This window comes from Ruditapes philippinarum, unplaced genomic scaffold, assembly GCF_026571515.1.
Source record: "Ruditapes philippinarum isolate M1 unplaced genomic scaffold, ASM2657151v2 ctg1619_1_1_1_1, whole genome shotgun sequence".
Classification (NCBI taxonomy): Eukaryota; Metazoa; Mollusca; class Bivalvia; order Venerida; family Veneridae; genus Ruditapes; species Ruditapes philippinarum.
The window spans coordinates 256,573-326,239 of NW_026858824.1; the positions used below are offsets into that span (position 1 = coordinate 256,573).

At 32.6% G+C, this 69,667-nt stretch overlaps 5 protein-coding genes and 1 long non-coding RNA gene across 7 annotated transcripts; 3 read left to right on the top strand and 3 right to left on the bottom strand.

Annotated features, from left to right (window-relative positions):
- Positions 1–2,339: 2,339 nt before the first annotated feature.
- LOC132754407 (uncharacterized) lies at positions 2,340–5,984 on the bottom strand. Its single transcript, XM_060745034.1, has 6 exons — positions 5,605–5,984; positions 5,182–5,255; positions 4,619–4,759; positions 4,237–4,351; positions 3,658–3,730; positions 2,340–3,096 (listed from the first exon to the last, which is right to left on the bottom strand). The coding sequence occupies exons 1-6, from the start codon at positions 5,839–5,841 to the stop codon at positions 2,984–2,986; spliced, it is 753 nt and encodes a 250-aa protein (XP_060601017.1). The 5' UTR covers positions 5,842–5,984; the 3' UTR covers positions 2,340–2,983.
- Positions 5,985–6,158: 174 nt separating this feature from the next.
- LOC132754408 (uncharacterized) lies at positions 6,159–8,949 on the top strand. Its single transcript, XM_060745035.1, has 3 exons — positions 6,159–6,374; positions 8,139–8,282; positions 8,665–8,949. The coding sequence occupies exons 1-3, from the start codon at positions 6,296–6,298 to the stop codon at positions 8,877–8,879; spliced, it is 438 nt and encodes a 145-aa protein (XP_060601018.1). The 5' UTR covers positions 6,159–6,295; the 3' UTR covers positions 8,880–8,949.
- A 1,792-nt stretch (positions 8,950–10,741) lies between these two features.
- LOC132754409 (dolichyl-phosphate beta-glucosyltransferase-like) lies at positions 10,742–21,323 on the bottom strand. The gene is made up of 9 exons (XM_060745036.1): positions 21,184–21,323; positions 18,301–18,475; positions 17,872–17,918; positions 17,423–17,491; positions 16,941–17,033; positions 16,377–16,547; positions 15,650–15,801; positions 15,165–15,250; positions 10,742–13,733 (listed from the first exon to the last, which is right to left on the bottom strand). The coding sequence occupies exons 1-9, from the start codon at positions 21,247–21,249 to the stop codon at positions 13,618–13,620; spliced, it is 975 nt and encodes a 324-aa protein (XP_060601019.1). The 5' UTR covers positions 21,250–21,323; the 3' UTR covers positions 10,742–13,617.
- A 12,776-nt stretch (positions 21,324–34,099) lies between these two features.
- LOC132754410 (post-GPI attachment to proteins factor 2-like) lies at positions 34,100–47,056 on the bottom strand. The gene is made up of 5 exons (XM_060745037.1): positions 46,771–47,056; positions 37,008–37,272; positions 35,981–36,087; positions 35,444–35,552; positions 34,100–34,300 (listed from the first exon to the last, which is right to left on the bottom strand). Exons 1-5 carry the CDS (start codon positions 46,930–46,932, stop codon positions 34,125–34,127), a joined length of 819 nt encoding a protein of 272 aa, XP_060601020.1. The 5' UTR covers positions 46,933–47,056; the 3' UTR covers positions 34,100–34,124.
- Positions 47,057–50,865: 3,809 nt separating this feature from the next.
- LOC132754411 (Bardet-Biedl syndrome 7 protein homolog) lies at positions 50,866–66,177 on the top strand (the record flags this gene model as incomplete). Of its 2 annotated transcripts, XM_060745038.1 has the most annotated exon segments (11): positions 50,866–51,022; positions 56,460–56,519; positions 56,751–56,813; positions 57,474–57,649; positions 58,000–58,186; positions 58,851–58,923; positions 59,909–59,975; positions 63,604–63,651; positions 64,135–64,315; positions 64,889–64,973; positions 66,078–66,177. In XM_060745038.1, coding segments are annotated over 11 exon segments (1,079 nt in total), but the record flags the coding sequence as incomplete, so codon positions are not given.
- On the top strand, positions 53,196–53,953 carry LOC132754415 (uncharacterized). The gene is made up of 3 exons (XR_009629080.1): positions 53,196–53,274; positions 53,449–53,548; positions 53,777–53,953. It is a non-coding gene; the product is annotated as an uncharacterized LOC132754415 (long non-coding RNA).
- Positions 66,178–69,667: the final 3,490 nt, after the last annotated feature.

The window sequence follows — 69,667 nt, forward strand, 5'->3', positions numbered from 1 at the left end:
GTTTTCACTTAACCACATTTTGCTAAACGGGTTCAAACAAAACACAGAATTAAATAAATAAATGAATACATAAATAAAAATACATTTGTACAATTTCTCTCAGGCATCTAGGGTAAATAAAGCTGAGGCTTTTTCAACCAGCAGAAGTTAGCAAATGCGGGATCCAACGGGCGCACACTTTCTTTAACTTCAACTTTTCTTTCAAGATGGAAAACATACATGTATAAGATGAAAGGCCCGATAAGTCACCTAGCTCCTGTGCGGTTTATCTTGCATCTTCAACAACTATGGCTTTGACAGTGATATTGCATTTTCAGAGGTAGCGGAAATTAGCTGTCCAGGACGGGGATCATCCTTTACATTAGTTCCACCTTCCTAAAACATTGACGCTCACATGGATATTGTACGATATGGAGGGCATTTTCTCCATAATCTAAATCTAGATTCACTTTTATTTTTGACGCGCATTTACCCAATGTTCCACGAATTTTGCAATAAGCTTTTTGCTCCTCTCTCAAATCACAATGCAACTCAGCCATGTTTACAACCAGTATACAAAACACATGCATTTAAATGGCCTACTAAAATCTTATTGCACGTACAAATCGTGTGAAAATAGACTATTGGTGAGAAAAAACAATAATCTTTCTGACGGTACATTTCATGTTCAAATATTGGTTAAATTGGGTTGTTATGTCTCTCGTATTAGAAATCTTTAGTTTACGTTACTTTTGTCCAATACTTCTGGGACCCTAGGTGTTGCCTGTGACCCATTGTGTGATTTGCTCTCACCAGAATAAACCCTTTTCCTTGGAATTAAACTCCATACTATGATAAAACTTTTTATAAATCAAGTTTCTACTGAGCAGGTCACTTGTATTAGGTTAAGGTTAACTGATTTTTAGCTCAACCTTTTCGCACTATTGTCGGCGTCCTGTAGTTAAGTTTTTGAGTATAAGCTGGTATATCCATAACTACTGAAGGGAATAGATTGAACACACTTATTCTCTGTGATTATCTAACATGATTAGCACAAGTCACATAACTCTAATTTGCTTTTGTGCATAATTATGCCCCTTTTTCGACTTAGAAATTCTTGGTTAATTCTTTGCATGTAAGCTTGTATGTCAATAAATACTAAAGGGAATGGATTGAAATTTCAAATATTTGTTTTCTGTGATAACCTAACATGATTGGCACAAGTCCCATAACTCTGATTTGTTTTTTTCATATTCATGCCCCTTTTTCGAAGTTCTTGGTCAAGTTTTTGCGTGCCATAACTACTGAAGGGTTTGTGCCTTTTTGTGACAATTTTATGAATTCATATATAGTAATAAAGCAGTGATTTACTCGATAAAACATCTTAATAACAAGCTAGCTAAAGAGGCTTCAGCGAACAGGTTTTATCGCAACGTCAAAATAAAAGCCACATATAAAGTTATGGAAGCCAGAACTAATAACAAGCCTTTGTACCTTTTGAACATTTTTGTTGTATTCATATAGTTAAGCATTATTATACTCTATAAAATACCCTAGTGACAACTTTTTCTAATAGTCGAGCGTCGCTGTCCTCCGACAGCTCTTAATTTTGTTTATAAACTGAAGGATTGATATTGTTGTCTACTTTATAGCAACTTCAATGACATCTCTTGTACTTAATTCCTAAGCAGGTGAAGCTTGCAACAGATAGGAAACCTGTTCCCAGTAGAATTCAAATGACTTCTGCTCATGAGGGCATCAAAAAGGGGTGTTTTTCAAACTGATTTCAGAAAAGGATACCTAAAGCGTTACCTGTGTCTCATTTCAGTAAATTATTTAATATTTGATGCCGTGGTTGGCCATGACTTGCAGGTGACACCGGTTAACTGCGGCTTATCAAAATAGAAGTGTGCTACAGACTATGAGTGTGTGTGTGTGATTCAGTGAACTTTTTAACAGGTGATGTGAATGTTTTAACAGGTGAAGCTCAAAAGACATTTTATTTCAAATAAGCATCATAAATTTCTGTTAAAGAATAAACATCATTTACATTGTAAGAGCAATACTCAGGACAAGTTGTCAAGTTTTGTTACTATATTCAAGTATAGGTAAGGTTAGTGCGGCTTAATTGTGCGTAGTCTGTCCTTTTTGTATTTTAGTTACAGCTATGAATTACGGACCATATGCGAAGTTTCAGACGCGGAAATGGAATTTGATATCAGTTGACCAAGATTCTAACCTCCTGCCTGTTTTGTCTATAATCATCAATATAATTGTATGATATCCTTGCCATTTAGTCTTTATCAATAGGTGAGCGATCAAGGGCCATCCCGGCCCCTTTTGCACAATAATAAGTAAACTTATATGTTAATATACATTTTACTATAAGCAACGGCAATAATTAACAAAAGAAATATATACAAATGTATGTTCCTATTGTAATCAAGAACTAACAGTTGCTGTATTGCACAGTATAAATCACAACAGTAACAAATAACATAATGAAATTCATCAGTATTGGCATAAAAATTGATATACATATATATACATATATTAATAATACTTAAAATTATCAACACAGGAGCACTGCTCGAGATATCTTGTAAAAATATTGTTTATTTGAATTACAATAAAATTACGTTCTTGTTGTTTGTTTGCAGAAACTTGTTTGTCTGATGAATTTTCTTATTGGTGTATACATTAACTGACCAGCAGTATTTTAACAAATATCTTCACAGCATGCAACTGTCCTTTTCAGTGTAACTCGGGTTATATTTTTCAGATATACTCAAATCAACCCAGTCTTTTCTAACTACTGTTCAGTCAGTTCTTAAAGTGAAAAACTTAAGATAACACTTAGAAAGATCTGGCAAATAGTGATCTACAGAAGAATTCGATCATGAATATCTGCAGACCCTAACTAAGAATGCCGTTTTTTTCTAATTTGTTCTTGTAGATATTTGTACAATGAAGTCTAGAATTTACACAGCTCTTAACCCATCACTCATTTGCTAATGTTCGCACTATACATGACGTCAGTGCGCATGCTATATTTCCTGCCTTCTAGAAGGGCAGAACCCTCGTGCATTATATCGTGCTGAAAGACCAACACCATACCTGTAAGGGAAAAATCGAATTATTATTATCAAAATAGAACTACAAATTATTTACCAAACATTGATTATAAAATCCAACAAGAAGCAGGAAAATGATTGTGATATTTTATATCCTCTGACAGTATATTGAATAATTGTTACTTGATAAACTCCCAACCTGGATTTGTTGAGTTTCTATTTTAGGAAATGTCAATTATCAATTTTAGGGACATTTGGGATGCGGAGGCTGGCCTAGCTCTAGACTGGTGATAAGGACTACATGGAAGCGCAGACTGATATAATTCGATCTATACTGGTGGCAAAGGCTTATCACCAGGCCCCGGTAAAGGTAACAATACCTTCCAATCATTGGTGTAAATTAGATATAATTAAAGAACATTGTTAAAATGTGTTAATATTTCCTTTTTTCAATCTCAATGTATTACATGTATGCAGCAAATCATCCAAATATGTCTCTGTGTCTCACTCAAAGTTTAAATCTCGTGTAACTTTATGTTTGACTCAATGGATGAAACTATGATAATTTACATACAATGTACTATGTATAAATATAAAGTAATACCAGTTTCCGGTACAACTTCCATTCTCTCCGTTTCCGCGAAACTCATGAATGTTGTGCTTCCACCTTTAAACCCCTATCAAAAGAAAACAGAGAACACTATATCAGCGGCAATTTCTTTTAAAGAATATAAGGGCAGGGTAACATATTCATAATTTCACATTTAATAAAACAGTGTGCTGAAAGGAAGTAGAAAATCTTTCCAATAAGTGTAAAAATTATCATTTAACTGATACATGTATTACTACAGAAAGGTTTTCGTGCAATTGGTAAAAAAAGCATCAAATCAGGGCAAATTACGCCTGTCACCTTTCTGACGTTACATTAGTGTGACATTAATATAGTGACCTGAAGGAAAGTTGGTTCTTCTACTCATGCAGGTGCCCTTTCTTGTCGGAAGTAATGCCCTTCACAACTTTGCCATATTACAATAAACAAAAACAAAACAAAAATACGGTGTCTATTTTGACCAAAAAAAAAAGTTGTAAATCACTGTATTTCAGTCATCAAGTGACTGGCCGTTTTGTTTTGTTGTTTAGCACCAAATATGGGATTAAAGTCTACACAGGTTAAGATAATTACCTGGTTAAGATATAATTGTATGGTGACAAAGCTTCTCTCTCCGTTTTCCCTCATGTACATACCATCCATATGTGGAGCAAAATATTCACCAGGATTGTACTTCAAAAATCTTAACCTTAAAATAAACATTACAAAATTATCAAACTTGTTCTTGTTGAATTGTTTATGTAATTATTGTACTTTAAGAACATTCGTTGAATTGGACGTAGCTAATTAAAGCTACTAATTAAAATATGTGGACACAAACACATTTTAAGAGACAACTTTTCTCATAAAATCCGTTAAGTAAATAATAAGTTAATAAACTAGTCTGTCTTCACTGTTATTTTACATGTAGTTCACTAATTGAAAACTTTTCAAAAACTAAGTACATGAACTGTACCTTTCGTTTAATCCCATTACTTCTCTGTTTCGCCACTTGTCAGGTATAAATTGTTTAATCCTTTGCCAGATTTTGTCTGCTTCTTCGAATGAATCCCAAATACATCTCGTGTTGTTTCTTACATCTTTCATCATCTGTTGCCTGGTGTAGTGAACAAACGTTAGAAAGTTTTTACAGCAACCATGTTTTATAATTTACTGTAATGTTTATTTACAATAGAAGTGGTCACCTTACAGATTTCCGGTGACTCGCGCCTAAACGACAGAGCGTGACTGGTAAACAGTACAGCGCATGAAGTAAACCGCACGGCTTTACACGTGCATTTATAACAAGTAAGCGAATGTCCAGGATTAAAATTCTCCCCAATATAACATAGCAAGCGGTAGAATTAAAGAGTGACTTTGCAACAAACAATGAATTAATGCCTTGGTATTATATAGATATAAAATAACAAGTTTTTTGTGTTCTATTTTCATGTCGCCTACGTGTTATTGTACATTGTATACAATGGTTATTGTATAATGTAAATTGAAATGATTTTGTATAAATAGATAAGTAATTACCTTCCTCCCCCGATATTTACAAGCGCATCTGTATATCCCATCTTCTCAGTCTTCTTTATGTAATCTTTACATTCCTAAAATCGAGTTTTGAATTATAAGAATACATGTATCTATCTCTCCATGGATACTGCCAACCCCTCTTACGAGTGTTAATGTAAAGGCAGGAATTAAGTGCACGTCGGATTGTTAACTCATGTATAACTTATATACTATATGGCATAATGTCCATTGCAAAAAGTACCTCTTATATGGTTCAATGACCAGGACTTACGGAATGAATCATGTCTTTAAATAGGAAATTCTGAGTTGATGACAATTAAGGCCTGTCTCTAAGGAGGGTCTTCCTAAAGTGACAAGTTATATTATTATGATCTTATTGAAGAATATGCGTCTTAAGCTAAAATATGAACCAACATAGCCTACCTTTTCTGTGAGAACGTTCCGTAAAACAAAAGCTAGTTTCCCTTTAAAACAATCTGGTAATGTAACATCCTCCCGAGTAATACGATTGTCATGTTCTTGATAACCTTCATCACCGTGGACTTTAGAGTCTACATTCCCGTTAGTTTTAGCTTTTTCTTTTACGTCACTTTTTCCCTCTGAATTAATGTTTATTTCTCCAACACCACGACATAATGTTTCACTGGTTTCGGTTTCCATTTTATATGTAATGACCAGAATTATATCACAGATATCTTGACAGGCACTAAATAAACGGTTTAAAAAAATGTACCTATTCCTCACAAAACTAAATTGGTTAGTATAATGTCAGAATAGCATATTTATATATTAACCACTACAATGTTTAAAAATAGAGAGGATTATCATAAATTATGACTCATATTGGATCTATATTTGGCGATTATTATCGATCGGGTTTTTGGAAATAGGTGTAATTAAAATTATGTTTACTAAAGTAATGAGTCATTAAGAATACTGCATTGGTAAAAATAATCCATTTCAGACATTTGATTAGATCTATTAGAACCTATTCAATATTAAAATAATTTGGAATTTCTTGTCAACACCCATCTTAAGTGAACTGCACGAAATAAAAATATAATGCAGTCACCGTAAAGATGCGGAAGTAAACAAAAAACATTGTTTATTTATAATGTTAAATTCAGTAAATATAAAAATGTGTCATCAGAAGTTTGTTTACGCACTCGCCTTATTAATATCATACTTATCAAGTAAGTATAGTAAACCAAAAAGTTAAATTATAAGTGTTTACTATGGAGTATGGAGTGTCCTTATCTCCGGATACGTACAATTGGGATAAAACTTAACAGCCTAAACAGGCATTGTCTATTCTAGGAGGAGGATGGGGGGATTCACTCCCTTTTTTTAGAATTCCCCCCTATTTTTTCAGAGACAGGGGAAAAATTTTACATAAAAAACGAAGGAAAAAATTCAACAAATGTAATAAATTCTCATTTTTTGATAAAAGTATCTCTGTTTTTCAAATCCTAGCATTTTTTGATAAAAATATCTCTGTTTTTCAAATCCTAGAGTAAACACTGAACAGGCGTTTTCGAATATTTGAATAATTGCCTATAATTACTTGTCTGTCAATCACTAATACGTGATTAAATAATTTCATTTATATTATTAACATGTTCTGTTCAGTGTCTTGCATGACTTTTTTCCAGACCATTCTTTTTCGTCATGATTGTTGTGAAATATTTCTACTATATTACAACAGCATAATGTTAGACAACGATGCCTGTTTTCGTATGTTTTGGGTGAATTTTTCATAATTTCTAGACATTTCAATTATTTGTCTTTTTTGAAATGTGTATTGATCATTGATCTACAGAAAAATATCAACGATACATCAATATGGTTTCTATTTATGACAGCACTTGCTAATGATACAAAATATTTAATCTTAAGTATCGAAAACTCTGCTGACATTTGAGTCGTAAAGCATTGTCATTGCCAACTGTTAATCTAAAGATCAGAGGATTTGTACCCAGGTCTGGTCCAGATTGTCAGTATAAATAACATGCTTGTGGCATGAAATTGTCATGCTCACTCACCCCATGGTAATCTGGTGCCTCTTATTTCTGTGTTATTTAAATGATTAACAAACACAACAAAAGTTAGAAGAATAAAGTTGTGGAAATTACCATGAATGTTGAGGGAAAGACATGTCCGGGTATATATCATATATCAAGAGTCTAAGAAAATGAATAGCTTGCGATAGCTCAGTTGGTTAGACCACTATCACTCCTGTCAGAGGTCCAGGGTTGGATCCTGGGTAACACACTTGGGATTTTTCAGCAACTTAAAAAAGTTGCTGAAAAATAAAAGTTACTGGACATTCATTGAGGTTAATTATCACTTTTTTTCTTTTTTTTGGGTGGGGAACACCTTGTGCCACTATAAATGGTTTCAGGTGAACTGAAAACCAATATCTTCTCTCTTGCCCTTGGTACATGTACATCATAGAGAAGACACAGGGCATCGGTAGAAGATTTGAAGACTTTGGATGGGGCTAAAGAGCGAAACTTGTGCTGCGGACCAGCTGCCGATGTCGTAACTAAAGCCAAGGGGAGTGGCCCTACAAAGTACTTTTAAGTAGGCTTCAACACGGTAAGACGGCTTGAACGGCAGGCCTTTTGCTGGCACACACAGCCCTTTTCAGGTCTACCCTTTCATATTGTCACAGGTTACTGTACATTTAGGTTCTCATTGACCACCGTACAGTGACCTACTAAAAATTCATATCTTTGGCTAATACTCAATGGAAATTGCATGGTAAGTAAATTATCACCACTTTGTGCTTCAAAATTAAATCTTTACGGGAGTGACAGGTGACATGTCTGGGGTCTGTATTAGACAGCGAAAGATGTTTCTTGTGCCTGAAAGGGCGGATGGACCCTCATTAAACATTATCTACATACATACATGCATTGGAAAACCAATATTATGTTGTTTTGTGTTTTTTTCAGTTTGTGAAGCAGAGTTATACTGCTATGTCTGTAACACGGCAACAGGACTATACTCAGATAAGTGTGGGGATGACTTCAGATTAACATCTGTCAATGCTGTGTCATGTCGGGATGGTACTTGTCAAAAAACAAGAGGATTAAGAAGTAAATATTGTCTGAATAATTGAAGAACTTTACTTGATTTTGTTACATGTAGGCATTAGAAGTATCAAAATACCATCATCAGTGAAAGTTAAACAAATTGTTGATTTTTGTTTGAAAAAAAAATGTTTAAAGTAATTTTTAACAAATTAGCTTGAAGTAATAGAGTCAATTTCTAATTGGCAAGATTGTTTTGCCAGTTTACCTGTCCGCTATATATATAAGATAGCATACAGGTTCAGTGGTATTTTGTTCTGATGACTTCTTTTATATATATGGATTGTGGATATGTAATTCAAATCAGTTTTTTTAGTACAACAAAATAAAAATTAAATGAATATTTCTCATATTGATGATTGATAATTATGATTGTTTTCTAATTCAGCTGAAGGTTCTAAGAGAGTAGTTGAGGTGACGAGAGGGTGTGTACCATACACACAGTCTACCAGCTGTAGAGAAGGCAGCCATTTTGGAATATCAGCAACAATATGCACTTGTAACGAGCCATACTGCAACAGTGCTGATGGTCGGATTCCGTCTAAATTCTTTTCCTACTCTGCAGGACTTATACTTACACTAATTATGTATTATATCTTGTGATGATGGCAGGAATAAAGCATAATGTTGGTTGTGATCACATGATTTATGCTGCATAATATATCAGGGAAAAGGACAAAAGATGAAAATACCTGAAAGAGTCAAAGTGCTTTGAAATCATTCATACTGTAACAGTTTCTGTAAATCCAAAATCAAAAGTTGATTGTTGTGAATGAATGCATCATCTTAATTTATTCATTCAAATATATCAAATTTATTCAAATATATCAAATTTTCATGGCTGTGGAAAGTACACATATCTACATGTTTTATATCCTTTTACCAGCATTTTAAAGTATTTCTGTAATATTGTGTCATTATGTTATTGTTTACGAGGCATAGAAAACTGGCTTGCTGTTATTTGTTGTAGACAACATATATTTACCTAACACACCATTAAGGTATAGTTTATGGAAAGGGAACTTGAGACAGGAACTTTTTAAGATTTATTTTCAGCATGTTTTGAAAGAGATTGAAAATGTATAATATCCAGGTTACACAATACACAATCATATTGTTTATTTCATCATTTTTGACTTATTGCTAGAATGTAGAGTTATGTATGCAAAAGTGACAATTGAAGCTACTTATTCTTAGTTCAAGTGATTTTTTTTTTTACTTCATTCTAATTTACTGTTAACACGGATTTATATTACATTGTAATTTAAATCCGTGCTGTTAAGAATATTCATAGTGTTGTTCAATGCCAGCTTATTTACATGCAATAATTGTAGAAATATGTATTAATTTTCTACATTTTCTAAATCCACTCTGGCATTGACCTGTTAACACTTTTTGAAAAACTAATTTCACATTGGTTGTTGTAAGTAGCTTTAAGAAATATGTATTGTTTTATTAATGTTCTGTACACTGGCGTCTTGTGATAACTTAAATACATATCAATTTGTAAATTATCTTTATCATGGATAGTAATCATACATTGATGATTTAAAAATCTGTACATATATTTTAATAAAATTCTATATTTTTAAAAAAATTATGTTTTCAATACCTTAATAAATCTGTTGAAGTTATGTGTTTTTTTACCAGCATCCTGAATTTTTGTAATGGATTTGCTCAGTTTTGAATTTAGAACAATCCATTCAGAGTCAAAGGAATTTCATTATGAAAATACAAATATCGAGAAACTAACGGTATAGAGCCTGATCAGCACTGAGTCTGGCTGACAAGGTGTTTGGTTCTAGCAAGTTGATTCAATCAGAGTAAAAGCAATCAAATTTACGATAATAACAGAAACAGGGAATTTGCATGTGTATTCCAACTTTTATCTCGATGTCAATTTAAGTTCAGTAAAAGCTTGTTAGACAGTGAATGAGATTGGGGTATGTGATCATAACTGTAAGATATGATAACCTCACTTATTCTGACTAAAGAATGTAGTTAGTTATTCAGATAGAATGTGTGCATCATTAGTACATTGACAATGGTCTATGATAAACTGAATAAGTTATCTGCTTCATATAAGCAATTGCTTGGCACCCACAGATTTATGCAACAATGGTTGAAAAATGTCAAGAGCTCTCATTATTTGGACTTAAAAGGATAGCTGACCATTAAGAGACTGTCTCTAATTAAGTAGATGATGTTGTAATTTTCAGGGTTGTCTGACCTTCACATATGATTTAAGGAAGTCCAAGCAAAATTCTGTTCAAATTGCTCACAATCTGACAGTAGAATTCATGGCTTATGTATCAATTTTATCAATACGATTCTGAATCATCACTTAGAAATCTCACATCCTTTAATGTATACCTTAATGATTTGTCAGCTCATTTAAATTCAAACCATGAGGTCAAATTATGCTTTAAGGTCAAGTTATACAGAAACAACAAAACAAAATAAAATAGATTATTCCTTTTAATTTAATCAACATAAGAATAACAAAGATCCCCTAGACAATTTGAACCTGCAAAGATAAAATAATCAATCACAGACATATATAGACTGAATACATTATTTGTTTGAAGAATAATTACATAAATATTGATTTTGGTATCTGATGGCAGCTTAGTGTATTAACAGGTAAACCATTGATATAGTAAAGGTAAACCATTAAAAACATGTAGAGTATCATCAAGTCAACTGCTGATTTCACTCATATTTTCAATAACCTTTCAGTTGTTATTTTTTTGTTTCATCAAAGTGTCAACAATATTTGAAGTCCTAACCTAAAGTCTGAACTTAAAATTCAAGACTGATATACTATTAAATATTCTCGAAGCGTTTCTATTTAAAAAAAAAAAAAAAAAACAGTATGAAAATTTACATGTTGTAAACTATCAATACCAATTAATTAAAGGTCAATTATAACCTTTATTTTATCATCTACAAAATAATGCTATTTAAAATAAATATTTTGAACTGTTCAAAAACAGGGATGTGAGTTTCATCAGAACTTCAAACTTGTAATAGAAAAACAACTTTTTTCGAATTCAGTATTTCATAACCATAAATCACTCACTGGATTATTCAGTTTAAGTAGTTAGTACACTTTTTGATCCATCAACTTGTTTTTGTTATGACTTGTTATCATGTTGCAACATTTTATATGAGGAAGAAATCTTTATGTTACAGAGGAGCAACGACTACAAGTAATTCAACAAAGGTTTTGACATCATTCTCAGTATAGTAGAACTAACAAAAATTGCCTCTCTATAACATAAATAACTATTTTCGTCTTGAAAAAACAAACACTTAAATTGATTATATTGATAAAACCTGTATTTTAATTTGTGAAACAAAGTGTAACTGTAAATAAATTTTTTATATTGGAAGTGCCATACTGACATTTCTCATCTTATATAATCTTATATTCTATATCAAACTACTTCTGGATATTTTGACAAAACATACTTAAAATACAATTAAATTTATGACCTCTTAACAATTTACAAATCCCAAGGGATGGCAAACAACTGTCAACTAAGTGATACCTTTAAAGCTCTTGTTTCTTAAGCATAACATCCTTATAAAAAGTAAACATCCTGTGGAATAATTATTTAAGACAATGTATTAAGCAAAACTTCTTTGGCTAAGGTAACAAGTATTCCTGTATTTTGCTCCAATACCGACTAGTTTTCTGTGTTAAAAAAACTGTCCCAGCTTGACATTTTCACAAAAAGTTTGTTTTATTTTTCAAATAAACAGTCAAGTAAGACATGTTATTAAAAGATTCACAAGATACCACCTGAACTACATTTCCTGGACAAATATACCAAAAGCTTTGTCAATATAAGGTGTCACCAGAAACACCAAGTATTAAAAAAAGATGATAGAATGAAAAGAAAATTGATGAAAATTTAAGAACATTAACTACATATGAAAAGCTACATATGAAAAGACAAATCAACAATTGTGATTAACAAAGAAGATATAAAAGAAATATTGTCATGTAAACAAAATATTTTTTTTTCAAAATAATACAGCTCTGCTGTTTTAATGACCTGTCAATACCAACAGTTACACATAATGTTTATGAAGTTTGTATCAGAGGAATTTACAAAACTAGTTTATACTTTCAACAACATGTTCAGCACAATGCACATTTCTGTTAAATAAATAATAATAGTAACAGATTTCTTTCAAATTCTTTGGGTTTAAAACAAAGCTAAGGCGTTGAAGAGGATAAAGTCATCTAAAATTTGGAGACTGAAACAAAACTTAAATAAAATTCACAATATTTCATTTGTGATATATAAAAAACTAAACAAAACAAAACAATCATTTCCTAATACTGTTGTAACACAAGAGCAAATGAAATTTAGAAAAAAGATAACATAACTGTTTAAGTGTTATTAAACTTTTGACAACTGACAAAAAAGACTGGAGAAGTTCAACAGAACAATTTAATAACCTTGATGTCCCAAGAAAGCAGTCATATAAGGCGTGTTTATTATCTAAATATTTGCTGGCCTACCTGTCAATTTAAATTCATACCTTAATACTTGACTTTGGTTTATAAAATAGTTCACTGATTCCTATGAATAATCAGTAAAAAAATCATAAGTAACTTAGCTTTCTTTGGTTACTGGAACCTTGATTAGAATAAAGAGCCATTTTATTTTATATGTAAAGTTGCTCTGCTCATCCAGCAAATTTTGGTTCATTAATTATGTATCAAATTTGTTCTCAAACAAGGACTGGTGTCAAAAATAATAAATTCAAATTATACATAATAAATGACTGGTATAATAATTAGTGAATGAGATTCTCTCTTTCATACTGATGATAGGAAAAACAGCATTTTCTCATGTATATACATTCATTTAACTAAGACTACATCTTGTCTTCGGCTCTATTGAAACATAAACACTGTTGTTTTAAATGCATTTGTGTTTAAGAAGTGTACTTCCTATATGTGAACACCCGTGTAAACATTTATATCTATAACATTTTGTAAAGTATAGAATAAATTTTTAACAACCTATAAACTACACAGTGAAGGCAGCCATCTTTCTCAACCTGGCCCCAAGGTTATAAGCTCAAACTCAGATCTCAGGTATTTGATTGGTTAGAGACTGTCACAGAATGTACATTGACCAATGAAAATCCTAAGATATGAGACAGAACTTAAAAAAAGTTTAATTACCTTTTGTCTGGTTTCAAAACAAAAGATTTAGCAACCAGTATGAACTTTGCATAGCAATATGACCAGTTTCTTTTAGAAGAACACCTTAAATAAATTAAAGCAATGCGCATATATCACAGTGTATAGCTGTTTTCATTGTGCTTTTGGACTTTTATTAATGCGCCAAGCACCAAGAATATATCTTAAACGTATCAATAACAAGTCTCTACCCATCTGTAGCCAGCTCCATACTGGAATCATCTTGGAACCTAAAAGTAAATATAAAATATATATTTCTTCTACTAAACTCGTCATTCACACTGATGATATTCATTATCCTTAATACAACAATTAGGAAATAGATATCAATTCTGAGTGCATTGTTGTAGAATAATGCACGGTTTGAGTTCAAATGCGTAGTAATATAATCACGAAGGCCGATAGGCCTGAGTGATTAATTACAAAGCATTTGAACGAAAAACGTGCATTATTATACAACAATGCATGAAGAATAGATATCTATTTCCATTCTAACACGTCAAGAAAAAATATAATTATTATAATAAAGTTGGACTTTATGTTTGGTGGATAAATTTGTTTTCGCCTCAGAGTTTCCAATAGAAACGTTCTTTAAAGGCTGTTCCAGTGGGTTGAAAAAAAACTGTCGTTAAATCTACCGTGTGTAGAAACATTTTGAGAATAACGAATTTTGAAAACGTTGATAAATCTTTGTTTGTTTATTTTATTTTACTCTATAATTTTTCAAGCGAAATACAAATTATTAAAAGTGAAATAAGTGTAAAACTTAACTCGTTTGCGACATTAAAATAGCGTACTTGATTTGATTGTTGTGCACGTGCTGTTTGGCGCTACATTGTGACGTCACGTAAACAACACTTTAAACGTCTGTACAGCGTTAACGACTGAATTAAAGATATTGGTGTTCGGATTAATTTTCTTAGTTAGACCATTTTCTTTCATTCTAGATAGTTTTCACAGCAAAATTCGACAAAAAATTGTTTTTATTTATCATATTTTTCAAACAAAATGGCGCCCTCAATGTGAAAATACACAGGGAGATGATAAGCACGGCGAGTGCATTGTTGTAGAATAATGCACGCTTCAGGCCTTCTTTGCTTATATAGAAAAATTTCCGATAGTGTTAGAATGATAGTTATAGGTAGTTAACAGTAGTACATGATGCTTAAATAAAACAAGGTTTCAAATTTCTATTCCACGAATTGTTTGTATATAATTTCTCATTGCAAGTATTTCCTTCAGTTAAATCTATCAATACAAAAGTCTTTACTTATAACATTGACTAAACAGTAAACCTATATGAGAATAGTTAAGAAAGAGGACCATGTAAGAATGCTGAAGACTGATCAATCCATTTGTTCAAAACAAAAGCTTGAGTTTTAGGTATTTTCTCTTTATGACTCCAGTGACCCCTTGATACACCAATTGAATATATTTCAAAAGGCTTGACAAAGGACCCTCTGAGGCTGCTACAAACCTTATTTTGCGATGTTCAGTTCTTTAATTCATAACATATAACACAGTATCAAACCTAAAATACTTATAGCTCACTTTAAATCTTCTATTCTGGTAAGCTTATAAATGTCTTATAGTCAATAAGAAATATAGATTGCCCTTTACTTCAAAATATAAACAAATGGATAAATGTCACTTCCACTTACCCTCAATTTCCTGCCATGATATTGCCACCTCTCCTATTGGAATGTTAAATGTTTGAGCTAGATATAACAAATCTACATCAAAAGCCCTGGAAAAAGAAGATTATGATATTACATTTCTAAAATTCAATGTAAAGCTGAATGAAAATTAGTCTTATTTAACTAAGATACTGTCTGAGCATAGTATCTATTTTTTGTTGCTTACATCAACATAATGATATTAAAATCACTGAATATATAATTAAACTCATACAAGATTTAAATTCAAATGTAGAAAGTTACTTTACTACTTTTCAGCTATATTTGGAAGGAGAATAAAAATGTGGTTATCAGGATATGTCACTCTGTAAAACAGTCAGACACAACATGGTAACTGAGAATACTTATAAATCTGTTGAATACAATACCTGCACTGTATTCATCTTATGCGAATTTTTTTTACAGAAAATGGAAAATGCAATGAATATAACATCAATAAATCAACTTACCATCTCTCTACATGTAGATTTGAGAAAAGTAAAATAGCTGCCTCTCTTGTTAATAATTTAAATCCACACTGTGTATCTTTAACTCCTTTCACACACAGAAAATACACCAAGAAGTGAAAACCATACATTAAGACTGTTCTGAAAAATGATCTCTGAAACAGAAAGAAATTTAAATGAGTTATCTTATTTTCCTCTAAACTGTTTACAGCAAAATCTTAAAATGTTGGGCTAGAATGGTGTTTTGTTTCTAAGTTTTAATTAATTCAACTGAAAACAATGCGGGTAACTTAAATTCTATACTGTTTTGTTTTCTAATATAATATTAAGAGGTTTCTTTTAGGTTTTTCCTTTATTTACATCATGGGTCTGGCAATACTTTTATAGTATAAATGACCAGCAAAAAAGAAGCACAACCCTTGATACTTGATGTTGTGTCTATACTTATCACAAATCAATTTGAGAAGTTATGAAACACAAACCTAGTGTTCAGAAAAAACAGTTTTAACATGCACCCAGACAAATCAAAAGGAAATAGGTGTATCAAACTTACAAATGATTTTAAACATGCAAACATTTAGAGACCTCGAGGTACTGAAAATTCTACCCAAAATATTCAACCTACTTATATGTAATAAGCAAAACTAGAGAAAATAATATCTAAGCATGAAACATAAAAATTTTACTTAAATGAATTTGCTGCAATTAAAGTAGCTACATGTCAGCTCACCTGTGCTATTGAATCTTTTTCTAAATGTGCACGAGATCCACAGACTACTGCCATATTATCAGAATTTTTTTGCTTTGACAGTTCTGCCTCTAGCTTACTAAGATCACTAAATTTACTAGCACCATCTGCATCAGCAAACAAAAGTTGTTTCCCTCTAGCAACAAACATACCCTGTAAAACAATATAACCAGATCAACATAAATGTGAATATCATAGTTATAATAAGTATGACAAGTGGAATTTAAAACGTAAACATCACTAGCAGATTAATCACGTCAATGTTTACAGAAAGGTTTTAGGTTAAAGAGCAAAATTAAGAACTTGCATACATTCAATTTTAAATACTTTCAAATCACACTCATGCATTATTATCATCTTCAAATGACTTCTAATTTGCATTAACCATACAATATTAAAATGAATGCATGTATATATATATGAATTCCGTATTTTTCATATAAAATATTGATTTGCTCTATCTTGCAGTCCAACAACCCATATGCAAGTAGAAAATTTAGATAAACAGTCCAACCTTCAATAAAAGATGATAAAATGAGAATATACCAATCGTATAGCACCTCCTTTCCCTCTATTCTTCTCTAGTGTAAGAACTCTCACTTTTTCTGTACCATATGTTTTACTGTATTTAAGGGCAGTCTGTAAAATATATACAAATTTGTTGAATAATCACATATTTATTTCAACTATATAATTCTGAATACAATATATGTGTATCACATATATGTAACTTATTTTTTAAAATTAAAATTTAAATCTTAACTACATTGTTATTATTATTAAATCTTACTAGAAGACAAAACATTTCAGTTTTTACAGGCCCAAGCAAACCATCTTGTGTTGAAAAGTAGAATACTCCAACACGTTTCCTTAATAAGACTGCAGTACTGTAATCTTAACAGTGTAAAATTTGAAGTTTTATTTACAGTAATATCTAAATTCAGGCAGGAATTCCAAGCAATTAAGTTTCAAAAGATACAATTTGTGTACATGTATATAGAAATGTAAGTAAAGGGGAAATAACTCACCTCTGTGGTTTTATCAGTACTGCCATCATTCACTACAACTATTTCATAACTAAATGATCGGTTCTTTTTCTGAAATAAAATAAGTTGAATATATAGTTATTACCTAAAAGAAACTGCAAATGTTATTTAAATTCAAAGTAGATAAAAAGTAACTTAATTGACAAAAGTTCACAACTTCAGTCATAACTAACTTTAATGATACACGCTGCATCTGATTAGAAAAGTGTACATGTATAAATAACAATCAAAATGCTGAATTTAAACATCTATCTTTCAGATGGAAATTTTATATTTTCATTTTAGGTAAAACACTCCAGCAATAATGTTACATGAATTTTCAAAACATCTTTTATTAGACTTTTTTCTGACGTAAGACACTTTGTACTTGTATGAATGTGATATACACAGTTTATACAAAAATAAGTATAGGTGTATAATTATATATGTACCTGTCTAGCTTCCAAGAAATCTAATGCTTCATCCATCATTGTAGGCACTGAAACAGAAACCATTTCTATAAAATCATAGATTTACACTTGTCACTGGTAATAAATCAATTACTCTTAAATTACAGTGCATAAAAAAGGATATTCATATTACTAACGGAAGTTATGGAATTTTGCCTTTTTTTTTTCTTAAGCTTTTCATATACCTTGAGAAAATTTATTTATGTTCTTTATGCCACAATTCAAAACTGTTCATTATTTAGGGGAGAAAACATGTAAGGTGCCAAATAGCTTAGTCGGTACAGCAGCGCAACAGTATTCCGAGGTACCGGGTTAGAGATCCAGTCAAGCTGCATATTTTTCTCACCCTGTGACATTTATTAGTAAATAATGATGACAATGTAAATCCTTCATGACTTAAATCTTTCTTACATCTCTCTTCCTCAAAGTATGCTGGCACAATAACTGATAGGTCCATACTTGGTGGGTCATGTATACTTGGAAACCGGAGTTTCTCATTTTTCGATGGATCTTCATAAAATTTCTCACTTTCATATCTTCCAAGATTGGGATATGGTTTTGATGTTATATAAATTCCAATTACAAGCTGAAACAAGGTAAAATGAAAACATTAAAATCAATAAAATTTTAAAAATATAACAACATTAACATCTTTTATCATAAAAATGGTATTACACAGCGGTGCATATATTTTGATGTGACATCAACTACTATATATAAATAAAAAAATATAGTGTAAAGACGCACAAAATGTTAGCCATACACTATAGGCACATCAATGAAAAATGGTTCATTTTTAACATTCTAGATTTTGGGTATGTGATAAATAGAATATTATATTCTTGTAGGTTCATTACTGAATTTTTTTAAGTTGTTAAATAATGAAATATCATGGCATAATATAATTTTATTAAACTCTTTCAATAAATTCAGTATCAAACCTACACTCATTCAATATCTGCTATATATCATTTTATGTCACACAATACGAAAGCTTGCATGTTTTGGAAAAGTATAAAGTCTTATTCAGAAGTAAATATCAGCTGCAGCTGTAAACTTTGCTTTTAAATTTACTTAATATTCAAAATGCAAACTGTACACATTAACTTTACAAATAATTTGCATATTTTAGTAAAACAACTTCATTACAGGTAACGTTATCAAAGACAAGCAATGTCATTTGAATTCATCATTAACAAGGACTTCTCTGACATGTTGTTGTAACTTTCACTTTAATCTTTTTTCTTTCAAAGATACTACAGTTACATAAAGTATTCTTATTGTTTGTAGTCTTTCAGAAGATCTAGGTACACCATGATGTATACAAGTTTTGCTGTCAAAGACATTAAGAAAAACAAAACCAAAACAGTTGTTCATTAACTTTTTACAAAACCCTTGAATTGACAGTAAGTCATTATGCTCAACTGTAGTCGGTGCTTGATAGTTTAACATCACAAACACTTGGGGGTCAGATCCTGCCCCTCAACGTGATACGCTCTTGTAAACATTCTTATCAAAAATATTTTAATATTTAAACACGAATGGGACATCTGTTACAATGATAATCTTTACTTTATTGATACTAGATGGCAACTGGTATTTTTTTCATATGTATAAAAATAGTTTGAAAACCAGTTTGTATGCCCATTCGTGTTTAAATATTAAAAATATTTGATAGAGTGTTTACACATGTGACCCACAGGTGTCTGTGTTGAACATGAGCCCAGTGTAGCGTCATAATTACATGGAATATATTTACTATAAGCTGGTTTAGTTATTGCCCTTTCCTTTTTCATCTCTTTTGAAACTCATTTGTAAATGTTCACTCCCCAAAATTTTGTTATTTAACTACAACTAATACTTGAGTCGAAGGTTCAATGTCTTGAAGCCTTTACAGTTTTGTTGTATATTTTCAATTGATGATTTGACATCTTAAGTTCACCCCTAAAGTATTGAATGATATATATACCAACCCTGTTTAAAGAATGAAAATTTGAGAAGCTTAGCTGCATCAGCCTGCTTATCATCATAATCAACATTTTAATTTTCTTCAATATAATAAAGTTAATTATTATAATAGACTTAATTACTTATAATAAATGTCACCCTTCAGAACAGCTCATTATTTAATGGAAAAGATGTGTAAGCAGCCGAATAGCTCAGTCTGTAGAGCTGTGGTACCGTATTCCGAGAGTCCTGGGTTCGAGTCCAATCGTCAAGCTGCACATTTTTCTTACCCTGTGGCATCAGGCACGCAACTGGGGACCGTGGCTGGACATAGCGTTTAATTAGCATTGCTCAGTAACCCTGAGGAATTCAGGACAATTTTCAATATAGCAAGGGAGTATGTCACATTTCAGAAAGGTTCAATATTTAGGAGAGAGAATGCATAAGCGACGGGCAGCACGAAATACCCAAATACACCCAAATATACCCAAATATTGCCCAAATATACCCAAATAATGCCTAAATATACCCAAATATTGTCCAATTATACTAAAAATAACTGTTTTATACTAAAAAAGTGCTGTTTTAATCATGAATACAATATACACTTTCACTAAGATATAATCAAACATACCCAAATATACATTTTCCTATCATTGTGTTTTGAACCAAGATACAGTATATGTACTCCATTAAAGCTTTTTTTTAAAAACATGGACTTCTTCCTCTATTATGATATGAAATTTCAACAAAATTACACCTTAAAAATGTAAGTGTAGACAACAAATATCATATCTTGAATTAAAATTGCATTCATAAGGAAGCGATATTGTGATAAGCAAATGTCACAACTTTATTTTCTTACAACATCTTAACTGCCCATTTCAACGGAATGAATGAAAGTTATAGCAGGCTATGTCATATCATTTTATAAATATTTATTTATTTCTCATTATAATCTATACTTTATACAAAGAAAAATAAATATTGCTATATTTGGGTATATTTGGGCAATATTTGGGTATATTTGAGTGTATTTGGGTATATTTGGGTATATTTGGGTATTTCGTGCCGCCGTAAGCGACTGGATAGCTCAGGCGGTAGGGCCGTAGTACAGAATTCGGAGGATCCCGGGTTCGGGACTCTGTCAAACTGCACATATTTCTCACCCTGTAACATAAATAATAATTCAGAAATCTATGATTTGGAACTGATAAAACTGTAAACATTGAAAACGATAACAATTACCCCACCCACCATAACGTAAAGTTGCATCAGATCAGCTGCGGTGTATACCTTTAACAAATGCATTCAAGAAATAAACATATACATATATCTGACACTTACAACAACTAAAAACACTAAAGCCAGAACTGCCAAAGCCCAGAAAATAGATGCTAACGTGATTTCCATCGTTCACAGCTGCAAAACACGGAAGTTGAAAATGCCACGACGCCGGTCAATGGACACAATTTAATCCCGTGAAGTATCCGTACCATACCGTACACGTCCGTGACTGGTGCAGACGATTTTTTATTCTATAACCATAATTTTGATAGTGGAAATTTTTTTTTATATAATTTCATCGGTGGTTTTGTATTTGGTACCTTATAGTAAGCCTTAGAGTGTTGATTTTTTTTTCAGGGTTGTAGTAGGGGTCCAGGAGCAGATAGGGGTGGGGTGCCCAAACACTGATACTGCCACCTGTGGTCCCAGGTACATGTAAAAACGTGGTGTTAGACCACAAAATGCCATTTTAAACCAAGTTGGATTGTTGGTAGGAAGCTGTTCCAAGATTTCTTTTGTGTTTTTCTTATAAAATTTTGCCATAAAATTGCAGCTTTTTATGAAAAGTTGAAAACTATGGAAATGTACCAGAATGTTTTGTGATTGTTTGTATACAAGTGTCATATAAAATATGTAACATGTGGCAAAAAAAGAAAATGTAATGCATTTAGTCAAGCGATCACGAACATTGAAGAAAGCCAGTAACATTTTTAATGAAGACAGACATTAGACAATGAATGTAAACTGAAAATTAGTCTTAAGGACATGGATGCCCCCATAATATATGTTAGGACACAGAATAGTATATCATCAGTATGAACTAGAACTGCCACTGTCATGGCATGAATACCCCCGCATACCACTTTGTCAGAATCAACAGTGGCCATTTAGAACTCAAGGACAACCACCCGGCCAAATCTGAGGTTACTAAGCCAGTGCATTGCTAAGATATGTATTCTCCATGCTTCAAATGTGAAAATTTTAAAATCAAGTTTTTTAGTCAAGGCCCCTGTGACCTTGACCTTTGACCCAGTGACCTCAAAATCAATAGGGGTCATTTACTAATCATGACTAACCTCTATGCCAAATATGAAGACTGAGTCAAAGGAATATCAAGTTATTGGGCAGACAAGCTTTTTAAAGTCAAGGCCCCTGTGACCTTGACCTTTGACCCAGTGACCCCAAAATCAATAGGGGTCATCTACTAATCATGACTAACCTCCATGCCAAATATGAAGACTGTGGGTCAAAGGAATCTCAAGTTATTGGGCGGATAAGGTTTTTTTAGTCAAGGCCCCTGTGACCTTTGACCAAGTGACCCCAAAATCAATAGGGGTCATCTACTAATCATGACTAACCTCCATGCCAAATATGCAGACAGTGGGCCAAAGGAATCTTAAGTAATTGGGCGGACAAGGAAAAACTGACTGCGGGACGGGAGACGTCCGGACGGACAAGCTGTATACCCCCCTTACAACTTCGTTGAGCGGGGGTATAATAAAGATGTTATGAAAGTAAAGCATTGATTATCACAATTGCTTTTGCCAACTGACTTCAAAATCCCTTGATGCATGACAGAGTTATGGCCCAAACAAGATTTTCTTACTGCTGATTTTTTATCTCTACATGTGACCATGGCCTTGGAGCTAAAGGTCTTGGGTATTACTCATAACACATCGTCTATCATGCTACACATTTGTGCCAAGTTATTTTAAAATATCTTGATGCTTGACAAGTTATTGGCTGGACAAGCTTTTCTTACCTCTAAGTGTGACTTTGAACTTAGAGCTAGGGGTCTAGTTCTTGCGCAAAACAAACCATCTCATTAAACTTCACAATTGGCTCAGTTATTGGAGTCATGGGCCAGAGAATATTTTCTAACTGTTGACCTTTGACCTCTTAGTGTGACTGACCTTGGAGCAAAAGGTCAAGGCACACTATCTCATCATTCTTAACATTTGTGCCGGGTTATTTTAAAATCCCTTGATACTTGACAGTGTTATTGACTGGACAAGGTTTTCTTACTGCTGACCTTTGACCTTGGGCTCCAATTCTTAACATGACAAACCATCTAATTTTTGATGCTACATAGTTAGGCAAAGTTCTTTCAAAATCTCTTGATGCATGGACCAGAGAATATTTCCAGCTGCTGACCTTTCCTTGACCTGGAGCAAGGGGTCTAGGTCTAATGCTTGACACAATATCAGTTCTCATCATGCTGAACATTTGTGCCAAGTTACTCACGCATGCACACACACTTGGACAGAGAGGGTAACACTATAATTATGCGCCCTTGCTATTATAATGGTGGGGGCATAAAAATTCAATGTGCTGAGCTTTTCAAAAGTCAATTGGTGTATGTTTTGTATAAGTTGGTGGCTTTATCCTACACAAAGGTTGGTGGCTTTATCCTACACAGAGGTGATACATTGAAATTGAGAAACAATTGAGATAATGTTATGTAACAAAATCATGGTGTTGGAGCATGGGCCGCATTGCGTTACTAGGTAGTTTTATAATTTGTTCTGTGTAATCAGATCAAGCAATATTGTGCTGGTTTCTTGCATGTATACTCAGTGATAGCATATCAAATATTAGTAACAAGTGCACCGCTAGGCAGAGCATTATATGCCCGAAAGTGATTTTTTTTTTAGTAAAGATGAAGCATTTGTAAAACATTGGAATAAAATAAAGTATTACCTCCTTCAAATAACAATCCTCCTATGAAGTTTGAATATTGTGGTCCAAATGGAACTTAAGTTATCCCCCGGAAACTGTTTTCAGTTTTAAGGTAATAGTGACCTTGACCTTTGACCCAAAATCAATTGGGGTCTTCTACCTAATATGGACAATCATCCTATGAAATTTGAATATTGTGGGCCGAATGGAACTTTAGTTAGGCTCACGAAACTGTTTTCAATTTCAAAGTAATAGTGACCTTGACCTTTGACCTTGTGACCCCAAAATCAAGAGGGTTCTTCTGCCCAATATCATCCTATGAAGTTTGAACACTGTGGGCCAAATGGAACTTAAGTTATGCTCCAGAAATTGTTTTCAGTTTTAAGGTAATAGTGACCTTGACCTTTGACCTTGTGACCCCAAAACCAATAGGGGTCTTCAACCCAATATGGACAATCATCCTATGAAGTTTGAACACTGTGGGCCAAATGGAACTTAAGTTATGCTCCGGAAACTGTTTTCAGTTTTAAGGTAATAGTGACCTTGACCTTTGACCTTGTGACCCCAAAACCAATAGGGGTCTTCTACCCAATATGGACAATCATCCTATGAAGTTTGAACACTGTGGGCCAAATGGAACTTAAGTTATGCTCCGGAAACTAGTTTTAAGGTAATAGTGACCTTGACCTTTGACCTTGTGACCCCAAAATCAATAGGGGTCTTCTACCCAATATGGACAATCATCCTATGAAGTTTGAATATTGTGGGCCAAATGGAACTTAAGTTATGCTCCGGAAACCAAATTGCTAACGGATGGACGCCAGGGGGTATAACATAATATGCCTGAAATTCTTTCGGGCATATAAAAATTTGAGTATAACAGTAATGTCCATGATGTTTTTTGCTTTTAATACCATTGGCAATATATTATTTCCCTTTACTACACATCAAAAGGAACACAATGCACATGTCACTCACAAGGCAAGTACTATTTCAACACTTTCAGGGACATACTACATAATAATTTTTATATATATTTTTTGTTCTTTTTTATACAAATTACATGTATATTAAAACAAAAATTTTATACATATTTAACCCATTTATTACGATATAAAATACATAATTAACTTTAACATGCTTTGGACACTTCATAAAATATCAAATTTTTAAACATGTTTAGAAAGTTTTAGGAGAATTTTCTTCCTGATATATAATTTCATCTGTTTACATTAATATAATGTTAGAAAAGAATACTGTACAAATATAATTATATATCTTTCATTTTCACACTATTTGAATCATTACAGAAATATTTAAAGTATCTTGTATTTGGGTTGAACAAAAATAAGGCTATGAATAATACAGTTGCAGACATATAAAAGTTAGCACTGAGCTCTAAATATGTGATATATTATCATAGTTTTTAGGTATACCCTAGTTGACTCCTAAATGTAATATCATGGAACATACAGCACACATTGGTACTTTTTTATCAATGTAAGTATATGCTTTTCTTCATAACACTCATTAACATGCTATTTCAAAATTTAAAAAAAAATGTCATTAGTTGATATAAAAACATTACTAAATAAAAAATCCTATTTCCTGACTTCATGAAAACATAAGAAAATATGTACCGGTATGTTACAGAAATACAGAAAAAATTTCTTTCCAAACAATATACAAGTATTTAGAATATAAAAAACTTTATATTTGCTAAAACAAAAGAAATTGATAATTGGCATTATTTTCATTAAATAAACATCAAGCAGCCAAAAATCACCTATGGTAAGTATCGAGGGTTCCAGGCATTGCAATCCTTACTAAAACTAAAGTTAAAAGACATGGCAAAAACCTGGTTATGCAGGGATTTTTTTGGCTTATTTTATAGCCGTCATTGGGTCATACTCCCATTTGAAAATAATATTATTTTCCCAATCCACAAGAAAATATTCACAATTAAAAGTTAGAAAATAAAAATATTGATTAAAGAATTCTAAAATCTTTGAAAACAAGAGGGCCATGATGGCCCTGAAATCGCTCAACTGTATATAAGTTCTTCACTAGAAGATATTTCATGATTAGTATCTTAATTCTAGCTCTTTGGATTTTTAAAAGAAGATTTATTAAGTTTTTACTATACACATATAAGGAAAATCAATGACCCCAGGACGGGGCCAATTTTAACCCCAGGGCCCTTATTTGAACAAAATTGGTAGACATCCATTAGAAAATGTTTTCATGCTAAATATTTAAGCTCTAGCTCTTAGGTTTTTTTTAAAAGATATTTTTAAAGTTTTTACTATATACACTACAGGTGTTTCATAATATGTGATACACTTTCAAATAATTGTTGCTTTACTGATTTTATAGCTACAAACAAAATGCTTATACCAAAGTAAACTAGACACTTCACCATTTTTAATGTAACGAAACTTACTGGAAAACGTTAACGTCATGACGTCATGTATGACGTCATTATTATCTGTTATTTTCAAGATGGCGTTGTCCATGGAAAAGTGTCAAGATATCATAAAATTGTACTATGAACACCATTCTATCATATCTGTAACTAGAAGAATGAGGAAAATGTACCCTGTCGAAAAAAGGGTGACCAGGCTACAAGTAAGCAGAGTAGTTAAAAGATTTGAGCAGCATGGAAGTGCACTTGACCAGAGACACCGTAACCAGGGCCATTCTTTTTCCAAGACCAAGACTGAAACACCGAGACAATCAACAGTGACCGCTATTTGTCTCTTCTAAAATACAAGTTTCTGCCTGCACTCTGTGGGAAAGGGGTTAATATGACACAAACATGGTTTCAACAAGATGGTGCCGCTCCACACACGGCCCAGAGAGTTCTTGAATGGCTTAAAGAACATTTGACAAACAATTTATCTCTCTGAAGACGGAATGCACTTGGCCACCCCACTCTCCGGATCTCAGTCCTTTGGATTTTTTTCTTTGGGGCTATCTCAAGGACAGAGTCTACAAAGTGCAGCCAAAGACAAGAGATAACCTTAAACAGTCCATAAGATGTGAAATAAGAAAGATTACTGGTGACATGTGCAATAATGTGATGGAAAACTTCATGAAACGTGTTGAGATGGTGCGACGCCATAATGGACGTCATTTTGAGTATATGCTATAAATGGACCCTGTTTTCAAGCGTAGCTAAAAATGTTATTGGTAGGTTTAATAAGGAAAAAATACACTTTTATAAATGGACAGCATTTCCCTTTAATATGGTACATTTTTCATTATTACTGACATTCTTACATAAACGAAACATTTGATTAAAAGTGTATCACATATTATGAAACACCCTGTACAAATAAGGAAATCAATGACCCCCTGGGGCGGGGCCAATTTTGACCCGAGGGCTTTTATTTGAAGAAACTTGATAGACACTGACTAGAAGATGTTTCATGCCAAATATTTAAGCTCTAGCTCTAAGGGTTTGTTAAAAGATTTTTTAAGTTTTTACTATATACATAAAGGGAAAAACAATGACCCCCTGGGGCGGGCCAATTTTGACCACAGGGCATTTATTTGAACAAACTTGGTAGACACCCACTAGAAGATGTTTCATGCTTAATATCTAAGCTCTAGCTATTTGGGTTTCTTAAAAGAAGATTTTTAAAGTTTTTACTATATGCAAATAAGGAAAATCAATGACCCCGGGTGGGGCTAATTTTGACCCCAGGGCTTTTATTTGAACAATTTTGGTAGACACTGACTAGATGATGTTTCATGCCAAATATTTTAGCTCTAGCTCTTTCAGTTTTTTAAAAGAAGATTTTTTAAGTTTCAGTTCTGCATGGAATTAAATTCTGTAAACAAATTTTAAAGTTGGCTGCAAAAGGAACATTTCTGTGATATTTGGATAAAATTGGCTTTGCGTTTTATGAGGAGATGTCGTTAAAAGTAAAAGTTATGGACGAACGGACATCAGACGAAAAGTGGTCACAAAAACTCACCATGTCACTTTGTGACAGGTGAGCTAAAAAGGGCTTCTTTACTGTAATAATGCTTAAATGTTTGAAGATGCCATCCTAGACAGTGATTGTTTGCATTCATTTAATCACTGCAAAATTTCAGTCTTTTTTCACAAGTATGTTTAAATGAGTGTTTTCTGCTGTAACTGAAGTATTCCAAGCTATCAAAAAGGATGACTAGATTGAAAATACTGGTAAATTTGACAATATAAATTGACAAAATAAGGAAAAGACTATCGCTAAGTAAAATAATTAAATAATAAGAATGCCATTTTACTATCACTAAACATTAAATTAAAATATTTGAACTCAATACCTGTTTTAAAAGGGAAAATCATACAAAGTGCAGAATTAGGTATGCTAGATTAAGTATTCTTTTCCAAAAATCAAAAGCTTCCTTTTTGCAGTAAATACATAGATATATACACTTTAAGAAAATTAAAATTCTAAAACAGAATTCTTGTGTCATCCGGATTATATGTGGATATCATGTTTTGTGTCATAAAAATTATGCTCCTTCTGCAGGCAAAATGTTACAATATAAAAAGAAAGTTCTCCCCATTTTAGTAATTTTAAACAATCTAGAAAATAAGATAGTTTAAGTATGGTCCACATAAACCACAGTATAACAGCAAAGTACAAACTTAATATTGGAACAAGAGTAACAAAAACACATTGTCAAGATACGCAGTACATACTGTAAAACGTAACAATGTAACATAATGAGAATGCAACAAGATCAGATCTTACCATAATTATGTCGTCAATTTTACTTAATTATGTCATCAAATTTTAAAAAGTTGCAATGTCAACACATTTGGTGTAAAAGTCAATACCCTATTTAATTGAACTACTCTCATATAGTTACGATTAATATCAATAATATAATGTTTCATCAACTTCGTTAATGCATTTGAACATTTTAAAAACTGTTTTATCAAACCTGTGTTTATAGCGGAATATCAGTTCTATCAAATTGCACATTTTAAAACGATAATTCACCATTCAATTTTTTTAACATTTTAGTCTGCCAATAAAATTGAGTAAGGTCAGTGACTATAATTTTTATTATATATATCATACTTGTTATTCCCATAAAAAATTATGGATCTGACTAAATAAGAAGACATCCATGTAGTTACAAGGATTCATTGTAATCAATGTGATGTATAAAATGACTTTGTGTTTTCATTCAGAACCTAAGGACATAATGGCCTGAGAATTCTGTAGCTAAAAACAAAGCCATTAATAATTCTGCTTAATATGTGACATACAATATGATTTATATATAACTGTCAAACACTTTGTATAAATAATTCATATAAGTGACAAATATACAATTAATAGCATCAACAAAATTCAACAGATATTGTGTCTGACAAAATTATCTTGATTAATTAATGCATACAACATGTAATAGAAAGAGCACCGAAACACGAGGCTATCTGATTTGTACGAGGGGGCATAACCCCCGAGTATTAATCAGATTGCCGAGTGTTTTGGTGTTCTTTCTCTTTTGTATCATAGTCAAACAAAAGCACGTTCCCTGTTGTCACAATATGAAACCCCGGCAAAAATGAACCAATGAACGAACATCTGAATATGACATTTCTGCCGCTTTCCCTTTCTCTGCCGTCACAATATGTAAACCCCAGCAAAATGAGCCAATCAATGGGCATGCTCTGGAGTGCGGGTAACTAATAACCGCACTCCAGTTAACGCACTGTGCATATATATGTATACGATTTAACCCAGACACATTTTCAACAGAAAGGTCTCAAAACTATGATACAAGTACATTTATATACTGGTCAGATAAGGTGATATAAGATGTATTAAATCTACTCTATGTGCACAAAGCACATTTGTCTATATTACATTGTAGCTACAAGACACTGTTAAACGGAGTATATTGTGCTTTAATTTAAAACATTTGAACACGCTAAGATAAAAATACAAAAATCAAGATTTGGTATGTAAAATCAATAAAGAAGTATCATAATATTTGAGTTAAAGGGCAGTTTTAGTAAAACCAATGAAATAAAATATCATCTTAGGAACAGACCTGCACTGGATCTTACATTGAAACACTAAAATTAGCTGCTCTGTAAGAAACCATTCTAAAATGTTATAACAGATAATGTTTTCTACTTAAATTTAATACTAATATTATGACATACAGGATGAAAACATTATGAAAGTTATTGTCAAAAAAGTAACAATAATTTTTACTCAATATCAGTTATAGTACTACAAAGCAAACTACTTAACATGTTTGTACTATATTATTCTTCAAAGTGACATTATGCCTATAAAAGTGTAGATGGTCAGTGAACATGTAAAATCAAGATTCTAACACGACCCGAATTTTTCCCTATTGAACATAGAAGAACCGAAAGTGTGTGTTATTATGCAATAAAATCACTGTTTGACGTTCTATATTTAGACATGTGACGTAATCATTATACACGTGACGTAACCACTTAAAATGTGACGCGCTGACAATAAGTACGGAAACAAATCAGACGCAATTTAGCTAATTATCATGTACGGCAGCATTTATTTGTTGATGTCGTGTTAGAATCGAAATAATATATCCAAATCGATGATTTTATTGCTTGATAACATCACTGTTTGTCGTTCGGATGCGCATCATTATATCACTCGGGCTACGCCCTCGTGATATAATTCCCCGCATCCGAACTCCAAACAGTGATGTTATTGAGCAATAAAATCACAGTTTAGGATATATTATTTCTTAAATAACTTGACATTTTGCCATAACTGTGTTTAATTTTATATTTTATTATGAAAAAATAATCAATTATCCACTTGACCAAAATTTCTATAAATATCAGTGTATCGGTAAAGCTAAGTTCTTTAAAAAGTGGGGCAGTCTTTTTACAATTCTGGTACTTTTATATTGTATCATAAATATTTTCTTGATCATTTATTGGTCAATCACCATTATAATATATAGTTTATTGAAATATATTGCTAATTCAACCCAATTTGACAATGAAAAAAAAAATTAGCATAATGTCACTTTAACATCATCTAATACTATTAAGGCATAAAATTAACCTTCAGTAAAAGGGGGGCTTTGTAAAACAATATTTTATCTCCAGAAAACAGAAAAAATAAAGTTGTTTATTGAGTATCTATAGCAATTTTGTGTAATTACTACATGTGGTTACAAATATATACTTATCTACATACAAAACATCTTGTCAATTATCAGGAAACTCGTTCTTCAGTTTAAATATCAGACATATACAGGATCACTTGAACAGGACAGGTATTTTCAGACAAACCATTCTTAATGTATACACGGAATGTGCTGGTCTCATAATCAGTATCATCAAAAGTACAAGTGACAAAGCAAGCACATTATTATAACATCTTTATACTACAGTGTATATCTATATAACAGCATAACATAAAACTAAACATTTTCATAACCTATAGTGCTTCATGAATTAAGTAAAAAAATGCCATCTTTTAAAATAACAAATATAAACTATCACTATAAACTATGTCTATAAACTATACTAAAATATTACTATGGTAAGGCAGATATTGTCACACTTTTTTATATTCTATCACAATGTTTAAGACACTTTGCTGTACATTTTACATAAACTTTATTAATAAACTGTGTAATAAAACAAATGCACGACTTAAAAACAACTGACACTGAAACAAGTAAATAATATCAACACAACATTGACAATAACACAAACATTATAACTATGTATTCATATTTCTACTGAAACATTTATATAGGCCAGATTTATTAACTTTTATTAACCGTAAAGTATTTAAGGCAATGGGTGAAAGAAAATCTTAAATGTTTTAGATCATGTTGCTTAATTTTAAGAACTTTTTAACTCCGAAATCGACAGAATATTCTAATAAATGTTAATAGTGAATATTGCACACTTATGTAATAATAATTCTGTAACACTTGTTATTTCTGTAACACTAAATGTAAAAGAACTTGAACAAAACCAAGAGAGTATGTATCTTTTTTTTCTTATGATAAGCATATGAATACAACACAACTAAATGAGCCAGTCTGATCAGGATCCATGCTGTTCCCTATCAGTCTCTCTACTTGTTATAGGGTTTGTAAACAAACAGCATAGATCCTTATCAGGCCAAGCGGATGGGCAGGCTGGTCTGGAGCCATGCTGGTCACAAACACATTATGTTGGTTTTGTCATGGCACAGCTCAAATATTCTTGACAGAGTAACTACAGCAATACAATTATTGTATGTAAAAATTGATCTAGATGTTTGTATGTTTACAGTTGAAAATGACCATATTTTTATCATCAGAAAACGTACAGATATGTAATGAATATTTTATAATGTAATGGTAGCTTTCAGAGGTATTTTGATACAAACAGTGTGGTAAAATTGATATCCCGCAACACTATAGGTTGAAGGAGATATCAATTTTCCCACCCTGCAAGTAGCAAAATATAAGCTTCAAAAAGCCACTACAAGACAATTTTCTATCTATTGCACACCTTTACCGACAAAAGGATATTCAATTTACTGAACTTTTATTAGTTATTTAAGAAACAGAATTATAGCTGTCATGAAATAAAATTCTTGAATGACGGATGAATAAATCAGCATTGTAGAAGAGGTCATGCCCAAAGTTGCATCAATTTCTGTTTCCAAATACCAAGTAACACACAAGCAAAATTGGATCCAGATAAATAGTCTGGCACTTCCAGATATGGTATTTGTCACTAACATCTTACACTTATTTCTGTGTGTTGGAATCAATTTAATGTTTGCATTTATTTTACGGAGAAAAATTGACAGGCATATAATATACATTTATCTATATTAAATCCCATTACCATATGAAACTTCAAGCCCTATTAGCGATAAACTCTACGGATGCCTACATACATCAAGTAAATAAAATTTGGGTAAAAATCTAAATAAAACATTACAATTCTGCCTTTTTAGTATGAGCAAATATCAAATACAACTGTTAAAGCTATATTATGTTAATATTAACATAATATATGGTTCTTTTAGAAATCTAAAATAAGTATGATTATTTTGCACACAACATAGGGTGAAAAAAATATGCAGCCTGGCTTGAACATGGGCTGTCAGAATATGAATCTAACCAAGATCAAACAACTAGCTAGTCCCCAGCTTACACATTGTTTCCTCTATTAGTAAACCATTTTATACTGTGTCACAAAATCACTTCATTGAGAATAAACTGACCAGATCAAGCCAGACTTGGCACTGACCAAATATTTTGGAATAAATAATACTTAAACCAGTTTATCATTAGAATGTTGCAAAAGTCATTTTTTACTTAATATTATATTATTCAAATCACTAGATCTATATGTAAGGACATCCTTTATTGTTTAATTTGAATAAATAATACATTCTTTCCATATATAAAAATATCAACAATAGTTAGTATCTAAAATATAATAAGTCAGTTCTACATGTATTGAACCTTGTTAAAAAGTTAATAATTTTTCAATCCTAAAAGTTCATGTTCCTACAAAAGTAAACATTAATATCAAGATATGGAGTTGAGTTTGAGGTATATTAATAATTTAGGTATGTTTAATTTATTTACCCTGACATATCTTTAAAGCCTTACTCTGACATTTCTTTAAAGCCTTACTCTTCTTAGCTAAATTTCCTACCCTTTGATGACTTACAACCCGATTTGTTCACATAAGTCAGAAAAAAAGTCATTAAAACTTGAAAATTCTTACTTTTGTTGAATTATGAATATATATTACCAGTACCTTAACAGAGGTACTTTTATTGTCAACCAACAGAATAAAATCTTCTTTGTATGTGAAAAATATAAGGACTAACATGGCCTAAACTCAATGTTCACCAAATCTCAGTGACCCTATTATAACAAATGATAACTTGTCTTCATGACCTAAGTTTTTTCATCATTTCCAAGTTAACATAGTAACTGTTGAGGAAGGAATCATCCTACACCAATATATCTAACATAGAACAACTACAACCTTCATTAAACAAATATGAGCCGCGTCACGACAAAACCAACATAATAGGTTTGCGACCAGCAAGGATCCAGACCAGCCTGCACATCCGCGCAGTCTGATCAGGATCCATGCTGTTCGCTATCAGTTTCTCTACTTATAATAGGGTTGGCTAGCGAACAGCATGGATCCTGATCAGACTGCGCGGATGCGCAGGCTGATCTAGATCCATGCTGGTCGCAAACGCATTATGTTGGTTTTGTCGTGACACGGCTCATATGTTAAATCACATTAAATATTGTATAGTTTAGTCATGTTTACTTCTTCCATTGCGTATAGGGTATCTGTTGCCATTTTTCACGGTTTCAGGTTGAATGTCAGCTGCTATGAGGGTTTTGTCACAGAACTCGAGGTAGCCAGTCACATGATATCCCATGTTTGCATATGCTATCATATACTCAAACACTGAGAATATACTGAAAGCTGTAAAAAGGAAAAGTGTATTCAAGTATTACTATTGAATAATTGAAATTTATAAATGACCCGCGTCACGACAAAACCAACATAATGGGTTTGCGACCAGCAAGGATCAGAACCAGCCTGCGCATCCGCACAGTATGATCAGGATCCATGCTGTTCGCTTACAAACCCTATAACAAGTAGAGAAACTGATAGCGAACAGCATGGATCCTGATCAGACTGCGCAGATGCGCAGGCTGGTCTGGATCCATGCTGGTCGAAAACCCATTATGTTGGTTTTGTTGTGACATGGCTCAAATATGTATACAAGCCCTATATTATACGGTCTTTACAACATTCATGACATCAGTTATACAAGTTGCTGACTGTAAATACTGGAAAATATAGCCAGATAAGATAAATATGACCTGATGAGGTAATCAAGTGTTATATTTATGAATTTATAATAGTGCAGATTGTTATTGATGACAAGTTCATATAAAAACACCAGCAACTTTAGACAGTTTTCATCAAAGGGCAGGGGAAAAGGTGCACATAAAGAATATGACGTCAGATATTCAACTGCTACATATCCATCCATAAAAAAAAAAATGTTAAGTCATATATTTAATCACAATCAAACATCAACAAGAATGGAATCTGTATAAGGAAGTGTCTTACTTTTTTCTAACAGATTTATTCATGGTTAAGGTAACAACATTCTCCTATTTCACCTTTCTTTCAGACTTTGAAAACAAATTTTCCTTTTTTACAATCAAATAAGAAATACATTAGTTTGTTAAGAAGTAAAAGTAGTTTATAAAACATATCAAAAGAACTTCAAGCATATTATCTATTCATGTATGGTAATTTAAGTGTGTGTTTTTTGAGTACAAGATAAAGATGAGATGTATATATGAGCAGCGTCACGACAAAACCAACATAATGGGTTTGCGACCAGCATGGATCCAGACCAGCCTGCGCATCCGCGCAGTCTGATCAGGATCCATGCTGTTCGCTTACAAACCCTATAACAAGTAGAGAAACTGATAGCGAACAGCAAGGATACTGATCAGACTGCGCGGATGCGCAGGCTGGTCTGGATCCATGCTGGTCGCAAACTCATTATGTTGGTTTTGTCCTGACGCGGCTCATATAATAACTTACCGCCTGGTATACAGTACACTCTATGCTGAACAAAATAATAGAGAAGGCCAACAGTTGACAGGCTTATCCATGCTAACATTACTTTCTTCCAGAAAAATGATTTCTTTTCCTACAACAATACAATTTTCACAGCTGTTTCAAATTCATAAATAAATTAAAAAAACATTAAATACAATCTGGAGAATTTTTGATATGTTTAATATGGCAGAATAATCATTTATGCCAAGATTATGGTAAAGTATATGTCAAATATTATGAGAGTTTTTGGCCTTGATGTAATACTAAAATGGACAGTGTAAAAAGTCAATCTGTTCATTCTCTGCCACTATCCATAGAATTCACTCATGTGACCAATGCAAACCAAGAGTTTTTTTATTCAAGTTTAACAAAATATCAATTAAATTTCAATTAAGTGCAAAAATGAAATTAACTGAATTTATGACATTTAAAAGGTTATGGGAATAAATCACTATGAATATAGGATTATCCTCATTAATTAATTAATTGATTATTATATTGTTTATTAAGATAACTCACTCTATCTGTCATAGGTTTATGCCTGGACCATCTGTACAATGTTGTTCCAAATACCATATGTGCAATAGATGTTATCATAAACACAACAAATATTTTTTCATGAAGAGCTGAAAAATAAATGTCATAACCATCATGTAATATAAATGATCATTCTGTGAAATTCACCTTTTTCAAATATTGTACCCACTATTATCTGTAATTTTCTGGTATTTTCTGTAATCATCTTTTAAAATAAATAATCTGAACATACAAATTACTATGAAATAGATCAGTTGATGGAGTTAAAATATTATCATAAGGAAATCATGGTTTATAAAGAGCTGTTGGTAGGACTCAAAACTGATTGATAGCAAAACAAAGAGTCTGAATAATGTAGAATTAAGTTCACAAAGGACCGTAATTCTGTTAGAGTTAAGGGCCTTGGTCAGTGACCTATTCTGCTCTCAAATAAGTTTTTTTGTTGTTGGGTAACAAAAAATTTTTTTGTTGGGTTATGTCGCACAAAAACACAGTATATGTCATATAGCGACTTTCCAGCTATACTGGTGGAGGAAGACCTCGGGTGCCATCCATGCATTATTTCAGGCACGATGGGGCACTTTAGTAGAACCACTGTTGTTCTATAAGCTGGCTGGATAGTTTCCTCACATAAAAGAATCCAAAGTCCCTGATGGGGCAAGTGGTTTGTAGTCAACAACCTCAACCACTTTGCCATGGACTCTCAAATAAATGTGTGAAGTTTCAACCCATTCCCTCCTGTAGAATTTTTTGGCGATATCCTAATTTACTGAACCAAAGTGTGTTGGCAAGCCCAACGCCTGAATAAGTACAATATCTCTCCCTTTTCTTTGATTAGTCAAGTCAAAACAATGAGCCAAAAGTTGATTTAGTAAGAAATCTAAGATATTAAGAAAAGAAGATTTTTCTTTGATAGATAATGATAACCAAAGATATGTGTCTCAGCACTTCTACAAATAAACTAAATGACGTTTGACTTTAAAGATATAAAAATCATGTGTATACTCACGATAGTTTTCTTTATTTGATATACAGCTGACAGCCAACAAACATGAGCATTCTATAGTGTAAAGCCAAAAGCATAGTCTCATTAAAAACTTATATAATCCTTGAAGATTCTTTTTTATAAATGGTAGGCTTTTCTTGTAGTAATTATAATACATGATTCCAACAAAAAATCTTGGTGTTGAATGTAGTCCTATACATATTCTCCACACATAAGCTTGAGGTTTAACTCCAGTCACAGCACTCACTGATGGTATATTGTTTGTGACCTACAGAAATGAAACAGATTAACAAAATTATTTTTTTAAAAATATTCTTATTGAAGAAATGAACAGAATGCATGTTTTATAAGGATAAATACATTTTCCATTAATTTGATATTCTTTGGATAGATTTATGTAAGTATGTTAATCAGTCTGTCCTCTTGTATGTTTTTTTCTGCTTTTTCAAGCACTGTTTTAAATAGAGATTACACTACACATGTATTTACGTTCAGGCCTTTTCCCAGTGTCATCATACTTTTCAGAAATTATGATTTTAAAAGGAAAAGCCAATGGTAACACTGAAGTTTGTAAACAAATTTTAACAGGCAAATGAAGACTGTAATCAGCTTGTGTATAGGCTACGTCCCAGTGTTAGACCTTCAAAAAATCAATAGTTCTTGTAAACGGCAATTGGAAGATCTTCCCATCTAATCAACTTTTGCAGTTTTGACTTCGCCGTACATTAGGTCTGTCATTTATACAAGGGTTATCATTTAATAAAATCATGAAAACATCCGTTATATGATGCGTAATATACCCTTACATTCGGACTGCTACTTAAAGCCATGTTTGTTGATTTGATGTTGATGCTCAGCAACCTAAAGGCTGAGTTTCACATGTAAATAGGAAATGTACCCATGATTTCGCTTATTTTGGTCGTCTGGACACCAAAATAAAAACATGAGTCAACATGAAACCCATTTTATTAAGGAAATGAAACTATTTCATTTATAAAATGCAGCTTTAAATATGTAGTGAACTCAGTGTCTATTTTAGTATTTGAAAAACAGGGGGGATTTTTATCGAAAAATGAGAATTTGTTACATTTGTTGATCTTTTCCCTTCTTTCTCTATGTAAAATTTCCCCCTGCCTCTGAAAATATATGGGGGGGGGGCATTCTCAAAATATGACTGAATCTCTCCCATCCCGCCTCCTAGAATACACTCTGGTGAACTCTTTTATGATCTCAAAGATTTGCAAGCAATTACAAGCAAATGCCTTCAAATGTTAACAAGATATATGTTGTTAACTTGTACTAACAGACCTTGTACATAAATCTTACTTTATAGTGATTAGTCAATTTGGTAGAAAAATTAAAGGCAACAAGGAAGAAACATGTTTAAAGTAGTGTTACAGTTCAGAACTGATACTATAAAGGTTGGAAGATGTGTAAGCTGCAAATGCTTAAGTTGGTATAGTCGCAGAACAGTAATCAGAAGGTCCCGGGTTTGAGTCCCGGTCAGGCTGCATATTTTTCTCACCCAGTGACATTTGGCGCCCAACAGGGAACCATGACTGCATATAGATTAGCATAATGTTTCATTCATATTGCTGGGCCCTCAATATACCAAATCTGTGGCTGAATACTGTCACAGGAATATTGTATGTTAGCTGCACCATTTTCTGTTTCATATGGTTTGATATTTGTATAGATGCAACAGGAAGACTAGTCTTCAAAATGTTTCACAATAGTTGTTTTAAAAACAAACAAGAGCTGTCGGTAGGACAGCACGCTCGACTATTCTAAGTGCTTGATAGTAAAAGAGCCTTGATAATGTATGATTTTTTAAGTTCACAAAAGGGCTAATTTTTTTTATAAATTCATGTTATAGGCCTTAGAGAGAGTCTAATTATATCCTTCCGAATAGTCAAGGCAATACTGTATAAATACAGTATTGCCTTGACTATTCGGAAGGAAATGTCACAAGGGTATTTTATTGAGTATAATAATACTAATTACCTATGAATACATAAATTTGACAGAAAAGGTACAAAGGCTTGTTATTAAGATGTTTTATCAAGTAAATCACTGCTTTGTTATCATGAATGCATAAAATTGTCCCAAAAAAACCCCTTAAGTAGTTATTGAGATAACAGCTTACAAGCAAAACTTTACCATGAATTTCTAAGTTGAAAAAAGGGGAGAAAAATCAGCCTAAATGCAAGATAGAATTATGGATCTTTGTCAGTGACCTACAATTATGACCCTAAATGCATATGAGAAGTTTTAAATAAATATCTTTAATAGTTATTGAGATATGTAAAACTTGCATGTAAACATTAACCAAGAGACTAAGTAGAAAGGGGATATGAATCAGCCTTAATGCAAGATGGAGTTATGGAACTTGGTCAGTGACATACAATTATGACCCTCCAATTATGACCCTAAGTGCATGTGTAAAGTTTCAAGTAAATATCTTTGAAGACCTTTAACCTTTAACCAAAATTTCTAAGTTTCAAAGGGGCAAATAATTCTGCAAATATTGCAGGCAGAGTTATGCAATTTTGCAAACTGATGTACATTGTTACTATAAAAAAGTATTTTAAATTTCAATTGAATATCTCGAGCAATAATTGAGATATTTGACTTTACAAAAAAACTTTAACCAAAAAATTTCTAAGTTCCAAAGGGGCATAATTCTGTCAATATTGTAGGCAGAGTTATCCAACTTGTCAATCTGATGTACCTTGTTACTATAAATAAGTAATGTAAGTTTCAATTTAATATCTCAAGCAATAATTGAGATATTTGACTTTACAAAAAACTTTAACCAAAATTTCTATGTTAAAAAGGGGCATAATTCTGTCAATATTGTAGGCTGAGTTATCCAACTTGTCAATCGGATGTACCTTGTTACTATAAATAAGTATTGTAAGTTTCAATTGAATATCTCAAGCAATAATTGAGATATTTGACTTTACAAAAAACTTTAACCAAAATTTCTAAGTTAAAAAGGGGCATAATTCAGTCAATATTGTAGGCAGAGTTATCCAACTTGTCAATCTGATGTACCTTGTTACTTTAAATAAGTATTGTAAGTTTCAATTGAATATCTGAAGTAATAATTGAGATATTTGACTTTACAAAAAACTTACACCAACGCAGACGCCGACGCGGACGCTGACGCAGACGACGGGGCGACTACAATAGCTCTCATATTCTTCGAATAGTCGAGCTAAAAAACACTGATATTTTTTAAGTGGTAGTTAATGGATATCTGACCAAAAGGAAAATAAAAAAAATCCCTATCCAGTGAAAATTCCTCTGCTGAGGGTAGTAACCCACTTCCCAAAAATTTGATTGAGGGCCCTGCATTGCTCTGTAACCCTGAGAAATCCGAAAATGAATTTCAATATAGTTGGTTCAGAACTGTTCACTATACAGTCTGTGTGAAAGTCTGTCGGTCCTCGGACCTCACCAACTAAAAATCAGGAGGGCCGAGATAAATTTCTATACAGTCAGTCCTCATGTCACAATAAAATTTCAGCCAGTTTGAAAATTTTTGGCCTTCTGAAATATGCAAAACTTCCAAGATCGATCTTTTTTTTTCCATTTTTGCTTGTATTCACAGACCCAGATAACCAAAATCACCGCAAGATACAACCAGTTTTTGCTAAGTAATGTAAGCCACCATCTTGTCTTGGATAATTTCCTTACCAAAACATATTTTGTCTCCAACCTTTGAAAGATGTATCGTTTTCTTGTGAATTAAACTAAAGTTTTATATATTATGTTTTTGTATATTTTTTTCATAGTATCTGATAGTTAAGTCTGATAATTCATATTTTCTAAATATTTTTGTTTATAATTATGGCAACATCCCTCCCCCACCCCTACAAAAAAATACCTTTCAGAGTCCGGGCCGGGAAAAAATCATCAGGGCCGGAAATAAATCTAAGGATCCCAGTCCTTGTGGCCGGAAAAAAATTTTGACTTTCGCATTGACTGCACTATATTGGACAGAAGATGTGTAAGCGGCCAGATACCTCAGTCAGTAGAGCTGCAGAAGGGTGTTCCGAGGATATCAGGTTCGAGTCCTGGTCAGGCTGCATATTTTTTCTCCCCCTGTGACAGCAGTAACTAACATTGATATATATAAATTGTACCACCAAATTAATATACTTTACTTTACTTTATCCAGCGTAGGGTCGCGAGATCAGAAATCTCTTATAACCCCCTCGAGGTCTGACACCCAATGATTATTATCCGGTATAACAGTATATAATTTGTTTTTCATAACCTTATCGAGTCTGTTTTTTAGCGAATTCAGCGTTGGTGAACATACTACAGAATTTGGTAATTTATTCCATTCTGGTATTACTCTTAATGAGAAAAAATGTTTTCTTAATTCCTTTTTACATGATTTTATTTTCAACTTCATGGAATTTCCTCTGATGTGATAGTTATCAAGTTGTGCTTTTTCAAAAAATACATTATAATCTATATCTTCCTTCCCATTTAATAATTTCCATGCTTGTATGATATCACCTCTAAATCTTCTGTAAGCCAAAGTAGGAATTTCCAGAATTTTTAATCTTTCTACATACGATAAATTTCTGATACATTGAACCATTTTTGTTGCTCTTTTTTGAACTCTTTCGATTGCTTCAATATCTTTTTTAAATCTTGGACTCCAAATAATATTTCCATATTCAAGGTGCGGTCTTATAAGTGTTTTATAAAGTTTCCGAAATTGCTTGATATTAACATGCAAGAAGGTATTTCTGACCAATCCAGTTATTTTATTTGCTTTATTGATACAATTACTTATGTGATGTCGAAATTTCAAATCTTTATCATATAATATACCTAAATCTCTTTCTTCCTCACTAGACCTCAATTGTTTAGTTGTAAAGTCACTTTTCATAAAATATTGATGTTCCGTGTTATTGTGGCAATCCGGTCAACTCGTCCCCTGGTCAACTCGTCCTCTGGTCAACTCGACACCTTTTTGGTCAACTCGTCCCCTACTTTTGGTCAACTCGTCCCTAATATGGTCAACTCGTCCCCTACTTTCGATCTCTGTCTTTAAATACTTTCAATACGAAGCCAAATATTTTGTTAAACTTTTTAAACAAAGAGTGATTGACTGCTTTTTGCAAAAACTTTCTAGCGATATTTCAAACAGTCCATTGTTAAGTAATATATATGTACATTTGCATAACTCATTTGAAATGGCAAACTACCTGAAAATTCTCCATAACAGAACTTATAGAAATTGCATAGCAAGATTAAGATTATCGTCACATAAACTTCGGATTGAAACAGGTAGATATGGTGCTAATAGAATACCCCGAGAGGAACGCATATGTCAGCTTTGCGATAGTAATGAAATAGAATATGAATTCTGTAGAATTATGTACTTGTAATTCATTTATGTTATCACTATAGCAAGTCTATACTTCCCATGATTCTCTGTAACATGTATTTCCGCCTAAATGTATGCAGCTACAGCGCACTTGGAATTAGTGAATTAAACAGTCAAGACACACTAGCTACAAATTTAAATGAAATGTTACGTGACAGGATCGTATTTGGGACAAATTCGAACAAAATTAGAGAGAAATTAATAAATCAAGGAAAGGACTTAACCTTAGAAAAAGCTATTCAAATCTGTCAAAATTATGAATACTCCAGGGAGCAAATGAAAGAAATGAGCCGCGATGACGTACATGCTGTAACAAACAGACGTGAGTACAGACACCGTGCACCAGCCGCACGTGCAGAAGTTGGTAAAAGTAGACAGAAGCAGTCTAGAAATGGAAAACCCAAGAAGTCGGCAGTCAGTGGTAAAAAATGTGACAAATGTGGTTATGAACATAATGACAGAGAGTGCCCAGCAAAAGGGAAAAAATGTGACAAATGTGGAAAATTAAATCATTTCAAGAGTGTATGCCGTTCAAAAACAGTGCATGACATTGAGGCAAATACGGATTATGACAGTTCCGAAAATTCTGATGTTGATTTCTATGTAAATACGGTAAATAATTCTTTATCTCAAAAAGATCAAGCATTTGCCACTTTAAGCATAGGTCCAAATTGTACCAACATCTTATTTAAAATTGACACAGGTAGTCAGGTCAATATCTTGCCAGAATCAAAATTCAAAAACCTTGGCATTAAGTACCCCTTAGAACCCTCAAGTGCAAAGCTTTCGTCATATACTGGCAATCGCCTTAAGGTCAAAGGTACAATTAGGTTACAAGTAACCTGTAAACAAGTCACTATGCCTATTACATTTTATGTTGTAGAAACTACATCCTCACCCCTGTTATCCCTCCAGGCATCCACTGACCTAAATTTAATCAAGATTGTTTACTCATTAGATAGCCAGGAAATATCTCCTGAGACTGGCTACAAGCCCTCTATTCTCAATGAATTTAAACCTGTATTTGATGGTATTGGTTTAATGTCAGGTGAAGTTAAATTACATTTAAAGCCCGACTCTATACCAGTCGTGAACCCACCACGACGGGTTCCTGTCGCATTAAAAGAGAAATTACGAGAGGAACTTGATCGGATGGAAAAGCTGGAAAAAATTGACAAGGTCAAAAATCCAACTGAATGGGTTAACAATCTAGTGATTGTAGAGAAACCCAAAACTAAAAAACTTAGGGTATGTCTAGATCCCAAGGCACTAAATGACGCCCTGTACAGACCTCATTACCCTATGAGAACTTTCGAAGAAGTTACTTCACAACTTGCAGGTGCGAAGTACTTCTCTGTACTTGACGCCACGAGTGGTTATTGGAGCGTGAAATCGTATTCTATCTGAAACTGGTGTGAAGCCCGATCCTCAAAAGATCAGTGCTATCACTGAAATGCAACCGCCCAATAATAAGGCTGAGCTACAAACATACTTAGGAATGTGCACGTACATGTCAAAATTTACATCAAAATTAGCTACGGTCACAGCCCCTCTGCGTGCATTACTTAAGAAAGATGTAGAATTTGAGTGGAAAGATGCACAAAATAAGGCATTTCAGGAAGTCAAAACTATTCTGTCATCTGCCCCAGTTCTTGCATACTTTGATCATACGAAGCCAATTACTATACAGTGTGATGCTTCGATGTCTTGGGTAGGTAGTGTTTTGTTCCAGGACAGGTCAAACAAGCAATTAGCAATGATTCACAGTGTCAGTTGTTAACAGATACTATTTTAAGTGGTTGGCCGGAATCTAGAGCAAATTGTCCCACCAAAATCCTAGATTTCTGGAATCACAGAGATGAATTGTCCGTGGGAAAAGACCTAATTTTCAGAGGTCAGAAATTACTCATACCTCTTTCACTTAGGCAGGAAATGATAAAGGCTGTTCATGTAGGCCATATGGGCGTTGATAAATGCTTACAACGAGCCCGTGATATAATGTTATCCCAAACAAATACCTCAGCAACCCCATGTGGCAAGTGTAAACTGATCTTATGAGATAAAGTAATTATTTATCAGAAAATGTGTGAGAATTCGGAAAAATGAAAAGCATTCGGACAGTATAAACTAAACTTGACCGATATTTTATTTTGAGAATGTTTATATCATATGTATTTTATTTCATTATAAAAATGTAGACCCTTATACTTGTTAACATCTTCATAATTATAATGACTCTGTCTTCTTAATAATTTCATTTTATTGTTATGATTTATCTAACTTTATAAGTTAAGAAATTTTAGGCATACATAATAATTCAATATTTTTAATTTCAAAACAAAGGAGATGTAGAATTATGTACTTGTAATTCATTTATGTTATCACTATAGCAAGTCTATACTTCCCATGATTCTCTGTAACATGTATTCCCGCCTAAATGTATGCAGCTACAGCGCACTTGGAATTAGTAAATTAAACAGTCAAGACACACTTTGTGTTAGTTGTTTATACAATGACTTAGATGTCATTATAATATTATAGACTATTGTCTATACAAAGTACCAAATATTACAAATTCCATTTTATATGTGTTTGTAATAGTTACTCTAATATACGTTCTCTTTACATTAAGCAATTCTACTACAGAAGACCAAGTATGTTCAAATTGATTGAATTATTAAGTACTGAAAAGAAATCTGAATTAATAGGTTTAGGTAAATATTTGTATTATGCTACAAAACATCGAATTGAACTACTAAATGCTCTGTAAATCAATGTATAAATTTGTCTCGTTGTATTTAAAAGTGATATTGTTTATTTCTTGAAATTACTTGATAATGTGTCTAGTATGAAACATTGTTAAATGGAATCTTATCACAGCTAGCATATGATTAAGTTTAAAATCCATTTTTTTATATCTTTAAGAATGTAAACGCTTTATAATAGATTAGCTCACTTTAGTACTAAATGGTGTTAACGTTCATTCTCCAAAAATATGTAAATTGAAAATTTGTGCTACAACTTTGTTCATGTACCAAGATATTGTGTTTAATTGTACTATATAAATGTGTGTAATATGACTATGTACTGAATGTATACGTCAATAAATTATCTATCTATCTATCTATCCTATCCTATCCTATCCCATCCCATCCCCATCCCCATCCCCATCCCATCCCATCCCATCCCATCCCCATCCCATCCCATCCCATCCCATCCCATCCCATCCCATCCCATCCCATCCCATCCCATCCCATCCAATCCATCCATCTATCCATCTATCTATCTATCTTTAAAATGTCTTTAAATAATTAATGATCTTTATCTAAGCGCACGTGCATAGCTTTGAAAGTTTGATGTCAAACTACAAAGACAGGTAAGTTTACAAACATTCAATTAATGTTTAATTAATCGGAGTTTTAATGATAATTAAAACTAAAATTAGGTCCAACTCTTTGATTTTTACCGCCTCCCTGAATGGATTAAAGACTGATGACAGATTAACAGAAATTAGAAGCGCTAAAAACTTTATGTCGGTGCGTATTGATCTCTTTATAGAAGGATCGTGTTAATTAAATGAAAGTGTGAAAGTGAAAGTAACTATATACATGTATGACATAATATTGACAAAAAAGACATACTTTAAGATATTTTATCTTTGCATATAAAACATGTTTTTATACATTAAATGTTATTGCTATTGATCGTCTTCGTGTTGTTTTTTTTCTGTATGTAATTTAATCAGAATTATGCATATATATCCTTATTATAAGATGAAACTCCAAATATTCGCATACAAAAAGCGTCAAAATATGTCCAATTCAGTAATTTTATAATATATTATTTTAACAGTCTATAATGATTTATGAACTATATGAAAAACAAGTAGTAATAAAATATAAGGGACGAGTTGGGGACGAGTTGACTAGAGGTCGAGTTGTCCAGGGGACGAGTTGACCAAAAAGGTGACGAGTTGACCAGAGGACGAGTTGACCAGAGGACGAGTTGACTCTGAATCTTATTGTGTCCATAATGAATAACACAGCATTTGTCTACATTAAATTGCATTAACCACTTTTCACTCCATTGTATACAATAGCTCTCTTTTACTTTATATATTTAGTTTGCCTTAACTTCATCTCATTTTGTTCAATAACATAAGTTAACTGAACTAGTAGTTTGACAAAACCTCTTTCACCTTTCTGATTACCTGTGAAAAAGTGCCACACCCACTCCTACCTTATATACAGAGTTGACAACAGTGACAAAACAATTAACAACAAAACAATTCTGTTTTGATTTTCAATTAGAAATAAACATGGATTTATTATTCAAAAATGAAATAATACTTACATTGCAGTCGGTATCGTTGATTTCACTAGGATTTGAAAACAGAAATGCTGACCAGAAACAGTAGGCTAGTGACAGACCTGGCAGGCCAACTGTTACAATCGAGTATGTTGCAAATGGAACCAGAAGAAGGTCATCCGAAATCGTCTTTTCTTTCTGTCCCATCTCGTTTAAATACTTTTAACCAGATCTTAGCGTTCAATTCAGTAATATTACCTCAAAATAAGAAGCGTTTCACGTTCCCTTCTAACAGGAAAAGTGCCGAATGTAACCGCAAATTAGATTGGATAAAAACTGTTCCGTAACATCTTGTATAGGTTGAGTACCACTATATAATTTCCTTCAACCCATCACTTTTTCGAAATATTAAAGTCTGACACATGAGTAAAGAATATAAAACTTTATTATTTTATTATCATGTTATCATCTCGTTTCCTCAAAAAATTTCAATTTGTTGTGTCGTTGCCACAGACACTCTGAGGAGCTCCAAACGCCTTAAAATCCAAATAAATTGTATATTTGAGCCGCGTCACGACAAAACCAACATAGTGTGTTTGCGACCAGCATGGATCCAGACCAGCCTGCACATTTGCACAGTCTGATCAGGATCCATGCTGTTCGCTATCAGTTTCTGTACTTGTAATAGGGTCTGTAAGCGAACAGCATGGATCCTGATCAGACTGCGCAAATGCGCAGGCTGGTATGGATCCATGCTGGTCGCAAACCCATTATGTTGGTTTTGTCATGACGCGGCTCATTTGTCACACATATACTTGTCATATAATTATACCACTAAAACTGAATTTAAGCACATTTGAAAATTAATTATATTTCAAGGTTTATAATATATATTAAAGTAGTTGAAATGTGATTTTCTTTTCAAAACTGCCTAAATTAGTGTCTGTTGTCACTGCTGAAATTGTTTAGTTTTGTCCGCTGGTGTGTAATACATATAAAAATTTACAAAAAAATCACTAAAGAATACCCAAAACAGCACAATAGAAAATATTTAAGGTTTGATTTGATTTGGCTTGTGGTTGGATGGAAGTGGTAATTGCAAACAAATGCCCCCCCCCCCCCAACACCTCCCGAACCTGCTTTCACAGAATTAAACATTTGATACTTTGAATGTGACATGTTTGTGCCATTCAATAAAAAGCGCTGTATGATCCTCGTGTGCCCTAAATGAGAATAATAGAATCTATCATTGGGTTAGATAGAGGATAGGGAAATCCCAACCCGAGGGTGATCGGTTCTATCGGGAACGAGCCTTGGCGAGTTCCCGATGGAACCGATTGCCCGAGGGTGTGGATTTCTAACCCAATGATTGATTATTTTTCTCATTCACCTGGACACAATAAATATCAGTGAAACTAGATCTACTTGCTACGCCCTAGTTTTGAAAAGCGGGGCGGGGCTTAGGCACCTGACGTACGTCCACAAAAAATTCTACTAATCAAGTTTATGTGTGGATAATTCAATGAAAATAAATAATGAGATCCCTCATAAAATAGCAAGGTTATCATGATAAAACACATCAATATTAAAGTGGGAAAGTGTCATAATATAAGTGTTTATAAGGAATTCAGTCCAAACTTAAATGGTTGCCAAAAAGCGTTTACCGTTTGCAAAGATTTATTCGTTTATTTTGGCCGAATATTCAATTAAAATATATCAAAATGAGATTTGTCATCAAGAAACATCGTTATCACAACAGAAATTCAGGAAAAGTGTCATAATATCCGATTTTACGAAGAATTTTGCAATATTTTAAAGTGTGCAATTTTTAGTAACAGGTCAATATTGAAAAGGGTGGACCTAGGTAGAGTAGGACTCATCAATCTATTTGGGTTCCGTGGACCATTAAACAGATTAGCTCACACATTTTTAATACATTTTGACCTTTTGACGTTTCCTTTTTTTAAAAAATAGGAGTGAATCGCGTATGTGTAGGAATACGTTTTTAGAAGTGATGCACGTTGAGTGTGAGATAAGCCCATGTGAGATAAGATTTTCCGACACCGCTATTTTTAGTAACATTTACGAATTTTTCTATCTGGTTGATGAGAAAATAATAGGCAGAACTGAAAAAAATGGAATTTAGAACTTGCATCAGGAGCCGGCATATCAAAGACAAATATAAAAAAGGCATATCCTATATTTATCTCTGAATACTGCCACCCCTCTGGCAATAGTTATATACAGGAAATTAGTGCGTGTCGGATTGTTTGTAAAAGGTGAGGCAGGACATTTATTCTATTCATGGTTAAAATGTTAATAGTGAAAGAAGATAAAGGATAACAGAGTTTAAGACAAGTACTGCAATCCTACTACTGCCCGTTTGGCCAGGTGGCAATGTAGCTAGGAAGTTTATTATAATATAATGCCATGTGTGAAGAAAGGGTACTTTCTTGGTAGTCAGAGGAAACCTGTATTTGGCGTAGGGATAAGGGGTGCATATGTTTGGTTAAACTATGTAGGGCTTGCATGGACACATGGTTGGAGATTAATTGCAACTACCGTAGATTATGGTATATCTTATATGAATATGATGAGTCTACAGTCCAGTCTGCAATGTTTAAAGGATCACCAGCCCAGTTCTTCCTGCATGGCTGTGATACTGATGAGAGGGGTGTAATCCCTTTTTACTTATCGTATTGCACTTCTCTAGATCATCTCAACTTTGTAAATCTTGGTTTTCGTGTACGGAAACAAAATAGTAGATGCATATTCAGCCTGTGGCAGTATCTGGGACTTGTATGCTAGTTCTTTCAATTTCTCATTATTGGTAATTACATTCTTGTTAATAAAGCCAATGGATCTGTTTGTATTGGCAGTTATTCGAAATATATGTGTGATAAATTTATCAAATTTTATCTTAAGCGTGATTATTGTTTTAGTAGGAATACTGGAACGACTCAAGTAGAAAAAAACATCAAAAGGTCAACAGGTATAACACAAGAGTTATTAGAAATGTGTCCATAGGACACGGGTGCCCTAACACGCCACTTCAAATATTTTTTGGTCTACACGTGACACAAGTTGATATCTATAAATCTTTTACTAAGCCAAGGGCAGAACTTTACAAATACTGAATAAATCCAAGAGCAAACCCTAAGGTGCATAAGTACACATGCTGACCAACATTCTTGTAAACTTTCAGGTCTACGGTCAAATACTTTTTGAGCTATGCATGAACAAGTTGAAATTGCAAATTAATTCGAAGCCAAGGGCAATAACTAACAAAACTGGAAAAAAACACATGCCCCAGGTGCACAGCTTCACAGTGATGTTGATCACTATTCTTTTTTATGTTGTTTGATTCTTACGCAATCACTCAATAAATACATAACACATCATAATGGAATGGTTTTTAATAAGTCAAGGGCAATAACTATTCAAATACTGAAAAATCCAAAATCGAACCTCCAGGTGCATAACTTCACATGCTGACCAACGTTCCTGTTAAGTTTCATGACTATAGGTTTAACACTTTTGAGCTATGCACGAAACAAATTGAAAATTGCAAATTTTTGCTAAGTCAATGCCAATAAATTTGACAACACAGAATAAACCCACAAGCGAAACCCAAGTTGCACAAATTCACATGCTGATCAACCTTTCTGTAAGGTTTCATGACCCAAGGTCAAATACTTTTGAGCTATGTGCGACACACATTGAAAATTGCAAATCACTAAGTCAAGGGCAATAACTTGTGCAAAACAGAATAAATTCACAAGCGAAACCCCAGGTGCACAACTTCACATGCTGAGCGACATTTTTGTAAAGTTTCATGATTCTAGGTTAAATACATTTTTAGCTATGTGTGACACAAGTTGAAAATTGCAAATTTTTACTAAGTCAAGGGCAATAAAGTTCTCTACAAATACTGAATAAATCCAAACGCAATTATCAAATAATTTTTGAGGTACATGCGACATAACAAGATAACGGACGGACGTACGGAACGAAAAAAGGAAGGACGGACGGATGGACGGACAAGGGTAAATCTAAATGTCCTCCCCATAGTAGGGGCATCAATCGAACCAGGAAAGACACTAATTCTAAAGAGTAAATTGTACGGAAATGGACGTGTAGAAATTGACAGGTTTTAGACAATCTTTAGAGATTTTCTGCGGATCTAACCTGCATTTTTGGTTGATTTCCGGTTGCTGTCAAATTGAGTTGCAAATTTCCATGCATTTTAACTTTCAAAATGATGGAAATAAACTTAACACGTGTGGATTATACACAGGTAATACACAGGACATTCTTCTCAAGTACAGATGTCTATCCGCCAATCTTCAATATTTCATATGCTTCATTTTTTTTTTATCATTCCCCAGTCTTTAAGTCTAAACTTTGAAGTGTGTCCGAGCGATGCCAAATGAATTGTATATTTTTCAATCCCAGTACATATACTTCAAGTCTTGTCTTCTTCTCTAAACAAATTTAAATTTTAACGCATGACAAAATACTTTTTCCTTTTAAAAACCTTTAAAAAAAAAGTTTCTAAAAAAAAGAAAAATTTCCCAAAAAGATGGAAGGATTTTAAAAGTGTGTAATAGGGGGCAGGTTCAATGAGAATAAATGCTTACACGGAGCCCAAAACGATAAAATTAACGGGAAAAATTCCCTTCAGGGCTCAGTAGTTTTATATATAATTTCCCACTTTATAAAGAATGGAACTAAAACAACAACTGGGAAAATAAAATTTTAAATCAATGTTTTTAATTTATAAAAGCCCAAAAATTGAAAAAAGTATACTAATCAAAATTTATTTTTAAAATTTAAAAAAACAAATTTTTATTTTTTAATTTAAGAAAATTTTTAATATTTTTTATATATTGGGTTTTATAAAAAAGGGAAAAATTTTTTGTTAAGGATAAGCCAGTTTAATTTTCCCAAGGGCTAAGCCTTGTAGTACTGACCAGAGTAGGTGCAGTACCTAACCTCGCTAACATTGCAAAAGTCAGCTTATTTATACAATTCAGTATTCACTACAACAATTTGATTGGTTGAAAATAATATTGTATATACCATGCAATAAGTATGTAAGATAGTAACTCATAACTTACAGATTAACTGTTAACTTAGATTACCGTAAATACCCATCCTATTACAAGTGGAACCCCATTGTATCGTGCTATTTATTGTATCGATCTATTTACAAATCTTTAGATTTTTTGCAAAATACGCCACCTACTGATTGTTAACAATTACAACAGTGTCACAAAAATCTTTCGCATTCGTTTTGTGCCGTAAAAATGATCAAAAACATGTTTCCAGTACCGTCCCAGCAGGCACTCGACGTTGTTTCAACGTTGAAACAACGTTGAAATATGGTCGTGACGTTGTTCAACCAATATGCAACTATGGATGACCATACGGATATATTGCCAATGTATATACAACGTTGATTCAACGTTGTTTATGGTCGAAGTTTTACATTTAGTTTAATCATTATATAAACTTTTATACCACTAATTTTGTGATATTATTCCTTTATTGAGTTAGTCTGCAAGTGATTTTTGTCAGAAAAATTTGCGTTACAATCTTTTTTTCGTATATTCAAAATTAGCGCTTAAACAGATAAAGTTGGAAATAATTTTCACTTTCTATTAACGCTTTAAACATTAGTTAATATGTTTTGTTGTTTGTTGTTTTATTTTTTAGTTCCTTATGAATAATATTATTTAATAAATTGATATTAGTCAAAACCCCGTTTATAAAATAACGCTGGTCAGGGGAAGTAATTGTTGCGGTCTATGATTTTGTTTGTTTGTCTATGATGATCGTTTGTGCAAATGGTGGGCCTGTTTGGAAAATTTGAAAACAACACGATTGGCAATTTATTTGGATTTCGAAGGTATTACCGTTATATTTTACTTTAGTTTACTGGTTATTTTCTAAAATATTAATATTCATTGTTTAAATTCTACTTTAATTTACTTTATGAAATAAATGAGAGATATAAACACATGATTGAGTTGATTTGACACGTTTTCGCGACCTAATTGAATGATTTGGGTTCGGTAGGGCCTTGTAAGCATGAAGTTATTGATGTCATTGGCAATTTATGATTTTACAAATCTTGTCTTTCTTTAATTTATTTTTCATATTATTAAACATTTGTCTGTACTATATCCTATTTAGAATTTAATCAATTTTAAAATTGAAAACCTATAAAGTAGTTCGGCCCACTTAATTTACGTCCCAAAGACGATTCGTCAATATATATAACTATGTTTTATATTTTATTGATAGTATAATACAGTGTTAATTAGTTTGAAAAAAAATACATTATAATGATTATTATTAAGTTAAATAACAAATTTGAGTGTTAAACTTTAAAGTTTAATAGTCGTAATTTTAAGGGAATAATAAATCTATATTTTTATTTTATATTATATATTATTTTATATTCTAGATCCTGGTCCTGGCTGAATTTAGAGTATTGCAGCTGTAGCCTGTATACCATACATTCAACATGAAAAGGAGTTTCAGGTTTGTTACATTGAAATTTATTCTTATTAATTTATATAGGCCTATTTGAATTTCTTTACAATACAAAGTATAAATTTTTCAACTACTGGATATTTATCTTGTCTTAAAATATATTTCTTTCGGAATATTCCTGTAACATTATTAATTTAAAATTTACATGTTTGTTGATTTCAGGATGCTGCATAAAATGGTCTTAGCTAGAGCCTAGAATGTAAATTTCTTGGGAATATGCTGCAAGTAACTGACGGGGAGCAGTTTTTCTTACCAATCATAGGTGAGACTTTTAAATAGCTTCTTTTTAAAAAGATTTTGTTGTCTTATACAGTATTTGCTGTCAATATCAAACTTAGCTATGTTTCAATTTCTATGCTGTTTTATGATGTACATCTTAGAGAAAAGCATTTTAAGATAAAAAAAAAATTCACTAAGTTGAGTAATTATATGTATAATTTGAGATTGACCAAGTCACTTTTAACTTCAAACTTCTTATTTTTATTTGCAGAAGCAGTAAGAGACAGCCAAAGAAGTACTCAAACACTTGACATACCCAGAAAGATCTAGAAGAAAAGATTGGAAAAGATTGTAGCTTAATTGTTAAAACTATTAAAGTGAATTTAAGCTGCACTTGAACTGTATTTTTGAAATAAAATATCTGAAGTATTTAATATTGTCTTGATATTTTGTTAAACTCGGTTACTTTGCTTTATATCCAAATATTTAAGTATGGTGGGTTTTCAACGTTGAAATGACATTGAAACTTCAACGTTGTGCCAACATTGAAGCTGCAACGTTGTATCAACGTTGAAATTTCAACGTTGTTTCAACTTTCAAATCCGAATATAAATCCAACCTTATTTCAGCGTTGAAATCTGACCATAATTCAACGTTGAAACAACGTTGATGTGCCTGCTGGGTATGTCAGACTTTGTAGATAATAAATAGACTTATAAATAGTGTGTTCTTATTAAATACACATTTACTGTCTGTTGAAAGTTCCTAAATTTATGCTGACATTTTAAAACAGACATCTTTGATTCTAATTGACTGAAAAATCTAACATAAAGATGGGTCAGGCTTCCCAAACTTTAAATAACTGAGCGATTCTCACAATGCATCGATATAATGGCGTGACCTAATTCTTCAACCTGTTTGACATGTCTGTAAATATCCGTATATTCCAAAGCTAAAAACTATATATCAGTGACGTTTGCCATGTAAATATTATGACAAAAGAATCAAAATAAATGATACAAAATAAAGATTCAGGGAGATTTAAATTTTTAACTGCAGTTGTCATTTAAAGGTAAATAGATCGATACAAAGGGGTTCCAGGCTACTGTATCGCCAATACACTGATTGCATAATAGTTTCACAACTAGCAGACAACAGGCTATTCTTAATATGAAAAAGGCAAAGCCTCAAAGCCAACTGTGAAATAGTATTAAACAATCGTTCATTTTTATTTTACATTTTCCGTTTTAAAATTGTCATTCAGTATTTTACATTTATTCTGGTTCCCTGTCCAATTACGGTTCCCGTATTAGTGCGCAGGACACCAGTCTACGCTTCCGTTTTCAATCAGAATACCTCTGATTTTATCGTTATCTTGTTATTCGAAAAGTTGCGCTGGGTCAGTTCAGTACTTAGGACAAAGTTTTCACAACCATCACTATCAAGCATGTACTCGCCTTACCGTAAAGCTTGCTTTGTGAGCAGGCCCTTCAGGCCAGCTCTTCGAACTCGCTATCAGTAGAATACTTACGCATCTCACTGTATAAATTGTATGTAAAATGGTCTGACATGTGCATTATGCCCATCCAAGGGTATATAGTGAGTGAACGGGTGAAGATCAAAATAGGTTTTCATTTTGACATAATCCCTTTTAATTTAATCATTAATTTTACATAAACAATAGATAACACACAGATCCAAATGAAATTTCTGTAAATATCCGTTAGAATTTACGTATAACCCTTTGTTTATAAAAAGAGTGGGGCAGTCTTTTTAGATTTTAGGTAGATTTATAATTTTATCCTTAACATTTTCCAATATCAACTGTTGGTCAAACACCATTTTGACAGTCAATCTTTAGAAATATAACGTCAATTCAGCTCAACTTTACTATGAAAATATGAGCATAATGTCTGACTTTAACCATTAATTTAAATACATTTAGTGTCAAACAATGTGTTTAAATATATACTGAGACAAAGCTAAGATCACAAGATTTTCATTGGTGTAAAATATTTTAAATTCAGACATTAAATCACCCCAAACTAGCGGTTTAAAATGACTAAATTTGTATTGTTTTAGCATTAAAAATATCGATTTTACTCTAGATAAGGGAAACAACTTGTAGTTTTTCATTCGATATACCTAGGCTACATCTACATGTCTACATGGACATTGTGGAAGGCAGTGGATTAAGTTGAGTGCCACAACAAGGTGGTGTGGTAGGGCCGGGTCTTTTTATTATATATGTGAATGATATCACAGAAAATGTTAAATCATATATTAAAATATTTGCGGATGATACAAAATTGTATACACCAACTAGCAAGTCAGATATTCTCCACGACCAGGATAATATTGTCTCAGTTATGAACTGGGCAGACATATGGGAGATAAATTTTAATGTTGAAAAGTGCATGGTGATGCATTATGGTCATGCAAATTCACAAAGACAATATGTAATGAACTAGGGAATTATTTAAAGTTACTAAAAGAAACTGCTGAGCACATAATGAATAAAGGATTAGCTTCTATTGACAGCCTTGCAGACTGCTGATTTGAAATTTTATGCTTCCCAATTAGGAAAGAACATATGTTTAGGCATTCTGATGCCTGTATTTATTGGTAATAAGTGTATCAGGAAAAAAAGGCCTGCTACAAATCTGATTGGTTCATGTTAAATATTGAATGTTGAAAAAATTAGTGTTAAAACCATTTACAGTATACTAGTATAGTTTATTCTCTCTGTTTTCAACTTTGCTTCCTTGCATCTTTATCTTCTTAGACTTATTTAAACAGATCTGTGTCACTATGATTCTAATACAATAATGTGTGGTCGGGACCATTATTGATTGTTGGAGATATAAATTGTTGTTCATTTTAGTAAAAGAATAGGACTTGAGAAAAAAATCATGAAAATATAATATCATACACTCTTTTATTCTTATATTCAGGTTGGTGTAACATCTCCCAAAAGTTTGAGTTTACTTCCAGTGTCTGGGAAAACACAAAAGGTATGTATGCCAATTATCTGACATAATAACATAATGAATATAAAAAGAATATTTGTTTGTTTTGCATGTAAGATCAGAATATATTTCTCAGAGTGAACACCAGATGCAATATTTTCAGGAGTCTGAGTGGCTTTAAGCAGTTACTTTCTTCTCTTACTAAGAAACTTGAAATTTAGAGAAAAACACATCTTGATAAATAGAAAAATAGCAAATTATCTATCATATTTGCAGATAGCTGTAGCTGATCATAAGGGGGTTTTACAAGTGTTTGGTCTCAAAAAGGGTGAAGTTCAGGTTTGTACATTTTAGCACAATGTTTTATTGATATTACAAAATGGTTATAATTAATGCATATACATGTAATAATTGTTTTTAGTTAGAATTAACTACTGTATATCAAAAAAATATACAGGTTATAAAATCAAATGGAAAAATACAATTAGTATTGCAATGAACACTTTATGACTATTCCAGTGAGTTATAATTTAACCAGATAAATAAACACATATAAAATATTAAAACTTTAACCAGATAAAAACTTATTTTATATGATTAATACAAAAGGCATGATACATGATATTTATACTGTTAATTAAATTTCTCTGGTTTTTGAGACTGTTTTTTGTGATACATTAATTAAATAATAATTGATTAAAGTACATGTATTAAATTTACAAGTATAAAATTGTTTTAATTTGGACCCACTTAGGAGATATGATTAAAGGTTTTTATTTTTGAATCACATGGCCTTTATTAATGTTGATTTAAATATCATAAAGGTCATCAAATTATATCATGTTTGCCATTCTTAATGCAAGTTTGTAGGATATTGTTGTTTCTATTTTGAATAAAACACAAATAGACAGCTTAAGCTCTTTTCTCCAGTATTGTCATTATTTTAAAAGTATCACTGTGACTAGAGCCTAAACTAAATATGTAAAATAAATCTTGTAGTCAGTGTTCAAGACTCAGCCAGGGCATAAAATCAGCCGTTTGGAACTAGGGGGACCAGTAGATGGAGTGAGGGAAAGAATTTTTGTTGCCTCCGGTCCAGAGGTGAAAGGTTACACAAAGAAGGGCAAGAACTTCCTATCATTTGACACTAACATGTCAGAATCTATTGAATCAATGTAAGTTATTTTGATTTCAAATGACTTTAATTTTGTTTAATGCGGTACTTGAAACAGTTTATTATATATACATATAATGCAAAATGCCAAGAAAAATTATGACACTATGAAGATGACACTTTGAATGCAAATTCAGGAGAGTATTCAGGTATTGTTTGAAATATTTTTTGTGTGTAAAAACTTAGTAAAAAGCAAGAACCTTTTAAACTGTTTCAACTGGTATTGTAGACTAAATATTAACTGAAGAATATTAATTTAGAATAAATAGAATAGTGGGGTAATCTTTGCATAAATAATACATAACAAATCAATGCTGTTACATGTTTTGTTTTATTTATTTATCACTACAGGTATGTTGAGGGTTCTGACCTGTTTTGTTGTGGGAAGTTTATGTACAATCACTACAGGGACTGTAAGGATACCAATTTTTTCCTGTCTGGTGATGAAGTGAGTGATGTAATATGCCTACCTACAAATGTAGTACAGGATATTACCCCAATACTTGCCTGCCAGGACAGGGTGCTTCGAGTGTTACAGGTACTACTCAGTTAAGTTTGTGTAATACATGATTGTACTTGCCTTTCTTTAGTTTTGTAGCTGATGATATTTAAAGATCAAAGTACTAAAACTAAGATGAACAGACTGCTGGCACCTTGCTTTTCTAGACATTTTGGGAAAAGTAACTTGCCCAGTTTGAGAAATTTTGCAATGTGAAATTGCTTAATTGGGAAAAATATTTGCTTCCTTTTGAAACCTCCTTCATGCTCTTTTTGGCATAGTACTTTGAATTGTGCAAAAATGTTTATTCCAACCAATGCAAATATCATTGAAAGCATAAAAATACATTAAAATTGACAATTAAATGTGTGGAAACATCTGTCTGATACCATCCTGGAATGATGGAATAAACTCCAGCAAATTTGTCAGTTATGATACTTGGAATTTTAGTTTAATTAGGAATTGTTCTTAAAGATTGGGGGGGGGGGGGGTTATGGTAATCTGACTTATAGTGACTTTGGGAAAAGGCATGCACAGGTTATCACCAGTAGCTTCCAAAGCTTTCAAATAAAATAATCAATCAATACAAATCAGAGGCTTTGTTGTTACTTATCTTATATTCTCTTTTAATTACTATTAACTTCAGGTAGAGCTGTAATGACTGTCTGTTTATTTAATATGGATTATTGTTAATTTATTTCAGGAGAATGAATTACTCTATGAAGTAGAAGTACCTGGCCCACCTGTTACCATGTCCTTATATGGAAATGATGGAGGTAATAATATTAATAATATTCAATTCATTTGTTCTATAGAAATGAATAGCAAATTTTATTAGATCACTCAAGCACAAAGTACTTAGAGGTGAATTTTTGTGATCACATTATGCCTGTTTTCCATTGTGCTTTTTATGCACCAAGTTCACCAACCTCTTCTTAACCAAATGGTAGAATTAGACCAAACTTTACAGGAACATTATCTTTGGGAAACCCTCTACAAAATGCCATAGATGGTTTCATTCTGATGCATAACTTGGTCATTGGAGTTAAATAAAAAACCTTAAAAATCTTGTTATAAAAACGCTTGTGATCCTTGACACGATTTATATGAATTAAAAGATACAGTGTCAAAATTAGGTACCCCCAGGGTGTGCATCTCTTTACACCGACTTTACACTTTAAATCTACATGTGTTGTCAAGAGCTTTGATATTTAGCATCTAGCAATGCCTAGTGAACCTGTACAAAATTGTCTGTGATATATAAATCATGACATATGGTTCCAACTCGGGGATCACTAAGTTAACATTGGCTTTTATTGGATACAGACATTAAAAATTTACTCCTCAAAAAACAAAAATCTATAGCACTTCCTTATTGTTAAAGATACATTATCTTAGCTGTTACTTTTATAGTGTATTCTTTAAGAATTATATACACAGAGGATGTACTTGTATGTAAGTTAGTGACATGTTTGAGTTGTGTCCAAAAATAAGAAGTAAGAGAATTTAATGAAATGAACTTGTTGCTGGTGTTAGATATTAATTTTACTGAAGTAATATTTATTCTATATTTATGAAAAAACAAACACTTTTTCTGCAAATAAATATATTCATTTTAATGAAAAAAGTAAATTCATTTATTGGGAAGTCTTTACTGAGTGATATTCTTATTACCCAAATGTGTATTTTGATATGTCATCATTATCGATGATATGAACTATCCATGAGTAATTATAAAAGTTTGTTTGTTTTATATGACAGGTGAGGATGGTACTGAAATACTGTTTGGTACAGCTGATGGCAGAGTTGGTCTTGTCCATATTGGAAGGTTTGTAATTATTGCCAAATCATTACATATTTATGTACTCTTCTATCATATTATTGTCCAAACCATTTTTAAAGCACAGAACAAAATATTTATTGGAGACTTGTATTTATTGTATATAATTATTTCAATAAACGCTTGGCCCCTACTGAGATGGTGTTTACATTTCTCTGTTAGTATTTAGACTGCATTGAATTGACTTTGAACTTGATAAAGTAATTGAATTGTAATTAGACAAAGGTTGCTTTACAAGAAAAATGCACAGCAAAAGGCATGAACACTTATTAGAGGTTTAGTGTCTAGGACAAGAAAAATAATGGAGGAGCTTAAAGAATCTGGATAAATATCAAACTTTATGTAATAAAATTAAGATTTTTTTATCTATAAATATCAGAAAGTATTTTTTTTTTATTTTAGCATCTTTGAGATTATTGGAGAGTAATCATTGTTAATTAATAGAAATGACCTTGAAAAACTTGCCCATGGCAAAGGAAAGATACATTAATAAATTTTGACTTTTTTCTGATGCTTTGTCTTAAGATATAAAATGGTTCATCATTCAGTTGTTTTTCTCAACTTCAAATTCTTGCACTGTTGCTGTTGTTACATGTTCGACACTTTCTGCGCTTTCGTCTACAGTATTAATTCTATCACCAGTCTTAGTTTTATCATCATGAGTAAGAGTCTATAGGTTTAACACTTCCTTTTCAAATTTGTTAACTTGGACCTCTAGGTACTTGAAGGACCCAATTTTTTTTTCAAACTGTCAACATATGGTTATCTGTTGTTTTTCTGATTTTTAGCTCGACTATTCGATAAGAATAAGAAGAGCTATTGTAGTCACCCGAGCGTCAGCGTTCGCGTCGGCGTAACCTGACTTATGTTAAAATTTTTGTAATACCTCAAATTTTTTCAAAGTCCATTGACATATGGCTTTGAAACTTTGCACACTTTTTCACCATCATGACCCCAACCTGTAGACAGGGGGAGGTAACTGTACCAAGCATTTTGACAGAATTATGCCCCGTTTTTGACTTAGAATTTACATTAAAGTTTTTGTAATACCTCAAATATTTTCAAAGTCCATTGACATATGGTTTTGAAACTTTGCACACTTGTTCACCATCATGACCCGAAACTGTAGACAGGGAATTAACTGTATCAAGCTTTTTGACAGAATTATGCCCCGTTTTTGACTTAGAATTTACGTTAAAGTTTTTGTAATACCTCAAATATTTTCAAAGTCCATTGACATATGGCTTTGAAACTTGGCACATTTGTTCACCATCATGATCCAAACCTGTAGACAGGAGGAGGTAACTCTATCATGCATTTTGACAGAATTATGCCCCTTTTTCGACTTAGAATTTTCGTAAAAGCTTTTGTAATACCTCAAAAAAAGTCCATTGATATATGGCTTTAAACCAAGATGAAATTTTTATACTCTTTGAGAGCATAATAGGACTCTCTCCAAGGCCTATATCTGTACCATGGATTTAAAGAAAAAAAATTTCCCTTTTGTTAACTTAGGAAATTTTACATTATCAAGGCTATCTTACTATCAAGCACTAAGAATAGTCGAGCGTTGCTGTCCTACCGACAGCTCTTGTTTAATTTCAATTCTAAAATTAACGAGCAACACAAACATGAACATTGTGAAATTATTTGTTGCATATGTTTCCTTCATTAGTGCTAAACATAATGAAATTACTGGTAGTGATGTTATATCTGAACATGTGTTAAACGTTAAAACACATTATGGCATTTAGCAGTAAAATATAATAACATGTAGAAACAAATATTTATGTTATGAATAAAGCTGGTACATGAATAAAAATGGATTATATAATGATACAGATGTCAATTACACAGTGAATATAAAAGAAGATAATAGACAAATACATCAATATTCATGTTACAAACTATTAAGGCCATTTGGAATAAGAGTATTTAATTTATGGATCCAAAAATATTCCTTACACAACCAGACCATGCTGTTACCTATAATTATGTCTCCCCCACCTCGGGGGGAGACATATTGTTTTTGCCCTGTCCGTCCGTCCGTCCGTCAATCCGTCCGTCCGTCCGTCCATTCTTCGTTTCCGGACGATAACTAGAGTTCCTTTTGACCTACAGCCCTCAAACTTCATAGGATGATTGGTCTTATAGAGCTGATGATCCCTATTGTTTTTGGGGTCAGTAGGTCAAAGGTCAAGGTCACACTGACCGTTGGTCAATTTCTCGTTTCCGGATGATAACTAGAGTTCCTTTAGACCTACAGACCTCAAACTTCATAGGATGATTGGTCTTATAGAGCAGATGATCCCTATTGTTTTTGGGGTCAGTAGTTCAAAGGTCAAGGTCACAGTGACCGTTGGTCAATTTCTCGTTTCCGGATGATAACTAGAGTTCTTTTTGACCTACAGCCCTCAAACTTCATAGGATGATTGGTCTTATAGAGCAGATGATCCCTATTGTTTTTGGGGTCAGTAGGTCAAAGGTCAAGGTCACACTGACCGTTGGTCAATTTCTCGTTTCCGGATGATAACTAGAGTTCCTTTAGACCTACAGACCTCAAACTTCATAGGATGATTGGTCTTATTGAGCAGATGATCCCTATTGTTTTTGGGGTCAGTAGTTCAAAGGTCAAGGTCACAGTGACCGTTGGTCAATTTCTCATTTCCGGATGATAACTAGAGTTCCTTTTGACCTACAGCCCTCAAACTTCATAGGATGATTGGTCTTATAGAGCAGATGATCCCTATTGTTTTTGGGGTCAGTAGGTCAAAGGTCAAGGTCACAGTGACCGTTGGTCAATTTCTCATTTCCGGATGATAACTAGAGTTCCTTTTGACCTACAACCCTCAAACTTCATAGGATGATTGGTCTTATTAATCAAATGATCCCTATTGTTTTAATGGTCAGTAGGTCAAAGGTCAAGGTCACAGCGACCGTTGGTTAATTTCTCCTTTCCGGATGATAACTAGAGTTCCTTTAGACCTACAACCCTCAAACTTCATAGGATGATTGGTCTTATTGAGCAGATGATCCCTCTTGTTTATGGGGTCAGTAGGTCAAAGGTTAAGGTCACAGTGACCATTGGTCATTTTCTCATTTCCACAGTGGGGGAGACATGCGCTTTTTTACAAAAGCATCCTCTAGTTTCTATAGGTAAAAATGAAAAAAATGTGACATTTTAAGATAATCTTGTATATTTTTAGGACTTCTATAAGCTTAAATAGGCCTGAACTTGTTATGAAAATGTTAAATGCTTTATCAGACAAAAGTAATAGATCCTTATATTTATTTATGATTTCACCAATATTAAGCAGAGATCATCAAATATAAAAACATACAGTAAAAGGCATTATTGAACTAGAATGTTTTAAGAGCTGAGGACTAAAAGCATCATATTTTGACATGCCTTGTATTTGAGAAAAAGCTTTCTAAATAATTGATTAAGGATAATTACTATTCAATGTATCTAAAGACTGCTTAAAAGTGTCGTCATTGGAAATGACAAGTCTATAACATTTAGCTTGACTAAACGGGATACCACTCATGCATGATAAAGGATGAGAAGATGTAAAATCTTAAAACAAGTGCATTTTTTAAAATTCTATATGTGTAGGACTTTAATGAGCTGCAGAACTCGTATGTACTGGGAAAAAAACAGAAGGTAGGTAGTCAGTGAAACCGTCACTGAAAAGCCTATTCAAGTTCAAGATTTTGTTGTCATTGGTTTCTTGAAATGAAGCAAACTTGTTTCTTTCAGGATGTTAGTTACAGTTATATGTTCTGGTGTTTTAGTTTCAATATTTTATTGAACTGTCACTTGCTTTCCTTTTTTTGTTATCCAAATTCTGATTTTAAATTCACTAGTTATATTAATTCCAGTTTTTTATCATTTCCAGAAAACACTGAAAAGTATCATCAAGTTATAATTACAATAAACATCACATATATTTTATTTCATCTAAAAATAGAAAAGAAATTTTTGACTTCATAGTTCGATCCATGATGATTGAATTTCAAGTACATTTTGTTAAACATATTAAAATAACTATAAAATAATGCCTTCAAAATGTTATAGACTTCAAAAAAACTGGTTGTTATTTTCTAGGTTTTGGATGTCAAAATATGTGATTTGTTTAAATTTCAGAGATCAGCCTAATCATAGATGGGAACTGCCCAATGACAAGCGTAATGGTGGTGTGTTATGTATTGATAATTATGACATCACAGCAGACGGTGTCCTTGACCTGATTCTAGGACGGGATGATGGCCTGGTAGAGGTGTACAGTTATGATGACTCAGATGAGCCTATCCATAGACACACACATGTAAGTATATTTGAACTGCTGTGATAGATCCCTCACATTAAAACTTTGCAGTATTATAGAAGGATTTCAATTAAAATGAATTGATAATAAGAAATTTCAGTACAAGCCAGAGGATCCGGGTCTACACTAAACAGGAATACATTTAAATGGGTTTGGGCAGATTATACCCAAAAACCATTTAGAAAATTCCAAAGCCCGAAACCAAGGTTCATGTTCTAACAGACTAACAGCTGAAGAAATTGTAGCTAAATTTTGAACATAACATCTGTTTCTTTATGACAAAATATGACATTTTGTTTTTATTTAAAATGTATTTTTTCTGATTGCATGCTATTTTATTGCGTTTCCTAACACACAACAGTTACTCTGTATATAATAGGATATAATTTGTTATTGTCTTTGAGTAGAACAAAATAGAAACAAAATGTGCTATCTTATAAATGTTAAAAATCTAAGAATTCTTTTAATACAGTTGGTTGAATGTTTAACACGGTTATAAAGTCATAACAGTTAACACTTTTGCTATCAGTGACACCCCTATACAAAAGAGAACAAATTTTTGTTATTATTCAGACATGTAGTGAGAGTATAACATCTGTACAAGGTGGGATAGTTGCAAGTGGAGGATATGATGAAATTGTCTGCTCAACATATGCTGGTAAGCTGCTGAAACCTGTCATGTCCACAGTCGTTTTATGTTTACTTCATGTCATTTGCCTTTAGCCTGTTGATTTTGTATTATTGATTCTTCCAGCTAAGAATTAAAATATGTCCATGTGATATAAAGTTGATATCTAAGTACAGAAATTAAGCATCTAACTATTGGTATGTATACAGTCTTGTTAGACTGCCCTGACTTCTGCTAGTATATGCTAACATTATCTCCATGAGAACTAAAAATGTTTAATCTTAAACCTTTGCCATGCTTCAGATCTTAAATGGGCTTGTCCATCTTCCAGTCTGGACAAAGCTATTCTTTAGGAAAAATAGTTACTTCAGTAGTGACTGAATAATGAACAGTGCTTACCATAATCGATCAGATGGCACTGATGTTGGCATAGTTAAGTTCAGTAATGCCACCAACAGGTTAAGGTTAAATATTCTGACAAAGCCAGTTATTCATAAAAGATATACTGCCAATTTAGTATTAAATATTTTTAATGCATATTTTAAACATGTATTGGATTATCTGATAACTGCAGTTTCTGGACACTAAGTATTGACATCTAATCACAGTCTGAGCTGAGTTTCATGCTCAATATCATTCATGTATTATGATTTTGCCGAAATATATTTGAGAAGAAGAACAACAACAAACAAACAAAAAGGCAATATCTAGATATATATTGAACTACGTGTATCAGGTCTGGAAATGGTACAGACTTTACTTACAGTCTTTGAAAGTTGTTGTAAGCTGTGAATGGTTTTTGTCACAGACCATTTGTCTATAGATTGTTATACTGTATAAATGGATATTTCCGTGTGAAGAAAAGTTAGCAAATTTGAAATTCCAGACATTCCTTGTGAGGAAATATTTGAGGAAATATATTAGCAAATTGTGCAAGGGTAGCATTTAATGACATGTTGGTTGATATTTACACTAGAAGAATTTTTAGCGATTTTGGTCAATTGCAAAATTAGCCAACATTTCAGCACCACAAACTTAACCACTTATACAGTATTTGGAAAATTATAAATTAATCTCACAGTACATGTTGAAAGAATTGATACTTATACAATTAGCCACTGATCAATATTAAAGGTTGGATACTTGGCCTGACAACAGAGATTAAACAGAAAAAAGCTGGGCCAGGTGCTGCCATCTTGACCGCTGAGGGTAGAGATAAGATTGTTGGACTTAGGTAGTACATGAGGACAGTACCCTACAAACTTGTTTATTATATATTCTCTATATTTACCACTAGCTTAGCTATAGCATGTCTTTATACTCTCTTACAAGGAATTTGATTTGGATTAGAAGTTGATTAAGCGAGCTGACTGTTTAAATCTGTTCAAAGAAAACAGTTGGTTAAATGGACTCTGTATTATCTTGAATGAATCAGTTTTTTTAGGTTATTGCCTGCCGTTGAAAAAAAAACTTCCAATGTTACAGAGACTTATTGTATATGTTATATATATTCATTATTTAATCTTCTAAACTGATACATATGCAAATTCCTTGTAAAAAAGTTGCTTGATGCTTTATATGTTGGTATTACATTGTTGATTTGTATTTATACTGATCTGAGAGCAGGGTGTCTAATTGCAGTTTTGAGATGCAGTTATGTATTTGTGATATATGAACTTTCTTCTATTTTTATTCTTGCTTAGACACATAAAATTACTCATTGACAATAAAATTTGTAGCAATAGATAAAGACATTTTAGAGAGACTAGATATGATATGATAGGGAGTGTAGTTTTGGACCTAAATTTTATCATCTTCATTTATATATAGTTTCAACAAGAAATACTTTTAGCAACTGTATTAATCTCTTGTAGTTAAATGACAAGTATTTAATTTACATTCTTTGTCGCAAGGGGAATTTTTTTCTCTCAGTAATCAGTAATTCATGTAATTGTTCAGCAATCTTGATCTTGATAATACTGTATACAAATCGATTCTACATGTATCTCAAAAATGACAAAATTTACTCATTCTGCTTTGATATTGAAAAAGACTAAAGCATGAATAAATGTTACATGAAATAGACAGTATTTAAAGCAGTATTGACTTTTTGGGGGTCAAATGGTAAAATTGTAGCATGTATTATTATATAGAGCAGTAGAGACTTAATATCTGTAGTAGAAATGTCTGGCATGATCCCAATCTTAACCATATTTAATGGTCTGTAAAATGTATGATTGCAAAATTATTTTTCATACATGTATGTATGACTTCTTTCATCTGGAAAGGAAGAATTCATACAAGACTTTTTGCTCAGTAATGGCATTTCAAAGTTTACAAATTAACTGCCAATAGAAAAAAACACAATTTTTCTAAAAATAATACATTCTAGTATTTTCTACAATAATAAGAGGTTAAAAAGTGAAAGTTATCTTGGTTATTTTAGGTATTGCTACATCTTCATATATTAACAATAGAGATGCATTCACTCTTTCATTCTTTTTCAGGTTTTCATAATGATAAAACTCATTCTATTTTTAGCACAGCTGATTTCTACAAAACTTCAAACTTACAAGCTTACATTTTTTGTGCACATATTTTAACATATCTTCATTCTCTCACCATGCTCTTATAGGCTGGATTTTAGGTTTGACCACAGAACATCTGACCAAAACAGTTGGGCAAAATGAGGTTATAGCATCAAGTGCAGCTGTTAGTAAAATAACCGGCTTAAAGTATGTGAACACTTTACAGTCTTATTTAATAAGTTACATGGTAGTAAAAAAATGAAATTTAAATACAAAAATGTATGTTACTGACAGTTGAAATTTTGGATTAACAAATTTTTTATCACTGCAAATTTATTTCAATGTGTTTGTCTGTTTATTTTTTGTGTGTGTCAGTTCTTGTAAAGCCACAGTTTATATATGCACAAATAACACTTTCTGGCAATATGCCAATCATTCTTGTTCTTTGTTTCAAATATGATAGCACACCATTTACTAAAACAACCTGATATCAGAATGTCTAAATATTTGTAAACATTACAATAATTGCTTCATTTTTGTGACGGTTTTATATTGTTTACATTTACAAAATTGACTTTTCTTGATAACACAGATGTTAAAACCTAATAATAAAACTACTTGGTGAAGCCATTAGATTATATACATTTTATAGATGTAAAGAATGAGATCTAGATAAAATTATGACACAATTTTTAGCTCGACTTTTCTATGAAAAGGGGAGCTATCCTACTCGCCCCGGCGTTGGCGTCGGCGTCGGCGTTGGCGTCGGCGTTGGCGTCACACCTTGGTTAAGTTTTTCGTACCACCCCACTTTATTTCAGAAGTATTACAAGTATGGCTTTGAAACTTACCATACTTGTTCACCATCATAACCTCCATCTACAGACAAGAGTACATAACTCTGTCAAGGTTTTTGACAGAATTATGGCCCTTTTTTGACTTAGAAAGTGTATTGAGCTTGGTTAAGTTTTTTGTACCACCTCACTTTATTTCAAAACCATTGGAGGTATTGCTTTGAAACTGACCATACTTGTTTACCATCACGACCTTCATCAACAGACAAGAGGACATAACTCTGTCAAGGTTTTTGACAGAATTATGCCCCTTTTTGACTTAGAAAATACATTGAATATGGGTAAAATCCACTTATTGCCTTAACCCTTTGAGATATTGCTTTGAAACTTTTAATGCTATTTCACATCATTACCCCCATCTGTACGCAAGAGAAGGTAACTCTGTCAAGGATTTGTTTTAAAAATTAAGGCCTTTTATCGACTTAGAATCTTGGTTAAGTTTTTAGTACCAGTCCACTTTTTGACTGAACTGTTTGAGATATTAATTTGACTTAAACATTTCAAACTTTGCTGCAGTGTTCAAGGGTATCACACAATTCAGTAAAATAATTCTTCACTAAATATCTTAATGCTCATGGCCATTGTTCACTTTAAAAATACAGAGATTCTTGTATTGCCTTTTACTGCAAAAACTTTTTTTATTGGCAAGCAATAAAAAAGTCGAGCGCGCTGTCTTACGGACAGCTCTTGTTATGTATTTTAATGGACTGATATTTTCTGTATTTTCCCCCATATAGTATATATAGTATATACATGTATTGGTAGTGTGCATGATGGTTATATATTGGTGCTGGAATGAGTTATATACATGAATGCTAAATGTATTTATACTAATCCATTAACAATAATGATGACCTTTTTATTTTGTCAAACCTCAGTGGTTTCTTGTCAACATAAAACGTATCTAATCCAATGAAATTTAGTGACTTTGCTTTGGAGTTTTCATGGTCACTGTTAATTCTGACAATATCAAATCAAAACAGCAAACATATATAGTTATCTTGGTATAGGACTGTTGTTATAATGCAACTCTGGAGTCATAGTTGTTTTGGTTAGTCCTATAAATCCTATACCCAAATAAGATTTTCTTCAAGCTTGGTTCAAATGTACACAAGATCAAGGTGATATGCAGAACCAATGCTGGCCATGTGCAATGTCAAGTTCATGTTTTGAAGGTTAAATGTCAAAAAATAGCCAATTGTCAGACATTTTTTTCGTTCACTTTGCAAATCCTATATCCATTGAATGATTTTCTTGGGTTAAATGTTCATATCAACAAGACAATGTGCAAAAAACCCAGTCACCCCTTGCTAGCTCAGAATGAAGGCCCCTTGAAAGTCAA

Bases quoted from the DNA above. Each gene is read 5' to 3' on its own strand.
- LOC132754407 (XM_060745034.1), bottom strand. From the start codon at position 5,841: ATGGAAACCGAAACCAGTGAAACATTATGTCGTGGTGTTGGAGAAATA. The intron at 5,256-5,604 runs GTAGGCTATGTT...ACTCGATTTTAG, and splicing joins GGAACGTTCTCACAGAAAAG to GAATGTAAAGATTACATAAA. The intron at 3,097-3,657 runs GTATTACTTTAT...TTTCCCTTACAG, and splicing joins GGAAGTTGTACCGGAAACTG to GTATGGTGTTGGTCTTTCAG.
- LOC132754408 (XM_060745035.1), top strand. From the start codon at position 6,296: ATGTTAAATTCAGTAAATATAAAAATGTGTCATCAGAAGTTTGTTTAC. The intron at 6,375-8,138 runs GTAAGTATAGTA...TGTTTTTTTCAG, and splicing joins ATTAATATCATACTTATCAA to TTTGTGAAGCAGAGTTATAC. The intron at 8,283-8,664 runs GTAAATATTGTC...TTTCTAATTCAG, and splicing joins AAAAACAAGAGGATTAAGAA to CTGAAGGTTCTAAGAGAGTA.
- LOC132754409 (XM_060745036.1), bottom strand. From the start codon at position 21,249: ATGGAAATCACGTTAGCATCTATTTTCTGGGCTTTGGCAGTTCTGGCT. The intron at 17,919-18,300 runs GTAAGAAAGATT...TTTCTGTTTCAG, and splicing joins ATACTTTGAGGAAGAGAGAT to TGCCTACAATGATGGATGAA. The intron at 13,734-15,164 runs GTAAGTGGAAGT...ATTTACTTTTAG, and splicing joins ATCATGGCAGGAAATTGAGG to GTTCCAAGATGATTCCAGTA.
- LOC132754410 (XM_060745037.1), bottom strand. From the start codon at position 46,932: ATGGGACAGAAAGAAAAGACGATTTCGGATGACCTTCTTCTGGTTCCA. The intron at 37,273-46,770 runs GTAAGTATTATT...TCATTTCTGTAG, and splicing joins TCAACGATACCGACTGCAAT to GTCACAAACAATATACCATC. The intron at 36,088-37,007 runs GTGAGTATACAC...TTTATTTTTCAG, and splicing joins ATCAAATAAAGAAAACTATC to CTCTTCATGAAAAAATATTT.